The sequence below is a fragment of the Bidens hawaiensis genome, unplaced genomic scaffold (assembly GCF_021521415.1).
Source record: "Bidens hawaiensis isolate Kalapana, Puna unplaced genomic scaffold, B.hawaiensis_p1.1 tig00049104_1, whole genome shotgun sequence".
In the NCBI taxonomy this organism is placed as follows: Eukaryota; Viridiplantae; Streptophyta; class Magnoliopsida; order Asterales; family Asteraceae; genus Bidens; species Bidens hawaiensis.
This window is the reverse complement of record NW_027498786.1, coordinates 1-62,928: the sequence shown is the minus strand read 5'-3', so window position 1 is coordinate 62,928 and position 62,928 is coordinate 1. Positions and strand designations below refer to the sequence as shown.

Genomic DNA, 62,928 nt, shown 5'->3' with positions numbered 1-62,928 from the left:
GCTACTTGAACAGTGATTATCCTCAAAGAAATATTTTATAATATAGGTTATAAGATTCTTTGATGATTTATTCCCTTTTGAATCTAACCTTTAATAATCAATTATGCTTCTTGGTGTCTTAACGTTTGTGTTAGGATTTAGTTTAGTTATGAACACCTTTAGGTGATTCAACCAAATCTCAAAACGTTAGCGACTTATGGAGTCAATTATGATTGATGATAATGGTTTAATTATAAGGGGTATGATCATTAAACTTTCCAACATCCAATTCAACTTTAGTTAGGGAGGTTACATAAGCATCAAATTTAGTAGGTTTTAAAACCTAGATGGTCTCCTAAGTTGATTATTGGGTAATTTTAAAAGTCTCAGTTTTATAGATTAGCTCTTAGTTAAGTTGCTATCATTTTCAGGATTCTAAGTATGTAAGATTTTGGCGCAGTATGGTGTACAAGAGGTGTAATTGGAGTAAAATTTAATATCTCTCTTCCCCCCTCCTCTTGTACTTCTAACAAGTCATTATAAAGACTTTTACTGCTCACTGACCTTAGAAACCTTTAGGAAATTAGCATGCTTAGGGTCAGTATTTAAAGACCAATAGATTCTAATAGAGAAACAAATTAATAATATAAGTTGTTGTAGTTTCTCTTGGTGAGGATTAGTTTAGTAAGAAATCGGAGTATGCCCACATTTAAGAAACAATGAAATTTTTGTAAGTGTAGTAGTAAATTCTAAAGAGATAAGTTTTGATAGAATAGTGTTATGATAGAGCAATGTCTTGTACAAGAGGTGTAATTAATATAATATTAAGTTTTCACTCCCCCACCTCTTGCAAATCTTGTAAGTTGTGATTGAGACACTTAAGGCTCCCACTGATTTTTAATATCTATAGGAAAACTACAAGAGAAGTTTCAATTATGTGCGTGATGTGGAAATCTGTCATATATATGTTAGACTTAATTTGATTTCCTTTATGTGTCATAAGAAACTTGGGGGCATATTTAGAAGAAATCATATTAACTATATATGAATAGATCTCTTTAAGACCATGAATGATAGAAGACATACTAGATACAAGTAAATAGCTTTTTAAATGATAAAATAATTATGTCTGAATATTCTGTATGAATAAGTTCCACTAATGTAAGTGAAATATAACTTCTAGTGGACCATACTTATTTCTTAAGCTAAACAATGTTTAGGGCATCTAACACATTATTTAAAATCACTAAGAATGAGATTATATGAAAAATCACCCTCATTAACCATGTCATGATTTCTCATGAAATTTGGTTTTAATTGATGAATTTTATATGTCTCATTTGTCTTTTGTTAAATTTTTATTTGCATTATAACAAAAGTTATGAAAGTATACATTATCATCTAGTTCTATTTTATAAATGTTTCAATCCAGATATTGATAACAAATAATATAAGAGTTTAAGGTAAGAGTGACTTTATGTTGGCTATGCAAACCTTATAACTGTCATAATGTAACTTAAGTATTGATACTAAATTCTGATTAATCTTCAGAATATTTAAGGTATCATAAAGTGTACTTAAAAGACAGTTTATCATGGTTCTAATAACCTTAACATTTAAATTGGTCATTAATACTCATGTTAGTTATTTTTTGATTTCGGGTAAACATATAGAACTAGACTCAACAAATCATGTGTTAATGAGAATATTAGGATTAGCAGACTTATATATCATTATTATACAACTATCAATTTTAGCCAGTTGTTTTTTTGAATTATGGATAGTCTTGTAATGTCTATGCCTAATCTAATGACATATTTTTGCAATGGGACTTCTCCTTAAGAAACCTAAAGCTAGAAGTGATACTTGTATTTTGTCTATGAACCTTAGAATTATCCTCTTTTAGGTTTTAGTGGTAGTGAGTTGAATAACATCTTATTTCTAGCACCAAACATTTCTTTTCATGTACATATGTTGTAGATCAACACACTCATTTTCCTTTGGTATTTATGAGTGTTATAGTTGATTCGTAAGGCACCAAATTGTACTGCTGAAAATTTTAGTATGTAATGTACTAAAAAAATGTATTTATTTCCATGTGTAAGCCCTTAATTTTATGGGTTATGGTATTTTACATTATGATGTATTCAGTAATGCCACTTAACCTTATAGTTAGAATTTTCAAGAAAGAATGCATGCATCTTATGAGTTATTTTGATTAGTCTTAGGAAAAACAAAATCTATAATAACTCTAGTGATAGCATTTATTTATATCAGTTCTTGATTTTCATTATCTCAATAGACATTATGATTGACTCATTCCATTTGTTAGGCTCTAGTTTTCAATGGAATAATTGTTATTAGAAAGAGCAGTAGGATAGTCATATCATGTCTTATTGGATAATTAAAATTGAGAAGAGCTAAATGTTATTAAAACTCTTTATGAGACAAAATTCAATTGTGTTTTGATATTAGAGTGGATAATTTGAATGAGATAGCTATTTATAAAAGAAAATTATAGTGAGTAATGTTATGGGATATTAAGATAATACATATTAAAATTTATGATCAGTAGATTATGTAACGATTCCGACTAAACCAGGTATACCCTAACCGGTAGACAATAGTTACATTATATTTAATGTCGGGTACATGAATTACCATAGTAATTATACGAGAATACATGGTTCACTGTATTGATTGTACGTGAATATATAATTCATCGTATTGAATATGCGATTAATCGATCGATAGTTATTGAAACCCGAACGAATCGAGGGTTCAATTATAGACGATATCTATGATATTTAGTGATGCTTACGAAGTATTAATGCTTCGGAATAAGTGAATTAAAGCACAGAAAAAGAATTTCGATTTAATGGTACGTCGGTGCGTTAAACGAAACCTTTAATACCAAACCAAGCAAGAGACGATCGATCAAGCCGAAAAAGATATGCAATTATTAATAATATGATGTTTTAAGTTAATAAATGTCATGGTTTAAGTTTTTAAAGTTTTTAAATCGGTTTTATATAAATTTCATTTTTTAAGCCGAAAACGACCGTTTTAGCCTCGTTTTAAGCCGAATTAAACATTTAACCGAAAAACGAACTGAACCAGATTATCCAAAACATTATCCGGATTTCTGAAATCTAAATATGTGGCTAAGAATGAAAAGGTGGGTCCCACCCCACCCCTCCATGAGACCGATCGGACATAAGGGGGAATTATACCCCATTGTCTCATTTTTTTTATACAACCATGGCATGATTCTTCAATTCTCTCCACGATTTCACTAAAAAACCCGAGTTTGTAGCAAGAAAAGTAAGGTAAAAATCGAGTTATTTACGTTTCCATCTTCGTTTCTTGAGTTTATTTGCAAGAAAATGAGGTTTCAAAGATGAAAGCCGATTCTTGCATGATCAAGTGATGTATACGGGTTATACAAGGGATCTTGGTCCAAGAAAGGAGTTAAACGAACCAAAAACGAATTTTTACGGTTTAAACTTTAGTTTTGAAACAATAACCGAAACTATAGTGTAAGAGGCTTGATTGTGAGTGTAACTTGCTTGGTATTGTGGTATGTTGGTTGTAGGTTCTGTATTTAGTGGTAGATAAGGCGGAAAGACGAGTTTGTAGCTTGTAGTGGCGGAAAACAAAAGGTATATTCGGTTTGTGTTCGGTTATAGATTTTTGGACAGATTGTTGATGCTTTAGAGTTAGATCATGAAATTTTACAGAGGTGTTAAATACATGAAAATAAGAGTTCTGTGAAAAATTGGTAATTTTTGGATAAAGAATGAATATTTGGTGAATTTAATGCTCGGTTTTGGCTAAAAATGGTGAAAAATAGTTAAATATCATGACAAATTCTGGAAAATTGTATATAAGCTTTTTATAACATGTAAAAATCACACACAAAATTTTAGGTCCGTTGGAGAAGTCTAAGTAGGCTTTTCGGTTAAACGAGTTCTAGGGTTTTCTAGCTCGGTTTTAGTGAAAATGGCATGTAAAAAGAGATTTTGGATCTGGAAAAATTACAGGGGACTATGTGGATGGCAGGGGTTATCCATGAAAAATTTGGGATTTTTCTAAGGAGGTTTGGTATTTACGACATATTTAGTGTTTAAATGGTGTTTAAAAATAGATAAATAAATTTTAATATAAAAATTAATTCTGGAAATATTTTTATAAAATTCCCCACTGTCAAAAAGTGATTTGTGCAAAATTTCAAGATCCGAGATTAAACGGATAATTATTTGTGCAAAAAAGAAAATAAAAACAAACTTTTAAAGTTTAAAACGCATAAACCGGTAAAGTTCGTCTAAACGAGCTGACTGGTGTATAAAAACCATAAAAATGAACTATTTTCATATAACTGAGTTAAATGTAAATCATCCGAAAATAATTCGGATGATTTGGGTAATTTTATCCGATAAAACAGTTTCCGGTGCACTAAAGACGGAAACGGGTCCCGCGGCCAATCGGAGCGTCTAAACCGAGCTCTAAATTCACAACTTTAATTAAATTATCAGTCAACAACTATTTTCGGGTCGTGTGTGACCAAACTCATTTTTGAAACGTAAAAACGGATAACTGTGCTAGACACGCAAAACGGGAAAAACGACTAATAGTGATTTTGACTATTGAACTCTAAATGATATCACAATCTGAGTCCGGAGAAGTGTTCTGGGTTAACATTGCCCCCGGAACGGGTACAATTCTGGGTTAACAGTGTCCCCAGATGTACCGGTTGATACGGTTAAAGATTATATAAACAATAATTGTATAATAACGATCGTAGGGATCATATTACATATTGGACGTGTTAACTGATAATGATTGTTGTTACCTGCTTGCATGTGCTAAGGTGAGTTTCACGAGCCCCTTTTTCTGAATTGTTTTTAAATATTTTCCCGGGGCGGAAGCATGTTACTACTGAAATGTTAAGTACATACTGAACGCATGGATTTGCGTGTATTTATATATATTTTATTGTACGGGAATCGTACGGAAATGTACTAAGATGGTAATTGTCTGAGTTGCTAACATTCTAAGGCCCCGGAACACGAGTGATTAACTGAAAGCCGGTAGAGTGTGGATAGTACTATTGGTCTGACAAACCCAACTGGTCCGGCATGGATTTGCTGATGTTTCCCAGCCAGTTGCACATGTCTATTTTGTTGTTATATATATTTTGCTATGTAATGTTAGACATAGTGGTTTGGGGCAGGTCCGTGGGCGGAGTATGCCACGGGGGTTGTGTGTGGATAGTCAGAGGTTTCACTTGTGGGCTCAGCATAATTACATCGATAATATTATATTATGATATGGATTTATCATGGTTTACTCAAATTGTGAAACTCACCAACTATTCGTAGTTGACCCGTTTTCTCACATGCTTTTCAGGTACAATTAAGATGAAGTGATTGCTTACGTGCTAAGTGCTTGATGTGTGTAAGATTTGCGTGTGGGATGTTAGGATACATTATATTAAATAGAGTTATGTATCATATTGTATGATGTGTGTATCACCTAGACGGTAATGAAATATGAGATAATGTAATTTGAAGTATATTAATGTATTCAGTTTTCTTATAAACAATGTGGTTGATATCAGAGGTGTCTGTGGCGCCCCGGTTACGTTTCCGCTGCGGTCACGGGGTGTTACAGATTAATGAAGGATCATTAATGTGAGGATCATTATATTTTATTGAAGATGTGATTTGTCTATTATTAACATCAAACTAATAGACTATAACTAAAAGTTATACTTAAACAAAAAATAAATCACCTTTGAGCAGAATTAAATTTTATTTAAGTATGTGTGCAAAATAATTGTAACACATCACCTTTGGGCAGAAGTGAGACAATTATTTTAATTATGCACATGCTAGTTTTGCTAAATAATAATGTAACATATCACCTTTGGGCAGAAGTGAGACATTTATATTATGTTAGACAAAAACTAACAAAAGCTTTCAGTTAGACTTGAATGATATGGTAAATGTAACTCATCACCTTTGGGCAGAAGTGATACATCAAAAGTTCATTCAAGTTAAGCCTTTATGTTTTGTAAAATTTTATAATATTTAAGTATCTACAAAACATTTTAATGAGTTAATAGTAAAAACTTTCTGGGTAAAATTAAGGATATCGAGAAATAACGTTTTCGGGTAAATTATAGTTTTCGGATGAATTGGGTTCTTGGTTAATATGTTTTCGAGTATTATGGGTTTTTGGGTAAAGTAATGAGTTTTCATAAAATTAGCGTGTTTGCGGGAAGAAGATTGGAAAACCATTCCAAAAAAAACCCGTATAAGGCGATATAATTTAAAATCCGAGAAATCTAAAATTCAAAAATTAATATTATCCTAATTAAACTGAAAACACAAAAAATAATAAAACCCATACAAATAATTCCGTAAACTAGTTGATCCCTAAACAGATTTCGAAAACTAAAAGGATAATAATAAGATTTGGTTCAAATCTTTTAAGGATTAACAATTATATATATTTCCTATTTTAATGAGATTCAAATCTTTTAAGAAAATACCAAAACTTTTAATTAACTCAAGATTTGAAAAATTATATTCCTAAATTAACTTTAACAAATTTTAATCCAGATTTGAACCAAAATATGTTATAATTTTCAAAATATTATGATGAACACGAAGAACATCGTTGAAAATTTTAATTATTAAACATATACAAAAAACTGGAATCAAAATCTTTAAATATGATTTTAACAGATTTCGAAAATATTAGGGTTTATTAAATATTAATTTTAGCGATTTTAAACAGTTTCATATATTGTTTTCGTAATAGAACATGAAAAGGAAACCGAAAAAATTAGGGTTTATCAAGTTTTAGTCCATGTCTTCTGATTCAATTCCAGATTTAGGGAAAACATGAAGAACTGATTAATCAACATCACTATGATACCACATGTTGATCAGTTCTTCATGTAAGTAATATAAAACATAATAAATATTAAACCTTTGAACCTGTTACAGCATGAAGAGTAGTAACCGCAGCAGGGTAGTCGACATGCTTGTCATCTTGATCGAGTTCCCCTTTAGGATGTATAGTTAAGGATGGTTAGGGTTCTTGAAAGGAACCCGGTTTAGGAGAGAGGAGGCACACAAAATTGTTTTGTGTGTGTGATTAGGTTATGATGTTAATATTTATCTCTCTCTATATATACACCCAAGGGGAAACCCTTTATTAGTTAATTATAGGTAATATGGTCCATCAACAACTACCAAACTAATATATAATAAGGTATATTTAATATTATGATCTATTATAATATAAATGATTATAATGGCCATATATAAATATATATTATTATATATTATTCTTACAAACTTGTTCAAACATTACCATTTAATGCCAAAATTAGAAACCTATTGGTTCGGTTACGAGGTAAAACGAAGAAGAGGTTTGAAAGGCATACCTTGCTTGACGGATGAGATAGGATGATATAAGATGCAAGATGAATGATTAGTATGAGTGATTCAGCAGCCAGTTGATTGCAATATCTTGAAAGCTTTTGAGAGAAAGATAGAGAGTGTTTTGAGAGTTTCAAGTTGGAAAAAGTGAAAAAGAAAATGAAAGTTTTCTTATATAGGGTTTGACCATCTCGTGAAATAGTCAACAACTCTCGATATGTTTGGACATATTCAAAACCAACCTCAGTTTAAAGAGTATCTCTAGAACAAACCCGAAGATATCCATTCCAGACACTCAAGTCCTTTAACAGTTTATATTTCGGTTCAAAACACTTTGCAAACTTTGCATGACCAATCTTATCACAAGAAACTTGTTAAAAATATTTGGACTAATAAAAAAGAACTTTTTGAATTCAAATATCCTTTTATACTTAATAATACAGAGATATTTACATGGCTTTGAGAGATTAATAAACAGAGAAATATCACAACATGAAATCATATTGACTAGAATACCCTATGCATCATATCCATTGCAGTTGTTATAACTCAAAATCAGATTGATTGCCAGTATATTAATACACCTTTAAACTTAGCATATGTATTCAAAACCTTATGATACTGATTTTAATTTATAATTAGGCAAAGATTATGTGTGGTTCCCACTTATCAGAATAATGATGCCTCGTATCTCTTCTCAAAACTTATTTCGTTTTTTCTAGATCACCCAAATTGACTTTAAAGCCTTAGTAATTGGTAAAACTCTTTTAGAACAGTAATTTTAAAAAATATTTGAACAATTTTCATAAAAAATAAATGTTGAACCATGGACTTCCTTGCTAGGTCTAAAATGCCTTCATTTAACGTGTTTAGTACTTACTGATGACAGACTTATTTCCCCACCTCAAGTAGTTCTAATATACCCTTTTTTTGTTTACATATTATCAACATATTTTGTTAATTTTAAGCCTTTAAGCACTTTTGCAGCTTATTTCTACCTTTTCTTTTGAATTTTCAACATTTGATCAAAAAAACAGTAAACCTTTTCCATTTTATGGTAACCAACCACTAACGGGCTCGTGTATGACTGGAAAAATCATATTTATATCTATCATTTGGAAAGTTTTATTTTGAAACATGCGGTAACATTCGTTAGTTTACAAACTCGAAAACCCGACTTAATTAAAATTTCGGTTTTGTTTATATATATATATATATATATATATATATATATATATCAAGTTTCATTTCATGTATTTTATATATTTCATGTGACATTCGTCAATTTCTATTGTTTGTATTGTATAAGTAAACCGAACCGTCTTATTATTCGATGTGATTCGGTTAGTTATACATATAATCATATGTTATATATTTCGTATGTAATAGTTTTTCTTTCTAAAGTTATTTAATGATATTAGTTGTTACTAATATGTATATAGATAAATGATAAAATACAATAATCTATTATCGTACATTACGTACGCGACACCCTCAACCCTAGATTTCAAAAAACACGCGGTGGCAAATTTGTAAGTTATTTCAAATCGTTTTCATCCTAATTAACAGTTGCATCGATTTAACCATCGTCACCAACGTCATTTGTAGACACACACTTCAATTGATTTGAATTGAAATACGCCATTTTGATGAAACCCAGTTGCAGACGTTCCATATTTTGTTTATATGATCGAATCGTTGATCAAATTGACGGTCGATTGATAATTGTTTGATGATTACTATATTATATGAAGTGATTTCAGTTTTCAATTTCATGTTATAGGTGTTTAATTTTATATATGAACTTCTGAACGTTTAAAGGTGTTCGTTTAAAGGTCTGAATGTATAAGTGTTTCTGGACGTTTTTGTTAGTTTAGAAGTTCTAAACTTCTTTGAACGTATTAGAACGTTTAAAGATGGTTCATTTTTGGTCAGAATGTATAACGATATTCAGTTTTGTTTCAGAACGTTTAAACGTAATATTTTGAACCCTAATAAGAGCTCGATTGAGTGCATTATTTCTACAATTCCATAATCGATTGATGAATCTAAATACTTCTACACATCAATTCGATTGATTAAATCATCATTTTTTGATCAATTTTGAAGATTTCTTGATGTTCAACGACGTTCGATTTTGATTTGGTTTTTAACTTTAGAGATTTCATACTTTAAGCTATGATTAGAGTTTAGAAATTGGATTAGATTGAGCGACAAATTCCGAATTTGGATCAGAGTCGATTTGTAATCGATGAAGTTTGATCGCGAACTACTGTTTGGTTATTTACGAAACTATTACCGCGTGTTCTTTAATATAACGCTCTGGAAGGTCGTGTACGTAATGTACGATAAGTCATTGTTGTACGTTAACCCACCCCTATATATATATATATATATATATATATATATATATATATATATATAGAGAGAGAGAGAGAGAGAGAGAGAGAGAGAAAGAGAGAAAAGGTTTAAAATAAAAAGACATAGTTTTGTAGGAAGAGTAGGAATAACATAAAATTTAGAGTTAGGAAACTATTTAGCCTAAATCCTTGATCCTTGGAAACTATTTGGTATTTTAAAAACTACCAATCTCAACCACCAGATCATAGATCCAAGGGCTTAGATTCATTCTTACTCTTCCTAGAAAACTATTTCTTTTTATTATAACCCACCCCTATATATATATATATATATATGGGATGGTTCAAAAGAGAAGTCAAGTTATTGCGATAAGTGATTTATAGCCCTTGATTAACATTGATCAATGGCCTACATTAATTATGGCATTTTTTTAATTATTAAGAGATAATTAATACATGTTATTAAGTGAAAATGGTGGATTAGTCTTTTGTGTGTACAGCTAATTAAGGAAGCGTTTCTCTCTTTACTTTGCAACTTAATTTTATACATTCCATGTTTGTGGATGTAAATTGGAGTGTGTACACTGTAATGCTATTGGGTGTATTTTTTAAATTAAATTTTATGTTTGATTTTCTTATTTTGGTTATATGATCGTGGTGAATTATATAGTAAAACATGGAATACAAAGCATAAAGTACTATAATATTGTGTGTAAGATAATATGTTTAATGTGTAGGAACTTCATTGTTAACTGTGTAGGATCGTATATAAGTAGTGTGTAAGATAGTATATTTAGTGTGTAGGAACTTCATTGTTAGATGTGTAGGATGGTAGTTACGGATAAATGCAATTGAATTTTTTTGTGTATCATATTATGGTTGAATGGTTGTTCTGTAGGTATTTGATTATGTTTAGGACAGTATGCTTATTGTGTACGCTTGGATCAGGTTGTGTTTAGTAGCTAGTTTACTGTGTGTGTAGGATTCAATGTGTTAGAAAATATGAAAGTACATGAAAGATTAAAAACATATAAGATAATAAATTAGACGGTAGTTAAGGATACTTTTTTCTCTTGTCAATGGGTTTTAAAATCAATTAAATAATTATATAAAAATATTAAATTTTCTATATACAATAATAACAGTTTCCATATAAAACTCTCATGTGATTTTACAATCCTACCCCTATATTTAATTAAAAATGAAAAAGAAAAGAAAATTTTTGATTGGTTGGATTGACTTCTCACACTTCTTACAATAACTTGATTTCTTTCTTGAACTTAAGCATATATATATATATATATATATATATATATATATATATAGGGGATGGATCTTGCGAGAAGTGATATTACAGCGAGAAATGAATGTATAACTCTATTAATCTCTAATTTCACCCCCTTTCATATGATGTTACATACATATATGTAGGTTGGTTGTATTTATGTCTTAATTACACATTCAAACCTACCTACAAACATATAAATGTACCGAGCCACATTCAAACCTATGTACCTACACACATACAAACATACATACACATATACAAACATACGTACACATATACAAACATACGTGCCTACACATACATATGCACCAACACATAAAAAAGGAGTAAAATTAGGGATTAATGGAGTTACACCTTCACTTTTCGCACTTCTCGCTGTAAAAAAAACTTCTGAAATGATCCAATACTTATATATATATATATATATATATATATATATTTATAACACTCATGATTTTTTATGCATAACCAAAGTACATCCTTTTAAGTTAGTGACGTCACATTTATTTTTACCTAATTTTTTTTTAAAAGATGAAAAATATTTTCGTACATCATTCAAATTATGGTCAAACATCCTCCCCAAAGCACTCTCCTAATCAATTTTATCATTAAAATATTTTTAAGAGTAACCTCCTCATTTTAGTATAAATAGGAACCTACTCCCACCCCTTTCATTCTTTACACCACTCTTTGACAAGTTCAAGAGAATTATTTTTTATTTTTCTATTTCGAAAAGGTAGGATTTTAATTATTCAAGTCTTCTTCATCTTATCTCTATTTATTTTAATTCATGTTCATATTAGTTAATTAAATTGTTGCGTGACCATAACACAATCATGTCAAGGAATCCACATAATCCATACGTCATGGTATATAGGGTGGACGAGACAAAGAACATAAGGAGATGATCGATTACACGAATGTCACACCTGAAACGTACCTACATCTTTATTTTTCTGTTTTGAATCGTTATATTTTATTTAAAAGACCTAATAATTTTTTATGATATACGCTTCTTAGTATTATATAATCATATCCAAAAAAGACCATAATGATATTTCGTCAAAATGCCTTTCAAAATCGTTAAAACATTGTTTCTAGCAATATTTCAGTTTTGACATTAGATCTAGCCGTCAAAGAAAGATGCATATCTTGGTCATAACAAAATGAAAAAGTTCAATACCGGATTCTATGATAAACGCATTGAAATACGGTTCTAAAAATTATTTTTACACATTTTAATTCATTCGTATGAATTCGCAATCAATATTTCATAATCGGTGCGCAGATTCATACCCTCTGATTTTCATGGCTGTTTTGGCCTATTTAGGGTTGTAAAACTTTTTTAAATGAAAGTTGTTCAAAACATTCTAATTTAGTATACTGGAAAGTCTTGCTTTATAATAAAATTTTTTTGTATTTTAAATACCTTAAACAAAACTGAACAGTTTCATATCTAAATTTTTTTTGATATTTTAAATACCTTAAACAAAACAGAACAGTTTCATGTCCAAAAACTGATTTTGTATTTCATGTTCCTTTTTGATCTTTTCCTTGTTTTTATCTTATCATTTATTTATTAGATTTAATATTCCTTATCCTTAGTCTGAACGTTGTTCACGAGCCAAGCCGAACCGAGCGAAGGTTTGCTCGTTGCTTGGCTTGTTTACAACCGAACTGAACCGAACGGCTGAAATTCGAACCGAGCGAAGATCCAAACGAGCCAAAATCAAATCGATCATTTTTCGATCGTACATCGAGCGATTTCGAGCATTATTTATTTCTTTTCAACTTTGAAATTTTCAATAAGAATACAAATTTGATGGTTGTAAATAATATATTTTATTAATAAATTGGTAGTTTTTATACAAACGTGTAATAAATTGTAAATTTTTATTAAAAATAAGTGTGAAGTGAGATATAATGATCTTTACAAACTTTTAGTATTCGATAAAACTTGAAGCAAATAAATAAAACTATAAAATTGACGGAATATAAAAAATATAAAGGGGTAAAATTAATTGTAAGCTTATATTTATTTGTTTTGTCTATATATTTATATATTTGCTCATATATAATTATATATAAAATAAATTACAAATATTCGAGCCGAACCGAACCAAACCGAGCAGACAAATCGTTGCTTGGCTCGTTTACACACCAAACCGAGCAGAGCGGCTCGCTTTCAATCGAGCGAAAAATGAGCGAGCATTTTCCGAGCAATTTTCGAGCGAGCGGCGAGCGAGTTCGAGCGATGAGCGGTTTGGACAGTGATGACCGTCGTTTGAGTCAATCAAAAACCTAATTATTCTAAATAGTTAGAGCAAGTAGGGTATCGTATCACAAGGAGTATGTGGTTAATGTATTCGTGTAAACAATTCCAATATTATGAAGTAACCGATTTAGTGCTGATCACACAAGAAATTAATGTTAATTTATAGAACTAAGCAACGAACGAACAAGAGAGTTGTAAACAGTTAACAAAGCAAATCACACTCGGGAATTCAAGTAAGCAACCAAACAGTATCTCATGCAAACTTACAGATTTATTATTAATGATTAACTGAAAACTAATCAACCAGACAAAACCTTAGACGTCAACAATTACTTTACACACGGCACTAGTTATCAATCAGTCTTTGCCAGTGTGACTCAGTTAAGGGTAATTGTACGTTTTATCGTATTCAATCTAACCAAACAGTTATATGACTAATTATCTAGCAACTGGTAACAGATCGTTCAGACCAACGTAAACCTAAACCGACCGAACACACAGAAATACTAAACATCAATAATCATATATCAATATTTCAATAACAAAACATAAGTATTCTTAATCACATGAGAAAAACTATAAATGGTTACAAACTATACATCCCGGGTGCGATTCTAGGAGATTAGCCGAGCCAAGACATCATCGAATCTTCAATACGGATGATATAGATCATAGATATCGTCTTGACATGAGCTAAGGTAGTGGAAATCACCTATAGGACTGCTGGAAATCGCCTCTTGGTTGTAAAAATGAAGTTAGGGTTCTTGAGAATGAAAAATAACATATAAACCTAAAATTCCCGTCTGCACTCCCGTCGCGGTACGCGATGGCCATATGACCATCCCATCGCGTACCACGACCTAAGAAAACCTCATTTTCAGATTCCTCTCGTCGAGAAACCCAAAATTCATATATTATGGCTCTCGTAACTCATTTTCTAGCTCAGGATATGCTCATTTTACTTCAAGGTCGCATTTCGTTAACCCATCTTGTTCAGTTTTAGTATCGGCTTATGATCACTCATCTATACTCTTCCCGAATCCTTGAAACACTTCACAAGACATCAAATAATGCTTCGGTCTTCCCGGTATATCATTCCATGCTCGTACAGGTCTCCCATTTAGCATCTTTAACGATCAATTACCTTAAATACAAAAGCACGTATGAAGTACCAAAGTTCTAACAATATACTCAATAAAACTACATAATTAATACACTAAAATACATACAAAATACCCGACCATCACATCCCCACACTTATCTTTTGCTTGCCCTCAAGCAAACTCTAAAGTAAACATTAACCTCCATCATAGGTATGTAGATTATCGCCATTAATACTAGTAAGGTTTAAGGTCATACCCAGTTTCCCAGACTGACACTGTTTTTAGATTAACATCTCACAAATACGGTTAAATGCTATATTAAAAACAATAGAGCCGCCCAGACATGTGTACTTTGCTTCCGGTTAAGGCACACATGCTCATACCACTCGTAATATAACATATCTCCTCTCGGTTTGATATATGGACTAGCAAAAGATGTGCAAGTATCACTCGGATCTCAACATCACTCATAAGTACATATTAATCCATCAAGATGCTTTGGCACAAATGCAAATCAAGAGGTCTTTAAAAGGGTTGTAACAGGGCCAGGTGTAAGGGTATGAAAGGGAAATATTTAAGTAGCTCAAACGATCCGACCCGGCTTATTACAAAACATCTAAATAAACGAAACTGCTATACAAACTGACTGACTTATTATAAAACCTTTAAATAAGCAAACTAACATACATACTGATTTCATATTTTTTTTCTTTTTTTTTCTTTCTTTTTTTTTACATAAACGAACTACTGAATACATAACTGAATATAAACAGACATCTTTTTGGCTTTTCCTCAAGGTTTTTTTTTTTTTTTTTTTTAAGCATAATAACGTGATGCTTAATAATGGAACAAATACAAAAACAAAAACAAATACAATTACAAATAAACCTAGTAAGCCGGATCGTCTCGTAACATAATGTCGGGGTTAAACAAATGAAAAATAAGTCCAAGAAAGGTTTTCTAAAGGACCCAACCCCCCGCCCCTCACATTAACCTCACCTCATATGTGTAATAATGAGGCCCCAACCCCCCGATACCCACACTCACGCTCATCCAGACGAGGCTTAACCTAGCTGCCTCTATCACTTTTGCATTTTGCCAACTGTGATCCCGTAATCCATGAACATCAAAGCACTCAAATGACATGTGTGTACTATATATTATATGTGTATTATATATATTTGGGTCAACTCATACACTTACCAGAGGAATAGGGCTGACGATATAAACATGTGTACCTGTCCCCATGACTCGTTATTCCCGCCTAAACGACCCCATTTTCAACTTCTCGTTATAAAAACATTTGTGAGTGAGACTAATGAGATGCTGAAAACCAACCATGACCAGAAACCTATGACTTGGCATTAATGACAATAATTAACAGTTAACAACTTTGGTTTCTGAACACTCTTCAAGGTACTATCGGGCTAAAAATTTTCAAATTTCTCCCATCCCCACACTTGAGGTTTACATTGTCCTCAATCTAAGAATAGTTAACATTGTCCTCAAATTTAAACATGTTAGAACGATTAATAAACATTTGAGGGACGGGGTTGAAATTGACTTTTTTACTATTAAGCAATTTTAAAATTTCGGGGCTCAAATGTGGCGGTTCTACTAACAATTATACAATTACACTTTTAACGTTTAAAGTAATAAAAACAAAATTAAATTATGAAACTGGAATCACCTGATAGCAATGCGACTGGAGAAGGACTAGTCGGCTCGTGAACTCTCATAACACTCGTATACTCTCGCCTCATCCAATTACCAAACTGACAATCGAACCTGCAAAATCTCGAGATGTGTAGAAGCAAGCTTCTCACAAGTGTATGACATAGGTCTTTTTAAGAGTTATGAAAATGAATATTTGTTAAATTTTATGAAAACAATTACCGAGCCAAATTAAGTCGTTTCATAATAAATTCTGTTAAATTAGTTAAAAACGTTAAAAGACCTAACTCACTTTCGTAGGTATCACGATTGCATTTAGCGTATGCAACAAGCCCTTTAAACCTCCCGGTAGCCCGGGAGGACGAGTGGGGTCTCGTGAGGGTTTATAGTGAACTACACCCACAAAGTTCCAAATACAACACAATACACAATAAATCAAAATACAGTAGATAATAACTCAAATAAAAACAAATTGGAAAGATACTTACAAACCCCGGGTTGCCTCCCGGTTAGCGCTGAATTGATGTCTACAGCTCGACAATACCTGAATTCCTCACGGTGGTCGAAGTGCACACTTACCCACCGAGTTTCCAATATGCGCTCGGTAGCTTACATGCCAAGTCCATAACCGCTTTACAGTGATTGACATGCTACTTGAATGATTATTGTGAGGTCGCTTCTTAATTATTTGCCCAATATCTTGCAAGGTTACTTTCTTTTCATTCTTTAACAAGCCTTCATCCCCACACTTGTTGTTTTGAATAATAAGTACTTGAGAAGGCATAGGATTCACATTGGCTACCTTGGGCTCTTCATACTCTGAAGGAGTTGTATCTTCTACTTGAATCACACTTTCACTTTCTTGCTTTGGAAGATCAGCAACCTCATTCTCTTCATCACCATAAAACACAGTACCACTAGCCAACTCTTCTTGGTCTCGTTTGATTTCAGTATTGTCCTCAATATTCGGATTGAGCGAGGCCAAAATTCTTTCATGTCTTAGCTCATATTCCTTTTCTTCTTCCATCATCTGTCTCTTATGTTCCATTAACGTGTTCATGATAGTATCGAGCTTAGAGTGCAAAATATTTTGTTGGTCTTCATCAACCGACTGAGGATATTCATAATCATCTTCTTCATGAGAATATTCATAATCATCTTCTTCATAATAATCTTCTTCATGAGAATATTCATAATCATCCTCATCCCAGTCTAGTTCAGTGTGTATAATCTCTTCATTAATTTGATTGGTCCACTTAGACTCGAGAGATTTCCTTTGTTGTTCTAATTCCTTGTTATGCTCAACCATAATATTTATCAATTTGTCAAGTTTGGATTCCACCGTGTCTTGGGAACTTGAGGAATAGGGCATCTCCGGTTCGTAGTTGGCATAATACGGCTCTTGATTATATTGGCCATCCATGTCTGATTGATAATCTTCATCATAATTTGGTGATGTGTGTTGTTCAGAGTGTGAATAATATGACAAAATATTTTTATCTTCATAGCATGTCGTCATATATCTTCGTCCATGGCAACACTCTCGCCAATTTTGTGCAACTACTGGACAATCCCGATAGTGATACGGGCCTTCACAATAACAAAAATCACCATAATTGCTCATAGTGACAGTTGCGTGCTCGGGTTTCGGGATGGGTTTTGGTTTTGACCCATAAGCGGTGACTGTCTGCCCGAGTGGCGTGTGTGTAAATACATGTTACATGCACAAACAACACACCCCGCGTAAAATGGAAAAATAAAATAAAAACCAAAATAAAATTAAAATTACTAAACTAAACTAAAATAAACAAAGAAATCAAATAACACGAAAACACTAAGCGCACTAACTCCCCGGCAACGGCGCCATTTTGATGGCCGTCCTTTGAGTCAATCAAAAACCTAATTATTCTAAATAGTTAGAGCAAGTAGGGTATCGTATCACAAGGAGTATGTGGTTAATGTATTCGTGTAAACAATTCCAATATTATGAAGTAACCGATTTAGTGCTGATCACACAAGCAATTAAAGTGAATTTATAAAACTAAGCAACGAACGAACAAGAGAGTTGTAAACAGTTAACAAAGCAAATCACACCCGGAAATTCAAGTAAGCAACCAAACAGTATCTCATGCACACTAACAGATTTATTATTAATGATTAACTGAAAACTGATCAACCAGACAAAACCTTAGACGTCAACAATTACTTTACACACGGCACTAGTTATCAAACAGTCATTGCCAGTGTGACTCAGTTAAGGGTAATTGTAAGTTTTATCGTATTCAATCTAACCAAACAGTTATATGACTAATTATCTAGCAACTGGTAACAGATCGTTCAGACCAACGTAAACCTAAACCGACCGAACACACAGAAATACTAAACATCAATAATCATATATCAATATTTCAATAACAAAACATAAGTATTCTTAATCACATGAGAAAAACTATAAATGGTTACAAACTATACATCCCGGGTGCGATTCTAGGAGATTAGCCGAGCCGAGACATCATCGAATCTTCAATACGGATGATATAGATCATAGATATCGTCTTGACATGAGCTAAGGTAGTGGAAATCACCTATAGGACTGCTGGAAATCGCCTCTTGGTTGTAAAAATGAAGTTAGGGTTCTTGAGAATGAAAAATAACATATAAACCTAAAATTCCCGTCTGCACTCCCGTCACGGTACGCGATGGCCATATGACCATCCCATCGCGTACCGCGACCTAAGAAAACATCATTTTCAGATTCCTCTCGTCGAGAAACCCAAAATTCATATATTATGGCTCTCGTAACTCATTTTCTAGCTCAGGATATGCTCATTTTACTTCAAGGTCGCATTTCGTCAACCCATCTTGTTCAGTTTTAGCATCGGCTTATGATCACTCATCTATACTCTTCCCGAATCCTTGAAACACTTCCCAATACATCAAATAATGCTTCGGTCTTCCCGAGATATCATTCCATGCTCGTACAGGTTTCCCATTTAGCATATTTAACGATCAATTACCTGAAATACAAAAGCACGTATGAAGTACCAATGTTCTAACAATATACTCAATAAAACTACATAATTAATAGACTAAAATACATACAAAATACCTGACCATCAGACAGCCCTACCTAAAACACATTTCTAAACCTTGTTTTAGGGCTCATGGTTAGGATTGATCTATTCACACCAACATCCAATCATTTCACTCACCAATCAATGTGAGTTTCTCACACACCCGTTTTAATGTTTTTACACATTTTTGGGGTAGCATGTATATCATATCAAATCAATTGTTTATCTATTCATTTATAAACTACAATTTATATCATGGACTTGTGTGCTTACTTGTTACTTGCATGGATATGATCATACGCCCCCTTTGCACTCGAGATCGTGTTTCGAGTGGAAAAGGACCCCGATCTGAGTATGTTGGTTCATACTAACAAGAAAATACCTTCATTTATTCTTTACACTCAGAGCCTTGATTCGAGTGTAAAGAACCCTAATTTGCGCTATTATTTCACAAGTTTCATTGAATTGTATGTTTTTACGTATTTATATCTAAACTTGTGTGAACTCACTAACTATTCGTTCATGACTTTATTTTATATATATGCTACATGTACAATTCAACAGAGGATGAGACTTGGAGAAGACACTAGAACTTAGGTTATATAAATAAATGGACATGCTGTTTAATTGTTCTTGTTTTTCTTGTTTTTCTTTATCTTTGAATTTGTGTATTTGATGCTTAAATTAAATAATGATAATATTGTCACTTAATATTGTTACATATGTTTTCAACAATCTGTACATTACACTCAGGCGTTTAAACTAAGTAGGGGTGTTACAGATTGGTATCAAAGCCATGACTATAAGATAAGACATTAGACATAGTGTTCTAGTTGCAAGGTTCGACTTGCGAACGATGATATTCTAGAGGTTACGGGCATGGGAGATGTTGATTTGATAACTTCAGCAGGTACTTCTTGGACTTTGAAAGACGTGAGGGTTATTCCAAGTTTAAATAAACATTTGATTTCAGTTGGATGACCAGGGGCACGATGTTAAGTTCGGGAATAGGCAGTGGAAAGTAGTCAAAGGGAATCTCGTGGTTGCCCGTGGCAAGAAAATGGTTTCGTTGTATATGGTCAATATGTCACCGAAAGGAGTTAATCCAGTTTTGGTGAAAGACAAAGTCCGTTTCACAGAATCTAGTGGTCAGAAGAAGGTCTGTTTTGCAAGTAACAAACCCAGAGCCAGACTGAAGATTCAGGATGAACGAGCTAGGAAGGTTAAATCAGTCAGAGGACATCGTGACAGTGGGAGCACATGTCATGTTTTAGTTACAGTTCCAAGTCGACAATGGATTAAGAAAACCAGTATTCCAGCTATAAAAGTCTCTCCAGTGAATTACTTGCTGAATATGGAGAGTGTTTGTTCTCAGGTTATCTCAGGATCCGGTAGTGTGGGAGCCGGTAGAGAAAGTGAACGAGTCAGGGGCAGTTTTAGCCGTGAATGATGTGTTGGAGCTCCAGGGAGCTTCAACGGGCCTTCGGGTTAGTTGATTAGAAGGCGGTGGCAACTAGAAGATGTTTAATGTTCATATTACAGAAGTACAATCAGGAGTGCAGACGAGAGTACTCAAGGCCTCCGAGTGGGAGATTGTTGGGTTCGTAGGCCTTGTTGGCCCAGTTTATTATTTGAAATCTAAAGGGTAGACGGGTGTATGGTGGCCAGACCGAAGCCTGGCCCGGCTTGGATTTCTTGTTGAATAAGATGAAAACCCTAGATTAATCTCTCTCTATATATTATTGTATGTACTTGTAATCATTGCCACTCAATAAAAGAAATAATTAGTTGTCATCCGTGGCGTAGGTCAGTTTAGACCGAACCATGTTAAATCCTCGTGTTCATTATTGCTTTCGCGTTTGTATTCGGTTCGTGTGTGTGTTTAATCCTAACATAGGTTTAGGATTTTAAGAAAAGTGTCGACGATGAAAAACACGATCCTAATTATAGAAGTTAAACTACATGGGTCAAAATAGCAAATTACACCACCAAAAGCCCATGTCACTACTAGAAAAAAGGCCTTTAATGACACGCATTGTGTGTCATTAAAGGGTATAGATGACACACAAATGTTTGTCATTGAAGCCCATGTCATAAATTGAAAATGACAGGCAATCTGCGTGTCATATTTAATGACACGCACTAATGACACACGTTTATGACATGTGTGTGTGACACTTGTATATGACTAGCATTTATGCATGTCATCGTATATTGTTTTTCAAAAAAATAATATATATATATGCATAATTACTAATATTTACATTAATGACACAAATATAGCAACAAAACCGTCCATTTCATTTTCTTAATTAGACATTACAAGTCAAAATATTACAAATATTCTCAAAGTTAACAAAAATGTTGGTTACTATTCAACACCATACATATCACTACTGGAAAATAAACTATGTTGCGTAGATCGACCATTCTTCATGAACTGCATCGAAATCAACCTCCATGTATTCGTCTTTTCTCCCCAACCTAAAACGAAAAATAAACAAAGAAAAAGTTACAAAATTTGGTCGGATCAAAACGAATTAGGTTAAAACAAACCAATATAAATATAATCGAGCAAATATTATTACACTTACATTGTTATTGACGAGTATTTGAAGTCCTTCATGAATTATAAGACATAATAGCCACCTGGTACTTCTTGGCTGAGTCGGACGGTACAAAACAATAAAAAAATTAAGACATATAATTAAGCTTTCTAGTGATTTATAAACAAGAATATAGTACCCAAACCCGACCATTTTAACCTATATATTAAACAGGTCCGATACATTGATGGGCCTTTAACTGTACACTTTTAAATTATGTTTAAAGTTGATACAAGTAAAAAGGATTATTAACAAAACAAAACAAAAATTTATTTGTTTCACCCCGTAATCCAATATGTATATTTTTCAAAGTCAAACATTAAAAAATGTGCTACCTTTGATAATAAGTATGTGTTTTTAGTTCAGAAATATAAGATATTAGCTAACCTTGGAATATTATAGCTAACCTTGAACATTAAGAAAAAGCATTGCAGCAACATGAAGGTGACTGCACCATTTAAAAAAAAAGAAAACTATACATATCATTAATGCAAGAAAATGATTAATACATAATGCACAAAGCATATGAATACATACAAATAATGATAGATTTTTCATAATCTTATTAAAAAGATAAAGAGATACCTTTATATTAATTATGGCAGAAAACTCGACCCATTTGTATCTGCACCATACTCCATTTTACAAGTCTTAAATACTTCCAGATATACCCTTGATGATGACTTGGGTTTTTAAGCCTCTTGCGCCTTATACTATCTATTGACCAAAAGAGCCAGCAACCCATAATACCCTTTGACCGAATTGTGTGTTGCTTACTGTTGGATCAGCAGCAGCAAGTTAAAGCCAAAAGTGTTTTGTTTATTGTTGGTTCAGCAGCAGCAAATTAAAGCCAAAATCCCTTAATAGGGGAGTTTGTTGACCCGAGTTGCCAACTGCATTGTTTTTCACAATACTAACAAAATCAATATTTAATGTGAAATCATTCTTAAAAACTCGAATGTTAGATGTTTGACTGTTAAAGATATAAAGAACGGTGTACCTCTTTCTATAATTAGCATCATGATCTTCGACATACTTGACAACTGCAAGTTAATATATGCCATCGTAAAAGTCAATATCCACTAAATAGTCCTAAGAAGTAATTAGAGTATCATCCATCTTAACCTATCAAATTATATTAAAAGTCTAAAATAATGATCTAAAAATTTTTTTGGTTTGCAGACACATACCAAATTATGATCCTGTTGATCCAAAGTTTTTTATGAGATTTCCAAGAAGATTGGAACATATTGATCTTCAGACGTGTCCTAATAAGTTTATTAAACAAAAGTCAAAATATTTATCAACTCAAACGAAGTCAAAGTTGTTGAAGAAATTAGTGCTACCTTAATCAAATTTTTTTCTTGTTATGAATTTTTGCAGCAACATTCCTGTGATAACTATGAAACCAAATCATATCCAACTGTTAGTAAACATTGATCTTTACTTCAACAATTAAATGGACCATCCTTAAATTGTAATAACTAAACATACTGATGTAGTTGTCTTGTTAGCATAGGGATGAGGTTGGTAACTTGGTATCATACCGTAACCGACTGGTCCGATCCCAACGTTCCCTATCGCGATTTTCTTAACAACTTGGAATCGCTACCAAAGATGCTTGATTCGGTACCATTATCGTAGGCACACATTTAGAAAATACAGGTACCAAACTAATCCCAAACCCTCAAAAGGTTGGTACCGAACCAAGCATCTTTGGTACCGATTCCAAGTTTTTAAGAAAACCGCGATAACCAAAAGATGCAAGCAAAACAGCCGTGCGTAGATACAAACTGCAAATAACATAAGGTAACTTAATACTTGAAGTAAAGGTCAAGCTATAAATATAAAACAAATGTGGCAGCCCTTTTAACCCACAAGATTATCTCATTATATGCAGATACTAAGAAAGGTTTGATTCTATGACAACAATAGATTTATTTCAATAAAATAAAATAAAACCACATATAAGCACACCTTACCATAATCATTCTTCATATAAGCACCGACATTCACATTTTATATATATAATGGTCCGGTTTCGGGTTCATTGATCAAAAACCGTAACGGTTTAGTTACGGTTTGACATAAAAACGTCAAAACCGGACCGTGAGCACCCTAATTTCCACATTCGGTGCTATATATCTTTACAAAATACATTAATAACTGTGCCACACGTGATTCATCTATTACAAGATTATCAAACAATAACCCCCACCCCTAATCTGTGTGCAAAATCAGCCCTAAATGATCTTTGATGTCCTAATGATCAGCATTCAGATTTCAACATTCAGAAAAATAAAAAAAAAATTATGATTTTGACAAGCAAACATTAAATTAACAGTCCATTAACATTAACCCTAGCCAATTAACATTAGAACAAGATAAAATTAAAGGCATATACCTCACAATAGATGAAATCCTCAATATAATCCTTCAATTAACTCCAAGTAAGCAAACCCTGGCCGACGGAACACTAGCCAACTGAAAACTAAATCCTAACCGACTGAAATTGAACGAGCGTGGTGAACTGAATCATAGATGGTGTTCGTTGTGTAGCGTGGGACTGGTAGAGAAAATCAATGGCAAAAGGAGATAAACTCTAGGGTGGGACAGGTGTAGAGTGGGAGATGAACCCTAGCCTGGGTCTGATTTAATTTGTTTAGGCAGTAAGGAAATATTGGGCGGGGGGTTTAATTTTTCATTTGGATTGAAACATGACACGCATATATGACATGCATAGTTACTTTTTAATTTTATGACACTAGTTTAATGACATACAAAAAAAAGTGTCATAAGTCGTCTAATTTTTTAAAAATATGGCATATTTTTAATGACACTCACATTTGCGCGTCATAAATCACCGCATGTCATTGTGCGCATGTCATTAAAGGTCTTTTTTGTAGTAGTGCGTATATCAATCAGGTCAAAGTAAGTGTATTAAAATCCCAACTTTCATGAAAAAAAAAATCAATATTAGAGTCGTGATAAAGCAAAACATGGAATATTCAACCAGTTTCGTTTTCCTACAAATATAGAAAAAGAATGGCGAGAACCAAACTGTCAACAAATATTCGAATAGTTCACACGTATCTACACTATTTGAGAACATGAAAATATATATGTAATTAGCACCTGTAAGTATATTGCTATTTCTGATATCCAACCATGTATATGTTTGTATGACAACAATTTATTAAACAATAATATTTCTTTGTATACAATTTATTAAACAATGAGCAAAGACTGATATTTTTGTATCATTAACTTATGCTATCACTGAAACTCAGTGATGATTCCCCATATGTTAGTGCCAACACTTCCTCCCCATACATAACGGGCCCAATATTGGTTTGAACTGTAGAGGGAATGTGAGTGGTTCGTATGGTTTCCAACTCTATAGCTACTTCTTTCATCGTTGGCCTATACTTACCATTCAAATTCAAGCATCGCATTGCAAGATTAGCTAATGACAGGATCTCATCCCTAGTACCCTCTTTAATCACCACTGCATCAAAAATAGACAAAACTCGATCTTCTTCCATAGCCAACATAAAGTGTGTAGCCAAACTTCTATGTTCACCAAAACTAGTTATGGAAATTGGTTTTTCTCTTGTTAACAGTTCAACTAAAACAACCCCAAAACTATAAACATCACTCTTTTCCGTGAACTGACTAGATTGGAAATACTCAGGATCAAGGTAGCCAAATGTGCCTTTGACTAAAGTGGTCAAATGAGTTTGCTCTATTGAGACAAACCTTGATGTTCCAAAATCAGAAACTTTGGCTCTATATTTGTCATCTAAAAGTATATTAGTCGTTTTAATGTCTCTATGGTATATTGGAATGGAAGTTGCTGAATGCAAGTAAGCAAGTGCTCCTGCAACCTCTGTAGCTATTTGTAATCTCATGTTTAAGGAAATTGGGAACTCGCTGGTTTGACCATGAAGATGATCATACAAGGTACCATTTGGAATGAATTCAGAAACGAGCAGAGGGACATCAGTCTCTAAGCAACATCCTAGTAGCTTGACCACATTCCTATGACTTACTTGAGAAAGAATAACCACCTCATTGATAAACTGTTCTAACCGGCTTTCATCAACGACTTTTGATTTCTTGATTGCTACAATTCTTCCGTCAACTAACATCCCTTTATAAACTGTACCCTGGCCACCTCGACCCAAAATTCTATTCTCATTAAAGTTGTCTGTGGCCTTCTCCAGCTCCCGTGACGTGAAAAGTATAGTTTTACCTACTAAAGACGAGTCAGCTTCTTCTTGTTGTTTTAAAAGTAAACCGCCATTTCGTTTAAAGAACCTCTTTCTTTGTCTCTGATCTGTAGTTTTCTTGATCCATTTGTACAATGCATAGCTGGTTGCGGCAAGTAAAAGTACACCGACACTTATGCTAACACCTAAAAAAAAGTATTTATTTCATAAGTTCATACATAACTTACAATATGAAAGCATTAATGTTATAACTGGGATGAGCTCGGGATGGTACCGGTACCGGCCCCGATCCCGAAAATTCGAAATATTTGGTATCGGTACCGAAATGTTCGGTTCGGTACCGGTACGGTCTCGGTTTCAGTGACAAATTCGGGAAATACCGGTACCGTACAGGTACCGATACCAAAAACTAAAAACTTGGTTCCAATTCGGTACCGGGACGATACCGGTACCAATCGATAATGTTACCGAATGCTCATCCCTAGTTATAGCCCGCCCATCACTTTACCATATAAACCAGAGTTAAAATTTTTATGATCTACTGTTTTATCTTTGTCTCTTTTAATTTAGAGTAAATTGTTTTTTTTACCCAGGTCGTTTACGCCCCAATGCCCCCATAGCCTTTTCAGCTCAAGATGAAACTTTTGGATGAATAAACCCTTGACATTTAAATTTGATTACGGTTTTGACCTAGTATAGACTAAATTAATATAATGGACGAAGTTAGAACTTAAATGTCACGGGTTAAAAAAACAATTTACTCCCTTTTTTTTTTCTTTTTATTTTTTTTAATCATTAGATTTTATTTATTTTATTCTTTATTTTTTATTCTTCTTATGATTAACTTACAAATTTAACTAACCAATTAACACAAACATTTCATATTTTGAGTTTGATTTAGTTTGGTGCCCACCACAGCGTTCGAGTTTGGATGTTACATAAGAAAACAAAAAACAATGAAATGAATATGTTATGATACACTTTTGTTATACTACAACTATATTTTTAGGTTTTCTCTTTCGTTTGCATTAACGAATACATTGAAACCGAAAAACTTTACGCCTACCGTAACGACGTTTGGATTTTATCTCGCTAGTTTATGTGGACATTTAATTGTCAGGGACGTCGTCCCATCCCTTGTTGCTCCAATGACTAGAAAGATGAAAGGAAACACACGGTCAAGTAATCTTCTAAGCCTAAAGTAATAAATAAATAGACGGATTGTAGTCCTAGAAGAAATTGTGGCTCGTGCATTTATTCACATCTCAAACGACTCAAAAGGCGGCAATAACAAAAAGAAAACAATGATTATTGGGCTCGTGTCTATAAATATTTCTGCAATGAAATTGGTTCTTCACATCGATCCATCGAAAGTTTAAAGTCACACTGAAACGTGATATCAACTCCAGTTCATAAGTTTACTGAGTTTTTTAACCGCAATCATTGCAAGTCACAATCCTTAGTAAAACAAAGTACATGGAAGAAGTCAAAGCAGTTTTTAAGTACGAGGGTATGTGAAATATTGTAAAAATACTATCCAAAATAGTTTGAGTTTGAACCGATCAACAAGGATGACAAGACATAACCATTTGGCGACTATAACACAACAACTTTCGAGGTGCATACAACTGGTATCGACATCAACACTGATAATGCTTTGAACTTTATTGAGGACATCAAGATCAATCTCGATGACGAATTTGAAGAATTGCCTTGCCCAATTGGCCAAAAGAAGTCAATAGCAAAGGGGAAAAAGAACGAATGTAGCCCAACCCGTCGACAAACTTACCAAGCAAATGGAAAATTTACGGGTCTAAAAGAGGAAATCATATGTGTTTAAAGGGCAAATGTCACAATTTGAATCCAGGATTGTGTTGGGAGATTTATGCAAATCGTATATCTTCGGAAATATGAGAGTCGTGGTTGGCACATTCAGACCAAAACTATTTGTGGTTCCCAAATGCTTTGATTGGATAAAACAACTCAGAGTGATTGAGCAATGTGACACTTGTCAAATTCGGGTCTCGATTTGTATTCGTTTTGTAATCTTTTATTACGTAAACCGACCCGTTTTGTAAACCGAAGCTTATGATATAATCAAAATGATGGATTTTATGTTACAATATTGTTTTACACTTGTTGAATCTTGAAAACATCATTTTATGTCCTTAAAACGCGTAAAAATCACTTAAAACGAACTTCGGGGACCAAAACTGCCACTTTTGAAAATTGAGTTTCACCAGCCTGCACCCCATCGCGCTACGCGTTTGGGGAGGGTGCCTGGCATCGCGTGGCGCGATGGCCTCAGCTGCCGCAGCTCCGAATTTTGTTGTTTTGTGTTTTGTTTTGTTTTGATTCATTTTGCATTAAAACTCTTGTAACTCACACCCATATTTGACCACCAACATTACCCTATATATACACCACCATTTCCCTTCATCTTCCCCTGCTACATCTCCAAATTCTCTCTCAAACTTCAAAGATCCAAGGTTGTTATTTTAGTGTTCTTGAAGGTTTGACTTTCAAAAGTCAAACTGAGTTAAATCTTTCATTCTAATTAGCTTATATAGTCTTATTAATACTTGAATATGGTTATACAACATATATATAATATACACCCCTTGTTACCTTTGGTAGTTACTTCTCCGGTCTCGGTCGGTGAGGTTTCAAACCTTGTAAGGCAAGGCTACATGGAGGACTTTTGAGTCCTTGATATATATATATATATATATATATATATATATATATATATATATATACATATATATATAGAAAGGTTAAAATAAAAATAACGACTTTTCTAAGAACGGTAAGAACCAATATAATTTTGACATTTGGCATTAAAAACCTATGGTGAAAAAATAATTCTTGGAAACTATGTCGGTTTTTAGTAATTTTAAATCTCAACCATTGATTAACATGATACAATGGCTATGATTTATTCCTAGTCTTCCTAGAAAACTACTTCTTTTTAGAATAACCCTCCCATATATATATATATATATATATATATATGTATATATAAAACTTGTTTATACATATTAACCATACTTAACTTCTGCTCATTTTAGTTTGTTTGTCATATTTACAAGTTCCACGATTATGGTTTCTAAGAGTCTAGCCTCGGTTTAACCGTAAATAACTCTAAATCGCAAAACCGAACTTTGTTTACTAGTTTTTGTTAAATAATTTTTTAAACATGCTTATTGTTAGATTTAAGTTTCTAAAATCATTTTTATGAGTTCTATGGTTATGGTTTTGTGAAATCTTACCTCGGTCTTAACCTGAACCAAGATCCGAACCGAAAACCGAACTTTTGTTTAAAGACTTTATTGTTAACTTTTTGGTTGTAAAACTTAAGTTTCACCATTTATAAATTATTATACAAGTTCTTTGAAATTTGGGCATGTGGAAACAATCTATGAACTTATTGTGAGATGGAAACCGAACTAAACCGATTTTCACTCTCTTAAGACACACAAGTGTGGTTTTAGCTATCAAGGCTTGTATATTTCTTTAAAAATACTTTATAAACTGATTTTAATTATTTTCTTAAGTACTTGAAAATGTTGGATCCAACTTGATCTCATAACAAAGTTTAGACCGACAAAACCGAACACTCGCTTAACGTGCGTTGTGAGTTCTAAAACAATAGAACTACCTACTTGGTTATGTCTTTTTAAGTTTTATTGAGTTATCTCATAACATTCATTATTTTAGAAAGTTGACTTTGGGTTTGACCAATTATTAAGACCCGAACCAACAACCTGAACACTCGTTAAAACCCGTTTTAGTATCTTTATTCTAAAGGGACTTGTATTCTTGCATTTTACCCACCTTATTACTTAACATAGGTTGAGTAAATATTAATGTTAGATACGTTAACCCGGTTTCGAGCAAACTTATATTTTAAAGGGTTATTATTATAAGTTCTTAAATAGTTACATTTTAAACCTTAAACTTTAATTGTTTACTTTTCTCAACATGTATTTTATTAAAAGACTTTCAAGGCAACCTACCTAATTCAAGACTTTCTTTTATTTAGGCTTCGTTCGTTAACCCGTCATTCCGGTTAAACTCCAAATCATCCACCTTTCAAGTTTATTACTTGAATGTGAGTACTTTCATGCCCCGTTTTCCATCTTTTGTTTTGGGGTGACATTTCATACTTATTCAAATTAAATGCTTTATACTTGAGTCTTAAACCACAAACGTTATTGTATACTTTACTTAAATAAATGCTCGATTTGGTGTTCTATGCTTACATGCTCATGTGTTTACGTGTTTACCGCTTTTGGTTGGTTGATCTAAATCCTAGACAATTTGGCATCCCCTTATAGCAAGGTGTCGTTAATGTATTCTTATTAGCGATAACTATAAATCATAGACTATTTGGCATCCCCTTACAGAAAGGTGTCACTAATGTATTCTTATTAGTGACCTCACTTTTTATCCAAATTACTGCTATTATTTATTGTTTCGGATAAAATATTGTGGCTTTTCTTATTATATACTTATATGCTCAAAACTATGAATTGCTCACCAACCTTTGTGTTGATAAACTTTATTTTATGAAATGTTACAGGTTTGCATTTAGGTTGATTATGGAGTGCAGAGAAACGTCATCAAGACCTTTAGGATATTAGCAAACACGAACAATAATTGATTTGCTATATTTTGTTATGTTTATTTTATGAACAAGTATGTGATGTGACATTTGATGTTGTGAAATGAAATGAGTTTGTTAAATATTGTCGCCTTAAATAATGTCATGCGCTTATGGGCAATCCGTCGCATCCCGGCATGTTCTGCCGCCTTTGTTCGGGATATGACAAGCAAGAAATAGAGCATGAATATTGAGAGAGTATGATGAACCAGGAGATGTTAGATATGATCAAGAATGTGTTTTCAGGGTTAGGGTCAGATAAGGCGGTTATCATGCATTTGAAATTCAAATGCATATAATGCGCTCCTATGTTGACATATAAATGACGTTTGAAAATGGATATAGTGTTGTTGGAAAATAGGTGTTTTAAAAAAATACAGAATTCAAACTTGGGCAACAATAATGACCTTTTCTTTTGGACTGACCCTTGGTCTGGGAGACCCTCTCTCAAGTTGGTTCTTCCTAGACTCTATCAAATGAAGAACAAAAGTTGCAAAGTAAGTGATAGATTCTATTGAAGTGGGAGCCAACTTTTTTGGAAACGGGATTGGATAAGGAACCCGACCTCTCACAATTAGCTGGCCGAGTGGGAAGAATGCATCAATTGTATCTCGGTCGTCAAAAGGAATGCCTACCCCGACTCTTGGTCTTGGTTGGTAGATCCCTCAGGACAAACAATTCTTTCTTGCAGGGATTATAGTCTTAATAATGTCATGAGATGGAGTAAATGGGTGCCCTCTAAATGCAATATTCACGCTTAGAGATCAAAGATGGACAAATTCCCCACCAAGATGGCCCTTAGAAGGAGAAATATTGATATTCCTAATCCCTTGCGTGTGATATAGTGATAAATATATATATATATATATATATATATATATATATATTTATATATATTTCCCTTGTATATTTTATATAATATTTTATTAGTTTTTGTTCGCTTTTAGTTAAGAAATGTATATTACTAACATAATTGTGCTTTGTAGGTTTCGGAAGATGATCGTAGTTGAGAAGGGCAAAAAACGAATCAAAACAAGCCTAAACGAGAAGCCGGAGCACATTAGAAAAGGAACCGGAAGGAGAACCGGTCGGACCAGCCGGTTAAACCGGCCCTCCCACTAGACAATGCCGCGCCGCGCAGCCAGGGGGTTCAAACCTAGTCGCGCGGCGCCTAGACCTACAAATTCCAGAATGTTTTCGATTTTTGGTCAGTTTAAGGCCCAATTCACTATAAATAGACCCTTAACCTTAACCTGAAAAATACCCTACAACCACCAGACTAATTTGGAGATGATTGAAGCTATTATTCGAGATTCTTGGCGGTTTTGAAGGCAAGGAAGCATTCGGTGAAGATCTATACATTCAAGATTGAGGATTACGGGTTTTATCACATTTGATCTTTTGTTTTCATTATTTTCACCATGTTTTCTATTACTATTATTTTGTTTGATTTGAAGATGCTAGGCTAAACTTTATAGACTGCCTAGGCTTATGATGAACCATCGTTGATGTTTTGATTTTAGTTGGATTGTTTCTTTTCGTTATAGTTTTATGATTCAGTAAACTATTTGATTTTATTTGATTGATGTGTATGTGCACTTGGTTTTGTTTGTTCTAGTTTTATTATTCCACATAATCCTTGGTGATTTTTTCATATGATAGGATTTTGTTAGGTCATCTACTATGTGTTTTTGACTAGTTTATGATTGAATTCGAATACGATCACCGGAATAATATTATTAGTCAAACGAATAAAAGTGTGTTGCTAACCTAGAAAGTTGTAAGGTGATAAGTTATTGTTAGATCTTTGTTGATTAATATTGCGAGATTTAGTTCTCCGCAAGGAGTTCATCTAGGTTTGATTAATTAATATTGTCTAGCGAGTCAATTAAGTTTGTCAATTACCTTTGATTCCGCGTTGTAAGGTATGATTTCACTACAAAGGTACTCTTTCATTAATTAATTAGATAATTGTAAGAGAGTTTAATTTATAAACTGGTGTGTCTTAAAACTTATTAGAAACCCATAGGTTTCTTCTTGAGAAGAGTCAGGGGTCCTGCTCGAGTTATCTTTTAAGTGTCTATTTTACGATCTCAGTTCTATAACTATTATTTTCCAACTATTTGATAACTGAAACTTTGAGGAATCCAGCCTAGGTGATTTTTCATTACCGTCTGAATCAATTGAATTAAATTGTCTTGTGTTTTAATTCTTGTCTTTACTTAATTAGTTATTTTTAGTAGCTTAATATTAATTAATTTTAAACCCCCTTTAATAATAATATTTAAATAGTCGTATCAGTTAGTCGAGCCTAATTAGTTAATATACGTAATTAAAAGAGTCTCGTGGGTTCAATATCTGGGCTTACTTAGCTATACTAGAGTCGATCGGTTCACTTGCCAGTCATTAGTTTAGTCGAACTTAAGGAGTAGTATTACTTAGTGTCTAGTTTAGCGTAATTTAGTTAATAATTATTTGACTACTTTTAGCACTTCAGTATGTTCTGCAACGCAGCAGATGAATCTTCTTATCATATTTTCATCAGTTGCCCGGTAACCTCGAAGGTTTGGGACACTTTGATTTCTTGGTGCAGGACCACGTCCTTGTTTGATTTTTCGATTAGAGACAAGCTTGAAAGTTATAACCATGTGGGGCTTAAGAACAAAGAAAAAGAAGTTTTCCAAGGTATTACTATCATTGCTTGTTGGTGAATTTGTAAGGCTCGGAACGCTATGATTTTTGAAGGGAAGGAGACGAAGATTGAAGATATTATTTGCAACATTAGGTTTTAAGTTACCTTTGGTTTAAACATAGATCTAGATGCAAATTGATTAGTTGGTTGGATTGGTGTAAATTTTGATGCGCTTATTTCTCCTAGATTTTCTTGGCTGTTGTGGAGGGAGCCATGGCTTCCGCCCTGTTTATAGAAGTTCACAGTTCGGAGAAAAAAAGTCGGGTAGTTGCGAAAACATATGGGTTGTGGTTCAGTCTTAATAGTTATATGCCTATATGACAAATTGACAACCTATCTAGTCACCTGCTCCGGCTCCAGCTTGCCAGTATGAAACACACTTGAATTTGAAAAGCTTGGTAAGAATATATTACCTAGAATAACACCCGTGGATGATTTGCTTCCAAAATCAAGTGAATAAGAGGAAGGTCCACAAGTGAAATTGGTTAATCTTATTGAGCCATCGTCACTATATATTGTATCATAGTCACAGTAGGTGTTATTGCCACGGCACCTTGCACATTCTTCCCTTGCTAAACAGTCACACGAAAGTTTATGTCAAGATAAAAAAGCGTACAAAATAAATAGATTAATATATAAAATAGAAAATCCCTATAATATTCATTTGACTTGCTGTTGTCAAGAGAATGTCCATAATTTATCACTCTTTAAGAGCATTTACATCCTATCCATTATTTTCTTTGAATGAGATTTTTTTTATAATTTAGAAAGTGTTATATGGTGTTATGAGTGGAGAAATGTAGTGAGTTTTCGGTATATTTGAAAAGTTTATTTAGCACCTTATAAACTTTTTAATATTTTTTGAAAGTGGTCGTGACTTGTGATTAAATGAGAGAAAGAAGGTAATGAAAAAAGAATAAATTATTTTCTATTTAATTAAATAATGAGAGAAAATGTAACGATTCTTAATGTAATTCCAGGTTTGGAGAAGAATGTGAATCTAACTGTCCATTACAAATTAACATGCCTGACCCAACATTTATTTCTGTCAGACGAAGGCCTTCCTAATCCTGTAAGGCTGAGGGGTGTGGAGCGCGAGAAAGGGCGCAAGAGGCCAGCCGCTCGCGCCCCGGGGCGCGAGCACCACACCTCCGAGGCGCGAGAGGGGCGCGAGAGGGGCGCGAGCGCGGAAAAAGAGGCAGGCGCAAGGGGTCTCGCGGGAGCTGTTGCGCGTAAAGGGACTTGGGGAATTGTGAAAGAGACGTTGGAGTGGTAAAATGAGCCGTTGGCTCTTTATTTAATAAAAAAAAAAATTTTTTTTACTCCTATATATTACCCATTTTATACACACAACTTAAAAAAAAAAACCAAACTTACCCATTTCTTTATACAACACTTCCTATATATTACCCATTTGTTTAATTTTTAGTATGTTTTTTTTTTATTATGAATTTTCAAAAAAATGTGTGTTTTTTTAAATAATTTTTAAGTTTTTTTAATAATACGTTTTTTTAATACATTTATAAAAAAATAAAAAAAAAACCGCTCGCGCCCCTCCACACCATGTCCCGGGGCGCGAGCACCACTACCAACACCCATCTTATCAAGTTTCTCTCTCTGCCACACGTCACAATATTATTGGCTGGAGCCCCCACTCGCGCCCCCTCTCGCGCCCCCCACACCCCTCAGCCTAACAATGCGTCATGTGTACGCAAATCTGGACCAATTACATGGCGCCGAGTTGTCAAAATCTGGTTGAAACGATTCGTTTTTAAAAATCCCACCAAAACTTGTTATTACATATTGAATTTGGTGAGGACTCACGACCGTTTTATTCAAAATAGTAAAAAAAAAGTAAAATGAAGTGTTTAAACATGGTCTGTTGACAAACTTGACATGTAAAAGATGTTTGAGTCCGCCAAGTTAGTAACGGACGTTAAAGGAATATGTTTTGAGGCGTTGTAAATAAAGTCAAACGGACATTTTAGAGATTTTCCTTAACTTAATATACAAATACTTAATAATACAGATACGTACTTTGGCATCCATAAATTAGATAAGGGTTTCCTTCGTCTTGCGAATAAAGTGAACACTTCTTTGACTCCACAGAGGTACCGTTATACATCTTCAGTTCCAGATTCCGAGGCATATCATCACAGCAGCGTGATATGTCACTGTATGTAAGGGTCCACATGAGGGAAACAGGAACAAAAGCGTTGTTAGCAGCAACAGAAAAGCTTCCTTTCGCGTATGAATCTTCATCCACCAAGAAGGCAGACCTACAAACTCCACCTTCACCCGAACCCGTGACATTCATGTTGTAGGACTTTAGATGATGAGGGATTGTTGCTTGACAACAACTAAATCCGTAACACTTGTTTCTTTCTCTAACAGTACTGTCATTCAGACAAGTAGTCGAACACCCAGTAACCACACTCCCATAATTATCAGTCATAACACCATTACCACACCCGTTAAAAATAAATTTATTTTGTAATCTGGAAAACAAGAACGGGGTGTTACCAAGATCGATGCTCCTGGTCTGACTACTATTCTGAGCTGGGTTCTGGCAATCATAGATATTATTTGGCATATTAACGGTGACAGTTTGATCTTCCAAGTTTACACCCAAGACTTCCAGGTGGTTGAGTGAAGGTAGATATGGTGTTGAGGAGTTGCAATCAACGGTGTACCATTGGTTGACAGAACAGTTTGCACCGATTCCAAAAGGGTATGGAATCCTCATATTCCCACACATATCATTGCACCTTATCTTGGCGTAGTTTGGAATTGCAATTGATGTTGCCGTTAACGAAATGAAAATGAGAAGATGGAAAGCTTGATATAACTTCATATTTTGTAAAGAAGAATGATGGTATTGTAGGAAGTGTAAGGGGTGTTTATGTTTATAATTATAACGATGAGTGTGATTAAGATTAATGGAGGAACCTACCGAGAAATTAATAAACCAATGGCCACAAGTCTACGCCATGGAAAATTCAAAACCTACCGGGGACTGTTTGGTTCTAGAACTACTTAATTATATCATTAGATGAAGAAAAGTTGTTAATACCGACATTTGACAATGTCTACACTTTTTGCTGATTATTCTTGTTCAATAACTAGTTGGAGATCCCACATTGTAGTGACCCAACATATATTATTATACTGTTGAAAGCACTATTCGATATATATAATTACAAAATATGGAGCGCTATATCAAGAAATAGTGATGGTTTTGGGATTATTTTCAAGCGGGCTCACAATTATTCGATGTTTCGATTTCGATCTCAATCATGGAGTCGGACATCTAAAATTTCTGACAGGTTCGACGGTTTGGATCACGTAAGGTTCATCACAATATAAAAATACGATGCAAAACTAAAAAAAAACATTGTCATTATAAATTGAAAAAAACACATTAAATAAATACAATGGTCTCTACGAATTAAAAAGAGAACAACATATAGTTATTTGTTATTTAGTATAAGTTTTCATCTTTTAAATCATTGTATTATGCTTGGTGTAATGGGTGACGAAAATGAGCGAATTTGGGCGAGTTGGGGCACAAACACCGCCCCCGGCCATTTGTGGGGCGATAAGGGGTGGGGGACTGATTATCGTCTGCTTGTGTTTGTATATATATTAATATTATATATGTTTGTGAGTGTGATATATATATATGTATATATATATATATTAGTGGAGTTACACATTCACTTCTCGCTGTAAAAAAACTTCTGAAATGATCCAATACCTATATATATATATATATATATATAGTGCTAAAACATCTTTACACCTCAAAATCAAAAACCTACTATTTAATGATTGGGTGCCACATGACGCAAATCGTCCAATTTTCTATCTTGTAGCCTTTCCACCACACGTATCCTTACATAATTAATTGAAATTTGTTTCCCTTCCTATTTTCTATGTAACAAATGCAAGAATAGTTAATGTAAGGTCAAGTTATTCTACTAAGGGGAACAAAAATGAGTAGAATGAGAAGGATTTCTAGCCATACAAGAAACCTAAAAAAATTGAAAAAAAATAATAAAAAAAACATAACTCAAATTTTTATAAAAAAACGAAAAAAGGAAAAACACGAAAATGTTTACACCGTCTTTCTCGTTTAAAAAAACACAATGATGAGTGAAAAAAGTCGTTGTGTCTTTTATTTATCATTGTGATCGATTTGGGTTTGTTTCTTCATTGATTGTGTCTTTTCCCTTGAAATTGTGTCATTTTTTGTTTTTATTGTGTTATATTACTCAACATTATGTTGTATTTTGTTCGGTATTGTGTTATATTTTGCGATATGTTGTGTTTTTTGTTTATTTTCGTCATTGTGTATTTTCATCAATTTTTTTTATATTTTTTCGTCATTCTTTTTTATTTTTTTTATCGGGAATGTTGGCGGAAACATTTTAGTTTTTAAAATTTATTCGTTTTTTATTTATATTTTGAGTGATGATTTATTTATTTATTTTTTTGAATTTATTTTAAAAGAATTTTTTGTGTAGTCATAAATATTTCTTATACTTCTCATTTTTATCTCTATGTATATTTTAACTTAAAAAAATGTAGTCGTTTTTGAACTCTTTATATACTCCTCCTGGCAGCATTCCCTCCATTCCCAAAATAAAACTAGGGTTTCGACTGTAGAGAGAGTGTAATGTCGAATCGGAAGAGTGACGACTACAAGCTTCTTCGTATTGTCGATGCCATGGCTTCAATCAATCAAAAGGTTAATCTCATCGGTGTTATCACTTATACCCAAGCAGAGCAGAGGCACCGGTTCGTATACACATTCTAAAAATTATTATTTTTTCCATCATTTTAGCATATATATTATGTTGATTGGTGCTGAAAGTTAAGTTTTAACTTGCAATGATGAAATAAACGCCGGACTTACAGCTGCCACTGTAGTTATAGTTATTGGTTGGTAGTAGATTGATGATAACTTATGTAAGGTTGTTTCTGAGCTACTGGTAGGTTTGTAGACGAATCGAAAGAACTATTCGTGAACTGTTTGGCGATAAGTGTGTTTATGTTCATTTATTTAATAAGCGAATGAACATGGACACATGTGTAGTTCGTTCATTTATGTTCGTGAAAGTTCGTTTATTTATGTTTGCTTTTGGATGAATTATCTACTTAATGTTTTATACATGTTCATTTGTATTCATTAAAATATGTTCAAGACACTATTAATTTCTCATGTGCACTACTTTACTTGATATTTTTTATTGAGAATCCTTGTCATTTGTAGGTTCTTCATGTATGTGAAGTCAAAGATGGTGAGTTGATGCTTTTTGTATGGGATGGAACAGGTGTTCCGCCAGTGTATATTCACACAAAGTGCGTGTTATATATATCTTTGGAGTCTTTGTAGTTCTTTGTTGATTTTAAGACATAAATCTTGTTGTTGTTTACACTTGCAGGCTTGATGATGAATTTGAAAACCCTCTTCCTCTTCAAATATAAGCAACACCTTTATCAAGAAACATTTTGTGTAAACTGTTCCAGATGGTTGGAACTGTTTTAAGAATGACTAATGACAAATGCAATGAGAAGCTGGGGCTTCACTTACTCAAGGCTGGTAAATGGGTTCAGTTTAGGAATATTACCTTTGAAGTTCGTTCTGGTTTATGGCGCGGCGTTCTGCTCTCAAAATCCAAGTTCAGTTTGTTGCCCGATGATGACGACTGCGCGCTAGAACGTTTAAGGTTCAGTCAAAACACCACAAAATATATATCATGTAAATAATTTAGACTGCTAAAATTGTGGAAAAGTTATCACACATTTATTATTAAGTGATTCAGGATAAACAAGGAACGGGCGAAATGCAAATGGAACTTAAAACCATATGCATGTTTCCCTTGGCCTTCTAAAATAATAGGTTTAGCTTTCCCACATGCTTGCTTATTTCATATGGTAATATGTTACATGTATATATATACACTTTTCTCCATTATTCTAAATTAGTTTCATTTATTTACAGATACGGACCGCCAAGACGTACTATTTGTTATGCTAATGGACATACTCTCCCATCCAGAGGTAAACGTTCTTTGGTCACCAGTCGCGGATCTAGTGTTAGGCTCATTTTGTGTTTTAGTCTTTCGTATTTAATTATGCTAAATATTTATGTAAGTTAGCTAGTCGATCGGTTTATGTTTCTTTGTATGTTTGGGCCCATGGCCATGTATTTGGAGCCCAATGGGCCGTAAATAATGAATGACATGGTGCATGAGCACAAACACTATAAATAGTGTGTGTATCTCATGCATAAGTAACCCTTTGCCATTTTATCTTATCCATATCCTACTTACAAACTCTTTCTTCTCTCCCTTCTCTCTTCCCTCACGAAAATAACTCAAACCAAACAAGATCTAAGATCTCGGTCCTCACTAGTGATTTCCGCTAGCTAGTGGAGAGGTTGATCCTAGTAGACTAGTTGTGTTGTTAGATCTGGTCTAGAGATCTACAGTTAGTATAAGAGCTTTCGGGCTCTACTAGTTGTAGATCTTGGGTCACAACCTTGGATTTTGGTCTTGTATGTGTTGAAGATGGATTTTCAAGAGTTTTGTGGGTTACGGGTGCCTAAAAGTGAAGAAAAAGTGTTAAAAAATTCATAACTTTGTGTGTTGAAGCTTCGGGTTATAGTTTGTGTGGTTGTTTGTGAATATTGAAAGGTTAAAAGCTTCAAGAATTCAAGATTTGTTGTTTAAAAAGTGTTAAAGTATGAATGTTTCTTAGATCCATAAAGAGTCAAAGTGATTGAAGTGACAATCTTAAAAGAAAAATCTTGGAAAAATGTGACAGAAAGTACATTCTATACTTTCCACAAGTACAGTTTAATCGAATCGAATAGATTCTATTCGAATCAAATCAAAACGAAGATTGTTGAATCGAATTGAAGTTATCTTGTCGATTTGAAGTTAATCTAATCGAATGCCTAAAGCAATCGAATCGAATTCAAGTTGTCGAATCGAATCAATCTCTAATCGAATTGAATCTCCATTCGATTAGATTAGCCCATTCGATTAGAATACATTCCATTCGATTAGATCACTGTCGATTCTATTACTCTTCATTCGATTACCTTCCATTCGATTACTTTGTACTTGTGTTTTCAACAGAATCTGTGTGTGTTTCTGTTTGATCTTAAAGTAATTAAAAATGGCTAATGTAAGTGAAGAAGTGAGAAATGAAGATGTGAAAAGTTACATGATATTTGAGAATGAGGTCGGGACTACAACTAAGCCTCCCAAGCTACTGAAATGGGACAATGATTTTGAAGAATTCAAGTGGCGATTTAAGAAGTACATAAGAATCCTTGATTATGCACTTCTTAGACCTATTGAACAAGGTCCATATGCTCCCATGACTGACACTGTTGATGGTCAAGTTCCCAAACCAACAACTTTTTATGATGATAATGATAGGAAGATGTTTAGTGATGACCACAAAGCTTTTGGTGTTCTAAGTGTTTGCCTGTCACATGAAATTGCACAAACTTTGAGAGATCATACCACGGCTAAAGGACTTTGGGTTGCTTTGGTCAGCAAGTTTGAAGGAAACATTGAAATGCAAAACAACATAAAGGGGATGCTTAAAGGTGAATTCAACATATTCAATCTTGTGCAAGGAGAGTCACTCACAAGCTTTATTCACAGATATGAGAATCTGATTACTAAGATCAAGAGTGCTGGAATTGACTATGACCAAATTGAAATAAATGACAAGTTGTTGAACTCTCTTCCGTACTCCTGGAATAGCAGTGTGATCACAATCAAAAGAACTACAAATCTTCATATTACCACTCTTGCTGACTTCACATCCATTATAAAGTCATTTGAAATGGACGACAAGCTCAGGATGGGTAATCACATTAGTTCTTTCAATCATGCTGGAATATCCACCCGGTCAGCAGTAAGCACAACCTTTCTGAGTCATGCACATCCCACTGTTCATATGTATAATGTAGTGAACAACTTTCAAGTCAATCCATTCATAATTTAGCCTTCAAAATCAATGCATCTCTTGAACCATCTTCCGGCTCAAGCTCGATCCAAGATACAGTTAACAAAGCAATCGACCAAGCTTTAAAAGCCCAAGGGATCAAGAAATCCACAAGAAGCCAAACCTACTATGCTCCTCAAGTTATTCAAACTGATGACTCCAGCATGGCACTATTCCATGCCTTTATGGCAAGTCGTGAGGAGCTGCTACAAGGAAAGTTGCTTCCTCCTTCATTTGAGCAATGAGACATTCCCGAGATCAACAAGAAGGATCTAAAGAAAATGGACATCAAGTACCAGATGGCCATGGCTGTTTATCGAGCATCAAATTTCATGAAAAAGTATGGAAAGAACAATTTCAAAGATTCAGATGGAAGAGCATTGGGTTTGAGAAGGAAAAGTTGTGCTGCTACAACTGTAACGAATCAGGGCACTTCGCAAGAGAATGCACCAATCCACCTGCTGCTGCAAATGACATCAAGATCACCGAAGTTTTTGATCATATAGATACAGGAAGAAATGATAAGAAGGTTGTCCGGAGCTACTCCCCAAAATTCAGAGTTCCAAAGATCGATCAAGGAAGCACATCCAAATGGAACTTTGAGTCAAGCTCAATGGCAATGATAACCAGAACAGCTAATTCAACACAACTAGATTGGGAGGATGACCAGTTTGAAGAGTTAATCAATCCATTGACATTTGCTGGGATGACATTTGCTCATGAAGCTAGTACCTCATCAACTACTGCTACTGCAACACCTCCTGTTGTCTATGACATTCCCGAGGTACACAAACTTGTATTGATAAGGTCACAAACTATAAAAACTCATAATGATTCCCTTATAGATGAAAACCTTAGTTTTAGATTCCAGGATGATGATCTTAGGAAAGCTGAAAAGATATACGCCACTAGGATTAAAACTCATAACAACGATATGGCTAAGTTAAATGATAAACTTTTCCAAGCTGGAAAACTAGCTGAGCACCACAAGAGACGTGTTGTTGAATTAAATGTTAAAATTGATCAGCTAGAAGTAGACTTATCTCAAAGGAAAATAGTTGTAGAAAGGTTTGAGTTAGCCTCTGATAAACTAAATGGAATCATTGGGGCATAGATCGGGGTGAAACAAAAGATGGGCATAGGCTATGACAACACTGTTGTACCACCTTCTTTTAATGAAAATTATACTAGCATGCCTCACTTTAGTTTCAATACCCCACTTGAGGATGAGATGGTCTATGGTATTGGTCATGTACAAAAACCAGATACAATTTCTCCTACTGTGTCCAAGACCATTGATCCAGTTATTTCATCAGTGAGTTCTAATGGTCGTTCATCTTCTTCGGCAGGTTGTGTAGATGGAAGTGATTATGTGGGAAAGAACAAGGGTTATGGAGAGAAAAAGTTTTTAAATTCACTTTTGGATTCTCATGTGAATCTTAAACAGTCAGTTGTTAACCCTGTCTGTAATAATACTTTGAAAAACAATTTGAATGATCATGTACTTGGCGAGAGTGCCGATGTTGGCACTTCTCCTAATGTTTTGAATGAAAATGATGATTCCGTGTCTGATAGTGATTGTGAAAATGTATTTGAAGAAACTTTTAGTGATAGAAACGTACATGAAAATGTGTTTGTTGGTACAAACGTACCAAGTTTTTCATCGAAAGATCGTAAAGTTGAAGAAGATAAATTTAAAAGAAATTGTTTTGAAAATGAAAAGGCAAGCACATCTTGTAAATATATACCACCACACAGAAACTCTTTCTTAAATCTACTCATCAATATAATCATCCTCAACTATGCAATCACTTGGATAACAACTACTATGGTTGTCATTAACAAGACTCTGTCAGTTCATTCTATTCAAATGTTTTTGATGATCGAGGTTACTGATCAAATAACCTCTTTGTTCCTTTCCAAACATCACAATACTCACCACAACACGTATATCATAGTTCTGATGTGTTTTATAGGGATAACAGAATAAGGCTTTGTTATGTTTGTGGTAACCCATCTCCCTTTGCAAGACATTGCAAGAACTGACATATAAATCAACGAGAAATGAACCGTCAGTTTAATCAGTTCCGTTCTAAGGCTACACCAAGCCCAAGGACAAGAAATGATCAATTAGTTATGCCAGTGAAATGGACGTGAGATCCAAAAACAAGAAAACCAGTAAACCACCTTTTTGGATAACCAAAAAGAAAAGAGCAAAAAGGAATTCTAAGACTGAAAAGTTAAATTCATTAAAAAGAAATCAGAAAAGGGATCCAAAGATTGAAAAACCTGAGGACTTTGTTTTGAGACCAAGAAGAAGACAGTCCAGAAAATCTTCCAAAACCAGGAAACCGGCACATGCATGGATTCCTAAGGGATGTTCTTCTGATTTTGACACATCCCAAAACTTCATATATCATAATGAGAAAATAAAATTTGACAACTTCGTGGTTAACCCACCCGAGACTACTAAGTCTCGGGAACCATATCTAGTTAAGTTGTTAATGTGTGTAGGGTCAGTCAAGACGGCATGTCAATAGCATTTGGTACTTGGAAAGTGGTTGTACCCGACACATGACAATCGACGAGTCTTTGATGTTCGACGTTAAACCGTTTGATGGTGGATACGCTTCCTTTGCCGGAGATATGGGAGGGAACATTACGAAGAAAGGAAGAGTGCCAAATGGAATTCAGACGGTTGATGACGTCAATTTGGTGGAGCAACTGAATCATAATCCGCTTAGTGTCTAGGAAATCTGCGATCGATAGTACTCCACAATGTTCACAGAAAATGAGTGTTTGATTCTTAAACCAGGTTCCAAAGTCCCCGAAAAATGGATTTTGATGCGTACTCCAAGGCACAATGATGCTTATATATTAGACATGAATAGCTCTTATTCATGTAAGACCGCTTCATGTTTACTATCTAATGCCTCGGAGAACGACTCATCCCTGTGGCATAGACTTCTTGATCATGTGAATTTCGAATACTTAAACAAATTGGTTAAAGGGGAGCATGCGAGGGGATTTCCTGCTAAATCTTTCTCTTGCATTGAAAAATGTATTTCATGCTCTAAATGCAAGCAACATAAGCTCCCTCACAAGACCAAGACGATCAAGTCCATAGATTCCATTCTTCAGCAGTCGCACATGGATCTATTCGGTCCTATCCATCCTTTGGCAATCGGCAAAAAGCCCATTGTCTTGTGATTACTGATGATTTTTCTCGTTTCAGCTGTACGTTCCTTCTAGGGCACAAGAACGAGACTGCTCAGTTTTTGATCAAGTGCATTACACTCATGGAGAGACATACGGATAAAAAGGTGAAGTGTATAAGAAGCGATAACGTAACTGAATTTTGTTACAGGATAGTAGATGATTTTTGCAGTTCGAATGGAATAGACCATCACTTTAGTGCACCATATACTCCTCAACAAAATGGAGTTGCTGAAAGTCGAAACCGGACACTGAAAGAAGCTGCAAGAACAATGTTATCAGGCTCCAAACTTTCATTGTTCTTTTGGGGTGAAACCATCAATGCGTCTTGATTCATTCGAACCGTGTACTCATTAACAAACGCTTGAAGAAGATTCCATTTGAAGTCTACTACAAGACGAATCCACAAGTAAACTACTTCAAGACTTTTGGACGTCCTTGCACCTTACTCCATATGGGTGCTCAGCCTGATCCCAAGTTTGCTGAAAAGGCTGGTGAGTGTTATTTTGTTGAGTACAAAACCATTTATCGAGTCTTCAATAAGAAGATCAAACTGATACTGGAATCCTTTAATGTTGACTGGCAAGAGCTAAATGTTACTGATGCTCGCACGGGACCGGATTAGTTGTTTGACTATGATTACTTGTTTAACCAGTTTCGCGAAATGTCTGTTCCACCACCTACAAACATTCAAGCTCCATCTTATTTACTAGAACCTTTGTTGATGCAATCTATAACCAACAATTTGTCTAAGGTGAATCTTTCTGCTGGGCCGTCCAACAGACCTGCACCACCAGCAATTCCACCTCCTCCTCCACCTCCAAGAAATAACCATCAAGTTGACAACAATGTTGTTCCTCAAACTGTTGATTCAATTGACTTATTTGCTGTCGAAGATGCTTCTGACACCAATTCTGGTGATCCGTTTATGTCCGCCGATAATGTTTAGCATGTTCAAGCTGGGATTGCACCAGAAGTTCAAATATCACTAAGCGTGGTAGAATCTGTTGCCACACCTCCCTCTTAAGAAGAAATTTCCCAAGCTACTGTCGCTATTGAACCTACTACTGGTGAATCTGACAACACTAGATCAACTCCGGTTAATACACTAGATCATCTCTGGGATGATCCAATTCCACAGGAACATCAGGTTGATTAGCCAGACTCTATTCAGTCAGCCAATTATGTTCTCATAAACGATCCTCGCATCTTTCATCCCGTGGAGAATCTGTCGGTGAATCATCAAACAGAGCCTATTACCCTTGTTGAAGACATTCCTCAACTGCCCATCCATCGAAGTCATCCCACACAGAGAACATCATCGGTTCTCCATCTGCTGGCATCAAACGAGATGCAAATTCGGTATAGAGAGGCCCTGAAATAAAACTCGTGGGTTGAAGCTATGCAAAAGGAGTTGTTGCAGTTCAAGAAGCTTCATGTTTGTAGGTTGGTTAAGATGCCAGAGAACAAGAGACCTATTGGGACGAAATGGGTATTCAGAAAAAAGAAAGATGATAAGGGGTGATTATTAGAAACAAAGCAAGATTGGTTGTTCAAGGGTTCTCTCAATGTGAAGGACATGATTATGATGAAACTTATGCACCCGTGGCTAGGCTTGAGGCTATTAATCTATTCTTAGCTTACGCTTCGTTCATGAATTTCAAAGTATATCAAATGGATATAAAGATCTCTTTCTTGTATGGAAAACTAAAGGAAGAGATCTATGTGAAGCAACCTCCAGGTTTTGAAGATCCTGATCATCCGAACTACGTTTACCGTCTAAAGCACTTTATGGCATTCACCAGGCACCCTATGCTTGGTATGCCACATTATCAGATCATCTTCTAAAGAACGGCTATAGAAGAGGTGTTATCGATCAAACACTCTTTATCAAGAAGGTGAAGGATGATCAAATTTTGGTCCAAGTTTATGTTGACGTTATTATCTTTGGATCCATATCTGATATACTATGTATAGAGTTTGCTGAGGTCATACAAAACCGGTTTGAGATGACCTCATTAGGAGAGATGACTTTCCTTCTGGGTCTCCAAGTTGAACAAAAGGAGAACGGAATATTAATACATCAAGAAAAGTATGTTCAAGAAATTGTCTAAAATTTTGGGTTCAAGGACTCTTCTCCTTTTCTCACTCCGATTGCTACCAGACCAGTACTAGCTCTAGATCCATCGGTAATTCCAGTTGATCAACACCTTTATCGATCAATGATTAGGTCCTTGATATATCTCACTGCCAGCAGGCCGAACATCATGTTCCCTGTCTGTCAGTGTGCCAGATATCAGTGTAATCCAAAAGAATCCCACTTAACTACTGTAAAGTGTATCTTCCGGTACCTAAAGGGAAAGCCTTTTTTGGGTCTTTGGTATCCCAAAGATTCCCCAATGGTACCGCATTCTTACACCGATAACGATTATAGGGGATGCAATCTTGATCGAAAGTCAACAGTGGATGTTAGTTCCCGGGTGATAGGTTGATCTCTTGGCAATGCAAGAAGCAAGTCACTGTGTCTACCTCCACTGCTGAAGCATAATTCATTGCCACATTCGCATGTTGTTCACAAGTGATATGGATCCAGCATCAGCTGCTGGATTACGGTTTGAATTTCTTATAACACCCTCATTAAGTGTGATAATGAGGCAACAATTTGTATTGTCAAAAATCCGGTCCAACACTCAAAGACAAAACACATTGACATCCGAACGCATTTCATTCGTGATTGTTATGACCGTAATCTTGTCACTATTGAACGGGTACACACATATTTCAACTTTGCTGACCTGTTTACAAAAGCCTTTGATCGTGCCCGATTTTTTTATCTTGTTGAGTAGTTAGGCATGATCTCATTTGTTCAGAATTGATTTTATCTTTTTGTATATAAAGTTGTAAATATTTTTCAAATATGTCACCATTATAGACGGAGAAAATGAGTTAAGTATAACTCACCAAAGAGAGTTTCAATTTATTTAAGAAAAACAAAATTGAGTCATTTGAAGTCATTTGATTTACCAAAAATATTTTATATTACTTCATTGAGAAAATCGGAAAAAGATTCAAAAATATATTATTTCGTTTAGAGGGAGCTCCTGCTTAGAGGGAGTCGGAAAATTAAAAATTATAAAATTTTGAGAAATTGATCTGACCCTTGGAAAATGATAAGAAATTGTCTCTAATGATCCTAGCACATGAAAAGAATAGATCAAAAGCCAACAAGATCATTGCTTGATGTGTAGATAGGCTTGACAAATGAGTAAGTGTCATAGTGATATAAACTTAAATACTTCCCTATGCTAGTGGTTACACTCTCATGAAACGGTTACCGCCTCTATTATAAGTCATATCGATGAAGGCACAAATGTTATTAGTTAGTCATACACGAGCCCGTTAGTGATTGATCACCATCAAAATTACTCTTGCTTTAGATACAAATATTGAAAATCAAAATGTTAAAGCAGAAAAACTGCAAAGTGCTTAAAAGATTCAAATTCAACAAAAAAAAAAGTTGATAATTAACAAACAAAAAAAGGTATATTTGAACCATATAACATGGGGCAAACAAGTAATTCCTAAACACTTTATAATAAGGCATGTAAGTCCGTATGACAAGTAAGTCTATGGTTCAACCTTTAAATTGTTTGAAAGAAAATTTGCAAAAATTTTAAATTAAGCTTAAAATGTCTTCATCAATCATTAGGGGGTCGGAGTCAATTCGGAGTGATATTGATGAACACAAACTATGCCCGAGGTATGATGGAGTTTGTAACATGTTGGATTAACAGGGGCCCACATAAACACAGTGCCTAAATCATACCTTAACGTATCACATTAACATCAAAATACTTGTTAAGTTTAAAGTGGACAAACTATATCCCATAATAATATCCAAATAAAAGTGTGATCTAAGACGTTATAGATAATGTGATTCCATGTTGAGATCTTTCTCACCAAAAATATGCATTTCTTGAAATATGTAAATTATTTGTCTTTAAAATTAATATAATTAATATAATGTTAATTTCATCTTTACTTCAAATTTACTTTAATTTCTACTTTTAGTTTCTTTTGTTTTGTTTACATCTTAAACATACTTTAAGTATGTATTAACTTGTAATTATATTTTCTTTACTTTATTTTTTATTACTTTTATTTTTAAATTTTAATTTTATTTACTTACTTTATCTTTTTAATTAGTGTCTCTTGAAAGGGTTATTGCTTTTAAAACAAGGTCTTTATTGCAAAGTTTGTTAAATGTCAGCCCGGCAAAATGTATCTTGTATGTATTTAAAGTGTTTGGATTCGGTGGATAAATATTTTGCGGGTTTAAATTTGTAAATATTTTTTGGGTTTGGGGGTCGAGAGTGTAAAATCGTTTAAAAACTCGAGATGTTTTGACCCTATCGCAAGATAGGCTGACCCTATAAATAGGCCACTCTCAAATTAAATATCTTTCATTTTCAAACTTCAATCTTATCCTCTTACACTTTCTCTCTCTACCATTTTGCTTTCTCTCCACCGCCTTCTTCAAAACCCTAGATCCAAACCTAACAAACACAAATATGTTCTCATAATCACACTTAAATCATCACACAAGATGAATCATGCTCCCGTGGTATATATTATTACTTGATTTCATCTTGTTCATGTTGTCCGGCTCATGAACAGTCTCCGACGGGACTGTTCATGCCCTATTGGATCATCATATGACATTTTTCTGTTAAGATTCATGTTATTTTCTTGTTCACGGTATCATTAGGAATGTTTTCGTTGATCTAATTGAGTTTGTATTATGTTTTGTAAAGATTTTGTGATTTTAGGGCCTTTAAGAACATTTTGGGTTAATTAATCTTGAAAAGGTGTTTGAAGATGGGTTATGATTACCCAGAAATTCATATCGGATGGGTATGAACCCAGAAAGGTGTATAAAGGTTCAAGATGTTGATGTTTGATAAAGCTAGATTTGTAATCGAATGTAGACTCTATTAAGGTGTTGGATGAAACCATTCTAAATGCGATTAGAAGTTACTGGGTGATAAAATGGTGCAAGGATAAGTAATCGAATTAACATTCGATTAGAAATGTTTATGGAAATGTAATCGAATTGAGATTCGATTAGAAAACAAGGGCAAGGTGATCGAATGCCCATTCGATTAGAAATAATCCCAAAATTGTTAAGAACCATGTAATCGAATTCCCATTCGATTGGAAGACCATCAAGCATAAAATCAATCCAAGTATTAATTGATCGAATGGCTATTAGATTAGCCTTTAAATTTCAGAAAGGTTAAGTCATAAGTAATCGAATTATCATTCGATTAAAAGAATCATGAGCATGAAACTAACAAGGAAATTCTAATCGAATAAGAGTTATAATCGAATCGAATAGAATATTTAATCTAATCTAATCGAATGACCATTTGATTAGATTATAACTTGTATTCGATTAGACCAAATGAAACTTGTAAAATTAAACTGATTGAACTTTAATCTAATCTAGGCTATAAATCATCCTAGTTGAATGCATATTCAATTAGATTAACTTATAACTAGATTCGATTACATTAAAACTCGATTATACTAGTTTCTACTTGTAACTATTTTAAGCATCTCACATCTAACTCATTAGATTCGATTACTTGTGCCTTAAGAATAACTTTAGATGCTATGTTATACCAACTGTATTGAATCTTTATGTCATTCGATTAGATTACTTCAGATTTAAATAGTTTTCATAATCTATCTTCAAACATAATTCTCTTTGTAAAGTTTAATTCTTATTAATTTTTATTTTTTATTTTACTTTTTAATTTTATTTTTGTTTTTATTTTTATTTTTATTTTTATTTTTATTTTACTTTATTTTATCTTTTCTTTTATCTTTAGTTTGTCTTATTTAATATACCTGATATATAGTTTTATGTTTTTTATACTCAATTATCAACAATTATATTTCTAATTGTATGTCTTGTAGAATCATAACAACTCATGTCCCTTTGAGATTCCAAAGAAAAGAAAGTACAAGGTGTTTATTTCCATGATCAATAGACTACGTGGTTGCCCACTATCTCATGCCATAACTGCTGATCCATAAATTCATAGTTCCTCGATTCACAAGTCTTAGGTTAATGCCAAAACAAAGAAGGAAGGGACATAGATCACTTCAAAGGTGGCAGAACAAAAGATAGTGGTGAATGAGGAAGTCATACGTAGAGCATTGAAGATCAAGGACGATGTTGCTGATCCGTTTACTATGATTTCAAAAGAAGAAATTGCATGATACCTTGAAGAGATTGGTTATGATGTGAAATTGAGCACTTGTGAGAAGAAGCATCTTCCCGGAAGCTTCTTTTTCAATTGTTGCTAGCTGCATGTCATCACAGAAAGGTAGATTTGATAAGTTGAATACTGACTGGGTGGGGGTAATGCTATGTTTGACACTCAAGAGAAAGTATAACTACTCAAGATTGTTCTTCAAGTACATGCAACTTAATGTACATGCTAAGAACCGATGGATGATGCATCTGAGATTTGTACAGTTGATTCTGGATGACCTGCTTCCCAACACTCCCAAACTAGTATGCATGGATGAAGTTGCTGATGAAGGAAATGTTGTTGAACCATCCGAGCCTCATCATGTGAAGATGTTTCGGCAATTTGCATTAAAGGCTATCCTTGAGCCTACTGGGAAGAGTTTGTACAAGTATAAAGGAGTTGAGCCTAGAGTCAAGATTGGTCAGTTCCCGGAGACTGAGACTGACAGTGATGAAACCAAGGTTGAGGATGAAGGAGATAGTGGTGATTATGGTGATGGTCATGATGATGAAGGTGTAGATGAAGAAGAGGAACATGATAAGCCTTTTGATGAACCTGCTAATGAGCCTGAGACAGATCCCAAAACAGATGTAGTGGTTGAGCACTGGTTCAAGCACAAGCACGATAAAGGTAAAATAAAGGCTGGAGAGTCTTCCAAGAAGCCTGTTGCTGCCACAGATTAAGATAAGGAAGAGCCGGAGCGTCCATTGAAATGCTCAAAGAAGACGAAAGACTCCAAGAAGTCTCCTTCCGCCAAACTGCCTACTCTAAAGGTATGTTTTCCTTCGACTGCATCTATGATAAGTGAATCCTTAGCTTCCACACCATTAACACCACAAACCACCACCATGACTGACCCACACATAGGTTCACCCACTACTTTAGCCAAAACCTATAAGCCCTTAAAGCAAAACAAATCAAATTCACCAAAACCCAAACCTCATCACAAACCCAAACCCAAACCAAAACCAAATCAAAATCTCCTTCCAAATCCAAACAAAGAATCATACTGAAAAACTAATCCCAAGCCCAAATCCAAATCCCTAAAAATTAGGGATGAAACCATTACACCACCTGAAACCTCACTGACCAGACTAGATGAACTACCGCCCTCAATCTTAGAAAACTTGCCTTTGACTACCCAAGCCGAGACCGAACCAATATCCCAAACCTTGATACCACCTAGGACCACCATACCCGTAACCTCACTTACATACCTATTCACTTCACCTATAAGAGGAACAACTTTTTGGACCTCTACCTTCACATCTTCCTTCCAATCCCAAACCACCACATCAACCTTAGAAACCACAACCGAGCCAACAAGCCAACCCCTAGCCTTAACAACTTCCTTCCCAACCTTAACCTTAACCATGCCTATACCAACCACACAACTCTCAACCATCTCAACCACACCTCCCTCAGCCCAAAAGAGCCCTATCATAGCAGCCACTCCCATCTCAAGTGACAAGTCAAAGAAGTCACCAGTGTATCAAGATCCTGTCCTCGATAGGATTAAGGCATTGGAGGAAGCAAATGAGAACAGAGCGAAGAGTGAGCTATTTTTGATCAAGTTTGTCAAGGATCAACATGAAACTAATGAAGAAGTAACAAGACAATGTGATGCTCTAGCCGCACGAGTGGCAGAACTGCAAGAACAAAGAGACTTGGATCATGCTTTGATTGTGAGCTAGCGGGAATGGACTGAGAATTTGCAGAAAAGGATCAATAATTAACAAGAGTTAACTAATCAAAACTCTGTGAAATGCTGATCTACGTGTTGAGAATGAACTACTCCGGTCAAGAATCTCTGGGTAAGAGTCTGGTCTTCCCTCCATCTCAAACATGGCAAACAACTTTAGGAGGGAATTGGACTCTACGCTTGACCGGGTGTGGATAGATTTGAGCGTCTAGGCTCAAGAGTTAGTTTGTTGGAAGGAGGATCCAGTTTTTCTAGGGACATGGATAGACTTATGGCTGAGAGTGTCAGGCTAAGAAACATGATCGAGACACTTGAAGGCGAAATTGAATATCAACATGACTATAACAACAACAACTAGAACCAAGTGAATGAATCCTTGTTCAACCGATACCTTGCATTTATGGATGTAATGCGCTTGACAGAAGAAGATGTGAACAACCTAAAGACTCATCTGATAGAAACCTTCCGAGGATCCTAGGTGTAAATGAGCCAAGGACTGACCAGAGCAACCGACGACAAACAGCTCTTGCCAATTTAGTCGTTGACTCTGAGAGGGTCAGAGCTCAAGGAAAACTTCATGGTTTCCTATATAGTAGTGAACCAAGGAATGATGCTGGTGAAGGTGGATCCAGTGTGAAGGCAAGTGGAGATGAGCCTCCAAAGGTTGTTGGAACCATAGTAAGCACTGAACTTGTAGTTACTACTGCCACCACAACTGGGCGGGTCAGTTCTACAAGTTCCCCACTCGTTGTACCTACTACGGGTGAACAAGTCAGTGATCCTATTAGGTCTGCTATGATTCCCTTTGTACAACAACCACCTATAGTTGAAGGAGGTGGTGGAGATGATGGAATTGGTGATGATGATGATGATGATGATGATGATGATGATGAAGAAACATATGATGGAAGATCTGACGATGATGATGAAACAGATGATGGTGATGGTGATGATGAGTATGGGGATGATGACCACGAGTACGATAGCTTCGATGAAGCTCGTGATTTGAAATGGAGGAAATAATGATGACAGTGGTAATGATGATGCGATTTGTGTAAATAAGGCGGAGGAACAAGAACCGCCAAGTGAGGCTGATAAAACTTGCGAAATTGATGCTGCAATCGAGGCTGGAATTGCCTCTTTTTTTAATGTGCGTTCTTTTGCAGGTACCAGTTCGTCAGTTCAAGAAGTTATGGAAGAAAATAAGAATGATAGCGATGACGGCATCAACTACTCACCTAATCCAGACACTCCGGAAAGGGTGATTGATGAAACTACTGTTCAAGAAGAAGTTGTCTCTCCCGCTGCCAAGACGGCTCGAGGAAAGTCAATGAAATGTATCAAAAACTACAGGTTGAGCAGAATGGCAAGCATGCGATGGAGGTCAAAGTCGTACCATGACAACTCTCTAATCCTCTATGCTCGATGGCACAATGTTAGCAGAAGATGGGTTGTTCGACGTGCAAATGGCGACTTGACATATCTCTCGTATATTGATATGCACACCCCGTCCGTTCTTGACATGAACTACTTCATAAGGACTATGGGTGGATAAGAAGAGGAGGGCACCTTGGAGGGATGGTTCAAGCGATTCTTAAAGCACAAATGGAGGAAACGCTACCTAAAGTTTACTCTGAATCCGGGTAGATCATACAAGTCAAAAGAGGTCAATCCGGTCACCAAGAAGCGGATTAAAGGATGGAGGTACAAAATGCGTGACGAACATGGTGATCCTATCTTTCATGTCATGCCATTTGACGACGACTTTCTTTTTGACTTCATTACTTGGAGTTCGACCATGCAAGTGGAGAGGTCATTGTTCATTGAAAACGATCGCATGACCTTCGCTTCTTCGAATAACACGAACTGGGTTCGGCAGAGCTGACTTGATGAAGCTTCTTGAGTCACCTCTATGCACGGTTTAGGAAATCCGTCATGACTGTACAGATGCCATCGTCGAGAAATTCAACAGTGACTGTACAGGCGCCATAGTCGGGAAATTCAATAGTTTGTCCGTCTTCTTGTTGAAAGCAGCTTTTCAAACCAACGACGATATCTTCGAGTACGAGTCCGAGACCGACTAAAGAGAGGAGCTAATGGAACAAATATCAAAGACTAGAGGGAGATTGTTAATTAGGCTCATTTTGTGTTTTAGTCTTTCGTATTTAATTATGCTAATGTTTATGTAAGTTAGCTAGTCGGTTTATATTTCTTTGTATGTTTGGGCCAAAAGCCATGTAGTTTGGAGCCCAATGGGTCGTAAATAATGAATGAAATGGTGCATGAGCACACACATTATAAATAGTGTGTGTATCTCATGCACAAGTAACCTTTTGCCATTTTATCTTATCCATATCCTACTTATAAACTCTCTCTTCTCTCTTCCCTCACGGAAATAACTCAAACCAAACATGATCCGAGATCTCGGTCCTCACTAGTGATTTCCGCTAGCTAGTGGAGAGGTTGATCCAAGTAGACTAGTTGTTGTGGTGTTAGATCCGGTCTAGGGATCTACATCTAGACATAAATTTCAGGGGTAACGTTCAAAATATTTTTTTACGGTATTTCATACAACGTAAATGAAACAAAAGCAAAAACACGATAATAAATATAATTAAACACATGAGTGCAAATTTCTCGTGTTCGGTTTTTGAGACTTGAAATCAAGCCACTACACTCTCTTCTTTTGTTTTAACAAACGTTTCTCTTTCGCCCGTAAAAATTAAAGCATTGGTCAAATACTTATAACCCATTTGGTTGCGTAAACACGCATTGATAAGCTTCAATTTAGAAAAAAAACATATTTCAATAATTGCGGTTGCAATCGGTAAAACTAACACTAGTTAGCTTCACTATTCGATAAACCAAAGGTAAAGTGGTGTATTTCCCGTTCCCACCATTACACGAACAACGTCACACATTCCATCCAATATTAAAAATTTACCATCTTCATTAAAAATGTGATAGATGGTCGTAGGATCACATGATTTACACCCTCGTTTCATTACTAAAATTATTCGGATATATCTCCTAAAATGTCACTATCTTAGATAAGTCAAACTTGGAAAACGAATGTCATAGATTTAAAGTAGACATATTTTCTAACAAACTGGTTGAGATCTCACTGAATCTATTTCCATGTTCTTGAATTTGCATATCGAAAGCCGTATTAAAACTTCAACCTCAAAATGATGATTTTTTTGAGCATGTTTCCGTTTGATGTTTCTCGTTCAAACAGAAGAAAAAAATGGTTAATAGTTTTTATTTACTTTGGGCTATAAACTTTATTTAGGTTTTATTTGATTTGAACTTTTAAAAATGATGATTATGTTGAGCCTATTTCTGTTTGAGTCTGTTTATGTTTTATGTTTTTCGTTCAAACAAAAGAAAAAAAAAAGGGTTAATGGTTTTCATTTGCTTGGGCTATCAATTTTGTTTTGGCTTTATTTGATTTTAACTTTTAAATTGGTTGGGCTTTACAAATAGGGGAAACGCAATATTTTTCCAGGGGTAACGAAATACGAAAACCAATCCAAAATGAAAAAAATTTATACCATAGACGCAAAGTTAAGGGGTAGCGAAGGTTGCCCCTGGTTACACTATACATCCGTCCCTCTGTCAAACCCCTTGTTACTTTTGCCCAATGCGTATCTATATGAATGAAGCTTGAAAATATTTGCATAAAGTTAATGGTTTCTGCTAAACGTACCCCCTCTTACACCATGTTTACTAAATATACACACCCTTTAACTTATTAGATAAATTACTATTACCTCTTAACATTATTTATATACATCTTAGTCCCTACAAAAATTTTTCACTTAATAATCTCCACTACATATATCAAATTAAAAACTATCAAGTATTACTATTAATTTATTTTTTTTAGTATTAATATGGTAAATATTTATAATATCTTTCTTTTTATTTAATAGTGTATATATATTTATAATATCCTTATTTTACCTCTTTATCTTTTACAAAATAAACCCGAAACTCGAAAACCTAAAGCCCTAAACCCGAACCCTAAACCCTAAACCCGAAACCCAAAAACCTAGACCCTAAGCCCGAACCCTAAACCCTAAACCGTAAACCCGAAACCCTAAACTCGAAATCATTAAAAAAACGCAACTTGTAAAAAAAATAATATGAAATCCTTATTTTTGTGCTAATTTGGTGATTACATGATTTCAAGGGGTAATATGAAAGTTGGTTTTTCCAGAGGGGGTATGACAAGCAAAGGGATACGTTTAGCCTGACCCAAAGTTAATTAGTTACCATTACTATTATTTTCACATCATTATTGGTTGAATATAACATAATGCTATCTGGTCATCGAGAGTTGGGGAGGTATTAGTGGGGCCGTGCGTTTTCTCTCAACTGTTAATATATAAGAATTTAATGTTCTGATGAGATTGAGTAACGTCCGTTCCAGGCAGTGTTACAAAAATCCCAACTAGGCACCGATTAATCCCTGATTAATCGTTAGTCTCCACTTCACTGATTAATTTTTGGCTAGTCGGCCAATTAATCGGTTAATGGTCAAATCCGGCCAAAATCAACGATTTTCGACGAGATTTCGACCAAAATCAGTGATTTCCGGCGAGATTCCGACCCAAATCAACTATTTCCGGCGATATTGCAGCACAAACTAGTAGTTTCCAACGAGATTCCAGCCAAATTCCGCCCAAAATATGTTTGTGTATGTATAAAACTGAAAATTACATATAAAAATGTGTGTGTGCATCTATAAAACTAAAAAATATACATTAATGTCCGATCCGATTAATCCCGATTAATCTCGACTAATCCCGATTAATCGCTAATCCCTACCCCACCGTCCAACCACTGACTAGCGATTTTTGCAAAACTGGTTTCGGGTATTAGCCAAATTTAGATGTGTGGTTCGGGTGGTAGCAATAGGGCCAGGTCATCCTAGGGATTTCAAAGCTCCTTGTGGTACTTACAGGCTTAGACTCACCCTTGAAGATCCTACCGCCAGAATTCAAGCATATTTGTATGCAAAAGACGGGGTATGTGTCTTTTTCTAATAAAATATTATTGCAATTCTTACAATTTTTAGCGTGGCCCATCCAACTCTGTTTTGTTTCCTATTCTTTATGAGGTGGAGTTTTTTGGTGACAATCCCCCCATTGACACGATGGTAAAAAATCAACATTCTCATTTGACACAATCAATGGCAGGATCTTTTTTTTACTTGATATTTTAAACCATAAAAATGCTGGTTTTATAGCTATTGGAACATTTAGACAAAGCAACTTATTGGATTTAAGTAAAAGCAAGAAGCAGGAAGGTATAAAACTCAATTTCAAGCAACAATCGCAAACTGGACGTGTTTAGCATGGCATGTCTCGTCTCGCATGTGCCGATCTTGTTTAGGTTTAGGTTTAGGATTTTAAGAAAAGTGTCACAGTGCCGATTATGTCCTCAACGATGAAAAAACACGATCCTAGGAGTTAAACTACATGGGTCAAAATAGCAAATTACACCACCAAGGACCCACGTATATCAATCAGGTCAAAGTAAGTGTATTAAAATCCCATAGTCATGGTTAGTGTATGACCCTTGGACGGTGAGTGAAGCCGATCCTAAAGCAATAAGGTGAATACGCCCCAAATTTTTAAACTTGTTTTTCAAATAAATCAAATGTGTTATATGAATTTGTTTACAAGGGACTATGTGTTCCTAAAACCGTTATAGATAAGAGTGTGAACCTAGCCCTCAGGCTGTGGTATACGTATGTCTGGATCCTTACATAGGTGGTACTATGCGGTGAATGGGCACATCGCACCACCCTTGGTCGTAGGACGCTCTCCTGCAGGGAGTACGACCTTATGTGTATATTTACGGGTACTTAACTAAGTCGAACGCTGCGGTGTTTGCTGAGGTGACCTAGAGTAGAGGCTCATGTTTATAATGTGTTATTTAACTTTGTTATTCCTAAGCCACGTTGGGCCGAGACAGGCGTAGTCTCGAGGGGTAATAAAGTAAAAGAAGTTATTTTGCGTCAGCGTATTCACCAACATTCATTGATGACATATTTTCTTACATTTTGCAGGTGAACAATGATAGCGCTTGGAAGTGACGAAGTGCTATAAATATCTGATGGCTCGGATTTGTTTTGTAATAACTTATATGGTGGTTTGTAAATATAAACAAGTATTGTTTTGCTAACAACTCTAACGGGTGTTTTATAATCCCGACTTTTGAACATATATATAAAAGTTATCTTTTGATCCTTAAAGTTTTATAAGTCTTCCGCAAAGTAACGCAACTCTGATTTATTTACAATTACGGTACCAACTGTTGAGTCACGTTCCTAGGACTAAGATGGGGGTGTGACACTTACTGCTTTTCCATGAATTACACGTCTACATTCAGGTTATTTATGCAGTGTCATCAGGTGAATCATGTACCGACACTGATTATGCGGTTGATGTTAGGTTCTGCGCCCATTTCGCCGCACCACACGGGACCCAGCTAGTTTTATTAAAAGCTTCCGCTACTCTGTCAAACACCTAAATATTTAAAAAGCTACAGCTAACAGCTACCATCTTACAGCCTTCAGCTTCCAGCCTTCAACCTTCAGCTTCCAGCTATCAGCTACCAACTAGTTTTGCCAAACATATCCTAATAATAACATACTAGTCACTAAAGAAACATATTAACGATTGAAATGTGTTGGTAGCATAGATTAATTCTTAGTGTTTGAAATCTTTTATCGGAGACTGATTTGATATGAAATCACGGACCTAACAAAATGTATTAGGGGCAATATTTTTTTGTTTAGGGACTGAAATATCATAGTATCGGAGACTGTATTGCAGTTACTGAAGAAATGTTTTGAGGACTGAAATGAGGTGGTACCAGGGACATACTTAGGACTGAAGTTTAATGCATCGGAGACTGATCGATAGTCTTTATTAGTGTCATACAACGGAGACTGATTTTTAGTACCCAAAACCACTATCTAGGACTAGGAATCTGTCACTGGCTAGTGACTGGCAAATCAGTCCCCGATAACAATTAGATACTTATTGGCAAGTATCAGAGACTAATTTTTCAGTCCCAAATACCAATCTTTTTTGTAGTTAAACTTGTTTTAAACGAACTTGACAGTTTTGAGAATTAAAATGTTTATGAATTATGGATCTTAACGATATTTTAGTTTGAAAATAATTACGTTAGCGTGTTATAAAGTTTAACGAAATAATAATATTAACCGAGTTTCTAATGAAAACTTAATGGAAACAAAAGTCGGGTTTTTAGATAAAAAGTGATAAATATAACTTATAGCTAATTTTATTTAACTTAAAATAAGTTTTATTGATTTATATTATTTTATAAAAACTTTATTTAATTATTAAAACAAAGAAGATAAGTTTTAACTAAAAAAATTACCAAAAATTTATGTTCTGGCCCGGGTTCGAACCCGGGTCTAGGCCGTGATATATTAATGTGTTAACCACTAAACCAACTTGCTAATTGTTTACAATGTGAAAACATTTACTTATATATTACTACCAAAAACATCATCTTCATAAACAAACCCTAAATTCAATTCGTTCAAATCGTTCCATGCTTGCCCGAACTAAGTTAGGGGTTTTGTTAGTCGCTTAAAAACAAGTGGAAATCATATAAATTTTACCTCAAACCGTGCCAGAATGATGGTGAACGGAGTTCGCCGGAAAACAAACTTTGACGAACAAAAAGATACTTAGAGAGTGTTATAGATGGAGATGAAGGTTGGTGCGAGTTTATACGAGTGTGTGGGTTCTATTTACACTAATAGATGGGGTGGTTGTCGTTTACTTTTGCTTAAAATTCAGTGGGTTAGGTTGAGATTAGATAAGAAAATCCGGGATATTATAGGCGTTTTAAGGGTTGCCTAGACATCATATGTTAAGAGAATAATTGATTTTGGGTATTAAACGCGTTAAAAAGTGGGAGAAAAGGGACATTAATGATGTTGATGAAATCCGATGGTTACCCGACTTAAATCCGCGATTTAAGGTTGTTAAAATGGGTTAATTATTTTGATCAATGATATTAGTTAGTGGAGAAACACGTTGGATCAAATATTCAAGTCAAAACACATTAAAAATAGATGAAAAGGCTCGTCGGAGCGTCGTCGGAACCGCGGCCGAAAAGTCGAGAGGAAGAAGGAGGCTGCTGTTGTGTTTTATTATTGTTATTATTATTATTATTATTATTATTATTATTATTATATTTTGAATTTCATAATTTACAGACTGAGTCCCTCAAGTTTCAAGTTTCAAGTTTCTTTTAAAGCATAATGTAAACTTAAAATTTCAAAATGGGCCTTATACTTTCAATGTTATATAAATGAAAATAAAAGTTTATTAATTTTGGATTATTTTCGTATTATACTTGGATAGTTAGGGACTCGTTTAAGTACAACATTAAATTCCGGAGTTGTATAAATTAAATGGATTGAACAGAAAACGATTGATTAATTACCTTGAATATTATATAAATTATAAACGAAAGTTACGATGACATCGAAACGTCAAAACGTGTCGGTTATTGAACGTAAATACATAAGAACGAACTATATATATAAGCAAAAACCGAAAATTTGAAAATGGGTTGAATCTTCGGGTTTGAAAAGTAACGAATGTTATAACATGCATTCCTTATAAATTCTAACTATAAGGTTAAATGGCAATACTGTATACATCATAATGTACAATACATGACCCATAAAATTAAGGGCTCACATATGAAAATAAGTACAATTTTCTAGTACATTACATTCTAAAATTTTCAATAGTACAGTTTGGTGTCTTAAGAATCAACTATAACACTTAGAAGTACCAAAGGAAATGAGTGTTTTGATTAGCAACATATGTACAAGAAAAGAAACGCCCGGTACTAGAAAATAAGATGTTATTCAACTCACTACCACTAAAATGTCACACCCCAACCTACGGTGGAAATGTCGGGGCGCGAACTGATTGTCACTGCTCTCAAGGTTACTACCATGCAACATTATAAGTTTCAATATCTATTTATTGATTTCATATAAAAGAAATATTCATACAATATCCAAACAAAACAAAAGTGCATCAACAATCAAAGTCATAAATTATATTTTTCTCGTTAATTTTCTTCTAACATAAATCCTTAAGTGATCTTGTACTTCAGTTACTTCACATCAAACGAAACCTGCATATGCGTTGAAAATAAAATAGTTTTATCAACACAATGTTGAGTGAGCAACACACCAATTTAAATGTACATATAGTATATATAAAAATAAGTAATTGCAACAAGTCATATGAGAATAACAAACTAACCAAATGAGCAAGCATAACTGAGATGTCGAGAAGCACAAGGCTATAACGACGGGTGTATGATCATACTAGACTGAGATTATGATGGACATCTCCGAATGCGGAAGCATATAAAGCAAGTAAGCACATAAACAAGTAAGGTATAAGTTGTTAACACATAAGACAAAGTTGCAGTTTTTGAGTATAAGTATATATAAGAAACATAATTTACGCATATGTCCCCAAAACATGGAAAAAGAAGTAAAATAGGGGAATGTGGTACTCACCTTAGCAATAAACAAGAGATAAACGAATGCGGTAAGAACGGTAGTAATCAAGAGTTACGCTCTTCGGAAGTTATCGACGAGAAATCCTAAGTAACAATAGTTGCGGAATACATACGAATTGAATAAAGAGTCTAAAACTAAATAGAGATTCGGGATTCGATGATCAATGTTCTTGCTAAAGTTATTTATTACCTTAATTTATTATAAATTTCATTATCAAGTTCTTATCGTTAAGGTATGATTTAATTATATAGAATACATAAAAATACTTGAATAAATATTTATACGTTTTGGAAACACTATATAAAGAGATTTGTTTTAAATATTCATTTTAAACTAGAAATATGTTTAATGTATTTATATATTTATTAATAAAGATTTCTTTGAAATTTAACAGTGTAAATAAAACTTAATAGTTATAAAACCTTTTATAAAATACATAATAATTATGTAAAATAATTATATATATTATGTATTTTAAATATATTGATTAACAAGATTAGATATATATGTATATCTTATATTTAAATTCTTTTTAAACAATAACCTTTATAAATTCTTTTATTAATCTGTTACATACATATATATAATATTAACCAAGGTTCAGAAAGGTGATCGGTAAATATGAAGGTTTGGACAAAATAATTGT

General features: G+C 34.5%; 1 non-coding gene and 1 pseudogene across 1 annotated transcript; one reads left to right on the top strand and one right to left on the bottom strand.

Moving 5' to 3' along the window:
- Nucleotides 1–25,076: 25,076 nt before the first annotated feature.
- LOC143597820 (wall-associated receptor kinase-like 2 pseudogene) lies at nucleotides 25,077–36,476 on the bottom strand (annotated as a pseudogene).
- Nucleotides 36,477–38,291: 1,815 nt separating this feature from the next.
- On the top strand, nucleotides 38,292–38,395 carry LOC143597822 (small nucleolar RNA snoR113). The gene has a single exon (XR_013147000.1). It is a non-coding gene; the product is annotated as a small nucleolar RNA snoR113 (small nucleolar RNA).
- The last annotated feature ends 24,533 nt before the right edge of the window (nucleotides 38,396–62,928 follow it).